Source organism: Convolutriloba macropyga, chromosome 10, assembly GCF_964194025.1.
Source record: "Convolutriloba macropyga chromosome 10, txConMacr16.3, whole genome shotgun sequence".
In the NCBI taxonomy this organism is placed as follows: domain Eukaryota; kingdom Metazoa; phylum Xenacoelomorpha; order Acoela; family Convolutidae; genus Convolutriloba; species Convolutriloba macropyga.
This window is the reverse complement of record NC_134477.1, coordinates 56060267-56132355: the sequence shown is the minus strand read 5'-3', so window position 1 is coordinate 56132355 and position 72089 is coordinate 56060267. Positions and strand designations below refer to the sequence as shown.

The following is a 72089-nucleotide window of genomic DNA, read 5'->3' as shown; positions in this document are numbered from 1 at the left end:
GAAAAACTTTTTACACAGTATCTTATAAGTCTCAAAAAATATATAAGATAATTTTCTTTTTGTTGCTCTGACACTTAAGTGTTGCAAGCTGTAGCTTCTTGGCTACTGCTTGAAAGCAACTCTGAATTGTCTTCAACATGAAGAACATGCCATAGTTAAAGGATTTTTATTTTATAAGATCTGATAAAAATCTTATCAAAAAGATGAGTCATAGTTTTCCGAATGTTTATCTTACAAGATCTTATAAGATTCTTATTAGATCTTACACGATAAACAATTTTGTCAGGCAGAATTTTTATAGTGTAATATCTTATAAGGCAGAATTTTTTTTCTTCTAAGATCTGACAAAATTGAACTTTTATCGTGCAAGATCTTATCAGACCTGATAAAAAGTTTTGAACGTGTAAGACCTGATAAATTGTCTCACAAAGTCTTAGTCAGGCGACGCATAATCTTATAAGTACTTATAACGCAATTTGTAAGAAATTTGTAAGATCTTACACGATAAAAATTCTCAAATGTCTGGGGTAGTCTTTCAAAAGCAAATGTTTGTTTCCTATGATCAGACAGAAAAACATTCTGTTAATAAGCAGATCAGCATAAGTCACAGACTGGGCGAATTGTAAAAAAAAGCGAAAAAAAGCGGTCCTGGATATATCTTTCAAAAAATTAGGAACATACACGAATCTATTCGTTTTAAGTATTATATAGCGAACCAAGACGCATCTAATGTGTGTTGCTACCAATTGAGTTTTTTGTGAGCTGAAGACGTTAAGATATTTTTATGCTTTCTGATAAGCAATTGATCGAAAATTCAAAATGAATGAATGTATGAATGAATGAGCAATAGACGCAAAATATCTTCAGATTTAAAAATATCACTTACCAATTAATACCACAGAGAAAAATGCTGTCAGAAACATTCCCACTATTTCCCATCAAGGTATGAAAATGATTGAGTCGATTTTGTGACCTTGCGCTAGCTGTTTATTTACCCGAAGGTCAAATGTGAATCATCAATTCATTAAACAACAAAAAGTAAACAAGGATTGTTTGGTTTTCAAATGCTAAGAATACTTATCTATAAAAAGTACCGCAAGCTTAAAGTCGATTTTTAAACAACGAACTACAATCAGTTGTCTCTTATTGGGCCAGGTCATTTGCCGCTAGTCGTTAAAATTTACTTGGAAACAAAAATAAACCGGTTCGAAACAAATTTAAATTTTCACAAGAGTTTCGTTGGTTTTTTTTCTTTAACTGTGCAACTGGCCTTTTTGGAAGATAGCCTAAACGCTATTTTGCAAAATAGCCTTCTGATTAACTGATTTTAACCAGAGCTCTGTTTCTACCCACAACAGGCCGTTGTCAGGTATAAATTGGCAAATTTATAGATTCCGGATTTTATGCTTGTTTATAACAAAATGTCTTATAATTAGTTTTTAACTGCTTAATCCCATATCGCGTAACTTGAATTCTCTCATGTTCTCAATTTCTTCATATGTTGATAATAGCTTAAATGCTGCAAAGAATGACCTTAAGCGAATTTTATTTTGAGACATCCTCTCCCATGTATTAAGATTTCAAAATGGATTTCGATTACTAATCGACGAAAATTGAGTCAATGTTAGTAGCCTCTGAAATATGCCAAGAACCCGACAGTGGCCTACAATGTCCATGAGATCTCACATTGTTTTAGCGAAAGAATCAGACAGTTGCGTCAGTAGTAATAGTTAAGCCAGACAGGGGGGGGGGGGGTAGAAGGAAGTACCTATGTATTAACATTAGGTATAGCCCATTTTCCCTCAAATCCCAAAGATGTACCTCACAGCTTGATACCCACGCTGTTCACACGAGGGGGATTAGCAAGTTGATCCCTTAATATTAAATTAGGCCATTTACTCATTCCCATATTGCATTTTAATAATGTACATTTCCAAAGACGTACCTCACAGCATGATACCCACGCTGTTCACACGAGGGGGATTAGCAAGTTAATCCCTTAATATTAACTTAGGCCATTTACTCATTCCCATATTGCACTTTAATAATGTAAATTTCCAAAGACGTACCTCACAGCATGATACCCAAGCTGTTCTCTCAAAGGGGAATAGTTAGGTAATGTTTTGATATTAAATTAGATAGGGTGACTAATTTACACTTACGTACGGTTTACGTGATTTTCAAAAGTGTACCTCACAGCATGATAACAAAGCTGTTCACACGAAGGGGATTAGCAAGACAGTGCCTTAACAACAAATTAGTAAGGACATTGACCCCCTACAATATTACAGTTTACTAATGTACATTTCCAAAGACGTACCTCACAGCGTGACACCCAAGCTGTTCTCTCAAAGGGGATTAGTTAGGTAATGTTTTGATATTAAATTAGATAGGGTGACTCATTTACATTTACGTACGGTTTACGTGATTTTCAAAATTGTACCCCACAGCATGATACCCAAGCTGTTCACACGAAGGGGATTAGCAAGACAGTGCCTTAACAACAAATTAGTAAGGACATTGACCCCCTACCATATTACAATTTACTAATGTAAATTTCCCAAGACGTACCTCACAGCGTGACAACCAAGCTGTTCTCTCAAAGGGGATTAGTTAGGTAATGTTTTGATATTAATTTAGATAGGGTGACTCATTTACACTTACGTACGGTTTACGTGATTTTCAAAAGTGTACTTCACAGCATGATACCCAAGCTGTTCACACGAAGGGGATTAGCAAGCCAGTGCCTTAACAACAAATTAGTAAGGACATTGACCCCCTACCATATTACAGTTTACTAATGTAAATTTCCAAAGACGTACCTCACAGCGTGACACCCAAGATGTTCACACGAAGGGGATTAGCAAGACAGTGCCTTAACAACAAATTAGTAAGACCATTGACCCCCTACCATATTGCACTTTAATAATTTAAACTTTCAAAAGTGTACCTCACAGCATGACACCCAAGCTGTTCAGACTAAAGGGATTAGCGAGACAGTGTCTTAACAACAAATCAGTAAGGTCATTGACCCCCTACCATATTGCACTTTAATAATGTAAATTTTCAAAGTGTACCTCACAGCATGACACCCAAGCTGTTCACACTAAAGGGATTAGCAAGACAGTGTCTTAACAACAAATCAGTAAGGTCATTGACCCCCTAACATTTTAGACTTTAATAAAGTAAATTTCCAAAAACGTACCTCACAGCATGATACCCACGCTGTTCACACAAAGGGGGATTAGCAAGATAATCCTTCAATAATAATTTAGGATGACTCATTCACAGTTACGTACGACTTTTCAAAAATGCACCTCACAGCATGACACCCAAGCTGTTCACACAAAGGGGGTTTAGCTAGGAAATGTTTTAATATTAAAATAGATAAGATGACTCATTTACACTTATGTACAGCTTATGTGATTTTCAAAAATGTACCTCACAGTATGATACCCAAGCTGTTCACACTAAAGGGATTAGCAAGATAGTGTCTTAACAACAAATTAATAAGGTCATTTACCCACCCATTCCCATATAAACAAAAAAAGTACAATTTTTTAACTTTCGATTTTTACAGATTTTTTTTACAATTTTTTAAATCAATTTTTTTTTTAAAATAGTGTTTTACTGTGTCGTCTTAAACTGAAGTTCCAATATTCCGATTTCAGAAAAAGTTGTATTATTGTTTTGAAAATGTCTATTTCTTATTTTTTTTAGCCAATCACATAATCTGTCAGATCTGATTTTGGAATGTTGATGCTGAAAAACATTTGCGATTCATTTTGTCTTTTGTCTTGGTTGAACATAAAAAGCCTAAAAAAATGCAAAATACTCCAGTTCTTCCTTTACTTCCTTCCACATCTTTTCTTTCTACACTTCATTCAGATTTAGATTACGCTCCTATCACGGAAGCATCAATATTTAAAACGGTAGTAACCGATAAAAATTTGGAATTATATTTTGAGGTGGATTGCACTAGAGTAACAATTAAAACTCAGACAACTAGCTTGACACTTCCGAAGCATTTGTGGAAAACTTTAGAGGCAGCTAGACATCATAACCTCCACCTATCCGAAGAAAAAGTCAACAGTTCATTGCTTTCTCTCCAAACTTATTTTCAAACTATTGAAGTAATTCGAAATGAACAAGGGTTTCACCCGTTGAAAGACAGCAAAGGTATTATGTTCCCGTACTCTCGTGACATAAATCACTACGGTGTTTGGTGGGTAGAAGACATGTTCTCCAAGCATGCTGACTCATTTTCTAAAAAACCAGAAGCCTTCAATCTGCCCGATTTCAAAGACCTCATTCTTCCTCTGATCCAGGAGACTGACAATGAAGAGAGTCAATCATCTCATCAAAATATTCCTTTCTCGAACTATAGGTGTTCTCCAGTAGAATAGTGAGATACTCGCTTTTGTTCGATGCTAAATGCACCCTCACGTGACTAAATATAGAAAACTCACCTTTGGCATCACGTGATGTTACTAAAAATAGAAGTGACATAACTATTACGTCATGATGCACGCTCTATTTTCATTGGCTACGAATTATTTTATAAGATCTCATTGGATACGAAGGTTTTTTTTCGCTACTGTTCTCATTGTTACTTAAATTTCATTGGTTCAAGATATCAAGCCCTTTCTTGAAGACAATTCATTCATTTGTTTCTTTCCACTCCCAATATTCAGTTACCCTTGTATACCCAACTTTTCTACTTTAAAAACTCATTTTACTTACTGATGGATCAAAGCTCAGTCTCACCTAACTCCAAAAAACAATTCTCCTTTCCCATCCGCAAACGAGATTACAAAGGAAGACCAGTTGTTCCCTCACCACAGTTCGAATACCACAATGAGAGCATGTTTTCTCTATTTAAAGACAACAACGATAAAAAAGACAACACCGACCCAAAACCAAATGAGGAGCACGATGGAAGAAACAACTGTTGGTCCTTTCAAGAATACGGTAACCGGAAATTTCAAATCAGCATCCCAGAGGAAACCATCAACACAAACTCTAACTGGACTCACTTGAAAGTATTTCGCAAAAATGTGGAAAGTGAATATGTTGTGCATCAATTTCTGATGCTATCGGCCAGAGAATTGAAGCTTGTTATTGAAAAGATACCTGAGATGATAAAAGAAGCACTACTGTTCGAACCTACTGTAGGTACTGCTAAGCTGGTGATTGACGAAACTGTGTTCCAACTAACTGATGTTGAGGGAAAAGCAAAATTTGATATGTTCTGGGAGGTGAGTGAGACTGCTCGACGGAAGGTGATTGTGACTAGAATATTTTTCTAAGATGATCCGAATCGATGTTATTTCACAATCAAGCTGTTCACACGAGGGACGGAAAAGGACAGTTTTAGAAGGAAATGCTTTCTTTCGGTCAGAATTGGCGAGATGGAGAAAGTACACAGACTGAGTGATGAATTTATTTCAGTGCTGAACAAAGTCAAAAACCAAAAAAGGTCGCAAAGTTCATAAAAGTAATTGAAAATTTTTTATAATGTATGTTGTGATGTTTGTCTGTAATCATTTTTTAAAATTTAATGTTCCAGTACAGTTGCTTGATATGAACATTGAGGAAATTGTAGCGTTGGAGAAAGAAATCAGTAAACTTTTTGTTGGAAATACAAAACGCAAAAAATATTTTTTGGCTGTCTGTCGAAGCTTGGACAAAAGTGTAGATCTGGATGAAATCAACAGAGAAACTCCGTTTGGGGGACTAATAGGAGTTGTGACTCAAAGTTAGAAAAACCTCTCAATTGGTCAAAAATTTTTCGATTACATGCTACATTTCATGATGCCGCAGGATACCTGAAAACAAATCTAAATATTGGCCCCGGATATTGTTACATGGTTCCATATTTTAATTCTATATTGAATTTTTGTTTCTTGGGACATATGACAGGTCTTGCATATTGTTGTTTTTTGAAAATGTCACCACGATTCCAATTAATCAAAGTGTGAATCATTATTAGCTAAAGACGAACAAAAATCAGTTGCTCTCTAATGACAGATTGTCTCAAACACGCATCTGACTTTATTTTTGATAATAACAATCAAGAAAGACCTCCTTGGAAAATCTGTGGTCGCACTTGCTCTCGAACAGCTTTTCTGTCAATATTTCAGTGCTTAGTTGAATTAGTACTGCTTCTGTTTTCAATTATTAATCCTAATTTAGCTAGAACTTGTGACAAACGAACAGTTTGGATTGCTATTCTTTCAAGTGCCGTTGGTTATATACTTCCTAATCCTAGAACATAAAATGAACAAAATCATTTCAACAAACGAACGAATTTTGATGTACCTTGCTGGTCCTTCCGGATCTGGAAAAACTGTTTTTATCAATGATATGCTACGAATGAAAACCTTTCAACCATCATTTGATCGAATTTTATACTTTTATAAGCACTTTCAGTCAATTTACGACACAATGATTCAATCAATTGCAGATATTGAATTCTTTCAGGGAGTTGACTTTGATTTAATCGATAACTTACCCGCTGACGGTACTAAATATTTACTTATATTCGATGATTCATTGGACTTTCTTTCCAAGTCGGAAAAATTTAACGGAATTGAGACAGCCGGTAGACATCGAAACCTAAATTTTGTATATATCAAGCATAATCTCTTCCACAAAAACAAAACTGGACGTGATGCCGAGCTGCAGACTACTCACATTGTTTTGTTCAAATCACCGAGAGATGTGCAGCAAATTGATATCTTGGGAAGACAGCTAGGACTCGGAAGAAAACTAAAACAGTGGTATGATGATGCAACACAAGAACCATATGGTCATCTTATGATTGATTTGAGACCATCTACACCTGATTTGTTGAGATACTGTTCAAATCTAACATCATTTCCCTCAGAATTCTTTGTACCGAACAGTCGTGCTCGTATTACTGATAGTAATGATAAACGCACAGAACTATTATACTCTGAAGCTCTTTCGGAATCTCAGCAAGAAATTTCAATCAGCTTTCCTTCTACATTGTCCTAAAGAGTTCATCAGATTTCTCTGTGAGTGTATTGTAAACTTGATTGAAGGAAACCTCACAGGAGTAAGAAAAAATCAGTTTGTTCGCTTCCAAAGACAACTTAGAAGGCTCACTTCAAAATCAGCAACCCTAAATTCCAGAAGACTTGTTTTGGGCTCGAAAGCTGGAATAACAATATTAAGTTACATATATCAACCTTGTATGAACAAATTTTCAACTTTCTTCAATGAGTGAGGTCAAAAAAGTTTATTCTTGTTCCAAAAGAACTGTGGGAGAGCAAAAAAGGGAAATTACCGGAAACCTCCTGCGAGATCTATAAAAAAAGAAACTGTTTTTCCAGTTATCAAAAAAGCGAAAGAAGAAGTTAGTTCCAAAAAAACCGATCGTCCACCTAAAGAACTTAAGACAGATCTGGAATTTCATTATAAGAACAGTCCTGAGACATTGAAAACTTTGAAAGAAATTTACGAAAACAAAAGGTTGAAAGTTTCACTTTCCAATACAATAATTGTTGACAACGTTGACACTGGAGTTGATATAAAAACATTCCTTCATTCAATCAAATTGAAAAACGCTCCAGTTGATCCAAACTATTTCCTAATTCTTAAAGTTCTAAATCTGAGACCACATCTGGTTAAAAACAACATTTTGAGGACACAGTATGGCTCAGACTGGTTCAATTACAGTTTCAGATAGAATCAAATTGCAGAAGCTGTATTAAGGGAAGGGACCAACAGCTTTCCGTTCTATCAACAACCTAACAAAATCAAGTGGAATCAGTCGCGAGAACGTTACCGAATTTTTACAATCAAAATACTCTGATACGAAGTACAAAGGAATCAGACGAAAATTTCCCCGGCTAAATGCGCATGCTCGCTATATTGATGAGATTTGGTGCTTGGATCGTGCACAAATGGATAAACTATCACAATGGAACCGAGGTATAAACTTTTTACTCGTTACTGTCGATGTTTTTTCTCAATTCTTGCGAGTGGAAGCATTGCGAAGCAAAGGAGCAGAGGGTTTGAAAGCAGCTTTTATCAAAATGTGTTCAACGAGGAACGAACTCAATTTCCCAAAAAAATTATGGCTAGATCAAGGAAAAGAGTTTTTTGGAGATATAGCCAATTTCTGCGAGGACGTGGGTGTCAAGTATTATCACAATTATAGTGAAACAAAAGTAGCTTTTGGCGAGAGAGCTATACGAACCCTGAAAAACCTAATTTACCGCTACCTGGAAGAAAACGACACATTATCTTACATCAAAGACCTGCAAATGTTCGTTGACGTCATTAACTCTAGAATCAATCGAAGTATTGTGTTGGCACCCAAAGACGTAGTAAATGCTGATTTTTTGACTGTTATGTACAAGCGGATGAAACTACGAAAGAACAGGAAGCCTAACTCTCAAGTAGGTGATAAAGATAGGTTGGCATTGGTAGAGCACAACTTTCAAAAAGGATATAAGCCTCACTATACACATGAAATTTTCCTAATTCGAAAAATAAACAATTTGGCACCCTTCCCGACTTACTTTGTTGTTGATCAGAAAGGTGAAAACATTGATGGAATCTTTTACGAGCAAGAATTTTCAAAAGTTAAATAATCATTTTTCAATTAGTCGCGCTAGAAAATGGACGGTTACAATCTGCCTTATTTTAAAGGAGTTCCTCGTTAGAGAGGACGTGGCTTTGGAGCCTTGGCTAGAACAATCGCCAGAACAACTCTTCCCATTCTCAAGAAATACGTTTTACCTGCAGCAAAAAAATTGGACGAGATGTAATCGAGTCAGCCATTCCCGAAATTGGTGAGCAGAAAAGGGAAATTACCGGAAACCTCCTGCGAGATCTATAAAAAAAGAAACTGTTTTTCCAGTTATCAAAAAAGCGAAAGAAGAAGTTAGTTCCAAAAAAACCGATCGTCCACCTAAAGAACTTAAGACAGATCTGGAATTTCATTATAAGAACAGTCCTGAGACATTGAAAACTTTGAAAGAAATTTACGAAAACAAAAGGTTGAAAGTTTCACTTTCCAATACAATAATTGTTGACAACGTTGACACTGGAGTTGATATAAAAACATTCCTTCATTCAATCAAATTGAAAAACGCTCCAGTTGATCCAAACTATTTCCTAATTCTTAAAGTTCTAAATCTGAGACCACATCTGGTTAAAAACAACATTTTGAGGACACAGTATGGCTCAGACTGGTTCAATTACAGTTTCAGATAGAATCAAATTGCAGAAGCTGTATAAAGGGAAGGGACCAACAGCTTTCCGTTCTATCAACAACCTAACAAAATCAAGTGGAATCAGTCGCGAGAACGTTACCGAATTTTTACAATCAAAAGACTCTGATACGAAGTACAAAGGAATCAGACGAAAATTTCCCCGGCTAAATGCGCATGCTCGCTATATTGATGAGATTTGGTGCTTGGATCGTGCACAAATGGATAAACTATCACAATGGAACCGAGGTATAAATTTTTTACTCGTTACTGTCGATGTTTTTTCTCAATTCTTGCGAGTGGAAGCATTGCGAAGCAAAGGAGCAGAGGGTTTGAAAGCAGCTTTTATCAAAATGTGTTCAACGAGGAACGAACTCAATTTCCCAAAAAAATTATGGCTAGATCAAGGAAAAGAGTTTTTTGGAGATATGGGCAATTTCTGCGAGGACGTGGGTGTCAAGTATTATCACAATTATAGTGAAACAAAAGTAGCTTTTGGCGAGAGAGCTATACGAACCCTGAAAAACCTAATTTACCGCTACCTGGAAGAAAACGACACATTATCTTACATCAAAGACCTGCAAATGTTCGTTGACGTCATTAACTCTAGAATCAATCGAAGTATTGTGTTGGCACCCAAAGATGTAGTAAATGCTGATTTTTTGACTGTTATGTACAAGCGGATGAAACTACGAAAGAACAGGAAGCCTAACTCTCAAGTAGGTGATAAAGATAGGTTGGCATTAGTAGAGCACAACTTTCAAAAAGGATATAAGCTTCACTATACACATGAAATTTTCCTAATTCGAAAAATAAACAATTTGGCACCCTTCCCGACTTACTTTGTTGTTGATCAGAAAGGTGAAAACATTGATGGAATCTTTTACGAGCAAGAATTTTCAAAAGTTAAATAATCATTTTTCAATTAGTCGCGCTAGAAAATGGACGGTTACAATCTGCCTTATTTTAAAGGAGTTCCTCGTTAGAGAGGACGTGGCTTTGGAGCCTTGGCTAGAACAGTCGCCAGAACAACTCTTCCCATTCTCAAGAAATACGTTTTACCTGCAGCAAAAAAAATTGGACGAGATGTAATCGAGTCAGCCATTCCCGAAATTGGTGGTGTTTTATCAGGACAGACTTCGATTAAAAAAGCAGTAAAGAAGACTGCAAAATCAACAATACAAAAACAAGTTGGTGGTGGTATGAAAAAGAGGAAAAACACAAGACAAAGTATCATTCGGCAAAAATTCGGAAAGACTTGACTAATCATTTTCCTAAACAAACGTCACAGTGTACAGTCAAACATCATGAATTCGTTTTATCTTGAATTAGTGTCCAACGTTTGCTCTCAAGTTTACCCTCAAAATACAATGGCTTCGTTCACTTATTTTCTTCCCGACAAAATTGAACTGGATGGATCTTGGGAAGTAGCTTTAGTCTTGGGAAGTAGCCGGTATATGTTATAACATTGAAGGAGGATTGATGACATTTCACTATGATGAGAAAATTAAGCAAGTCTTCGCTATTCCACCAGCAGTTTTTAACTCTATGGATGAATTGGTAAAGAGTCTTACAGATATTCCCAAAAAGGCACGACATCCCGAAAACTTAGATCCTCAATTTTCCATCAACATCGACAAAAAAAGTCGAAGACTAACTTTTTGCAATAGAGAATCTCAAAATGTATCATTCAGCAAAAGTTTGGCTGCTAACTTGGGCGTTGAAGCTAACAAACCTGTTATGCCTTATTCGAAAAGATCTTACGACACCAAGTCCTGGGCAACGGCAGATCTTCCTTTTGATATTACTGGAACACATACAGTTTTACTCTACTTGGATATAGTTGAACCCAATTCAGTCGGTTATGTGAAATGTCCACTTTTACGCTCCTTTCCATTCAAACACCGAGAGTTCCATAATGATGAGATTTTCAAGAGATCTCAGGTTCTGAGTTATCGCAGTTTCGAACAATTGAGATTCCATAAAGTAATCAAATCGAACTTCCACAGTATCCATGTAGAATTAAGAAACGCAGCTGGGCACCTTGATCCCTTCTTCCCTATTGGTCAAGTTCAGCTAACCTTACTTTTCCAGAAAAAATCTTGATCATTTCCTCAATTATCATTATAAAAAACGGTCGGCTAAAATGAATTCCTTGTCTCACTCTATGCTCGACTTTTTCGGGAAAGTTCCAATTTTAGACCCCATTCTTTGGTCCAATGAACAACAAATATTTCCAACAAATTCCTTAAACGAGTCAACAATCGAATTTCAATTAGAAACTGATCGTAATATTTTCACTGACTTGGGTTCTACTCGATTATTCATCAGAGGAAGGGTTATTAAAGGAGATCGAACACGTTTAGATAACGCCGAAGAAACATTATTGGTAAACAATGCTCTTCATTCTCTTTTCTCTAATTGTGAAGTCTATCTAAACAATGAACAAGTTCACAGTGCCAATTCTCTTTATGCTCATCAAGCTTTTGTCTCTGCTGAGTTTTCTGGGACAAAAGGAACGAAGGAAAGCTTATCTCAATGCCAAGGATATCGATACGAGATTGAGCCAAACGATTTTACAAAAAGAGCATTTACAGATACTGTTTTTAAAAAGGATCAAGATGAATTTACTTTTTACGGTCCGTTAGCAATAGGTCTATTTGCTTGTGAAACTTTACTTCTCCCAAATGTCAACCTCAGACTAAAATTGATCCAATTTTCTCCAGCGTTCTATATGATCGATACTGGTGGGCTGAACTCTGAGGCTATAATTTTGGAAGCTTGCCTTTTTGGTAGACAGGTAGCAATCTCAGATAACTAGATGAGAAGTTTCAAAAGCAGACTGCTTCGAGAACCTGCCATATTTTACTATAATGAAGAACTTCCAAAGACTTTTATTATTCCCGCAGGACAGAACCAGTTTATACAAGAAAATATATTTTCAAACAAACCAATTCGAATGATTGATATTGCTATGAATCTGAATAATGAGTTCAGTGGAACATACAACACCACTCCGTTCCATTTTCGTAAATTTGGTCTTCGATAAGTTAAAATTGTGCGTGGGAATCAAACTATAGTCAACTTGAAAACAGAAAATCATGTGAGAGCTTATGCTGAAACAATGAAAGCACTCAAGTTTGAAGATGACGGTCCTAACATTCAATACAAGGATTTTGAAAACCATTTTCAATTATTTTTCGATCTTACTTCAACACAGGAGGCCAATGTCGAAATGCATTCTCCTGATGTAGTTGAAGCAGGAATTCGTTTAGAGCTCTACTTTGCTAACAATTTGACCAATACTGTAGAATTATTTGTTAGTGGTGAACGTATAAGTTCAATTGCAATTGATGAGGAGGGATCAGTCACCAAAAATGGATAATCAACAACTCTTACATGTTGTCGACAGGTTCCCACACCTAAAGTTCAAATACCTCGGTTCCTTCCCTGCAGATCTTTGATCAAAAAATTTACCTACAAACACGTTTTGTATAATCAACATAGATCCATCTACTCAACCGGGCTCCCACTGGATTTTGCTTGCGAATAAGAATGGAAAGTTGTTCTACGGTGATTCGATGGGAGAAGTTTTGGAAAAATATGGCATCCGGACAAACGCAAACTTTGATTCATTAGTACAGGAGAAACTCCAAGATTCAGAATTGTGTGGTTTATATGCTATTTATTTTGCACATGTATTATTTTTCAAAGTCTCATCTAAATATTTAAATGATTTTCATATATTGAAGTTCTTTGCTGATGGTTTGTGAGTTTTGAAAACCAAAATCTTGAAGTGTTTAAACAGTAATCCGTGAAATGTTGCAAATGTTCTAATTCATTTATTTCAAAAAAAGGTCTTTTGTGAAAAGAGATTTTTGTAGGAAAACTGTGAATTAAAAACATAACTAAAGAAGCGATTTAAATATAAGATTAATGAAAAGGAGTTATAAATTTAAAGGAGTAGTGTGAATACCATCTTCACAGATTTTACGCTTGGGATAAAAATATGACAGTCCCACTTTCTTTAGTTCATAGGTACAAACTTTCTTGTTTTCAACAACTCTGAAGCCACGATTTGTTGAATAAACTTGCTCCTCATTGAACAGAACTTTTCTATACTTGTTTAGGGGCTCCTCAATGTTGTTCTTGTTGAGTCCTTTACTTGGTAGATTAACTGTGTCTTTTTCCTCATCGTAACAGCAGTACGTCTTTGAACAAAGAGCAATCATTTCAGAGCATCTAAATTCTTCCTTAAAAAGTCCAGGAGTTCTCTTGTCAAATGTCAAAGGCAGCATGTCTTCTGAAACACTCTCGTGGGAAGAAATTGCTGCTGGAGTTTGCAGCAAAGTTATCAGTGCAGTCGCTCTGTCTCATCCAGTACCACACTGATCGCATTTCTGGTCGAATGAGGTCGTCAATTTTTTCCTCGCTAAGGGCCATGTAGAGACTGTCGGTATCCATTTCAATGAGTTCGTACTTGTTCTTATCACAGAAAGGGGAGAAGAAGTTGTATTTAAGTGTAACATGGTGAGTTTGGCGTACTGGAGGATGAAGAAGCCTACAATGATTGGTTCTTTATGATTGATACGCGACTTGCTCATTTCTACCTCATATATCTGCTCTGGTAGCTCATTCATAGTCTTTAAAAACATATTGTTAATAAATTTGTCCACTTGTGATCCTTTCACGTACTTGGTATTCGTATGTCGACTACGGTCCATGATCTGATATCCGTGCGAACTGTTTCCTATCAGCTTCATTGTGTCCGCAACGACTGTTGACTCCTTATTCTGGTCTCCTTCGCGGCGGTCATCGACAACATTCTGAACAAATGTCTCAAAGCAGCGCCGGGGAGTGTATTGGAGAAAGCAAAAGACGTCTTTCAGGATCACACTTTTTTCTAGATAAAATAACAAAAGTGGTGTAATAACTGGTCCTCGTTCAAGCTTGAAACTGGAAATGAGCATATTTCTGGGTCTGGATAGTAATTTGTTGCGTTCTGCAAACTCTTTCATTTGGTCCCCAATATCATCTCGTCCAACTTCACAATTCTTGAAAATTGGAGGAAAGTCTTCAAAGTAAGGATACATTTCCTCTGGAACTTCAAGACTACAATCGACGACACCAAACAGTTCTCCACGTTTAATTTTCTCAATGAGTGAGTTTTTGTTCATCGATGGTTGGAAGGGATAATTGACTTGAGAAAGTCTTTAACCCCATTTGTGTTTTCGCTCCTCCACTTCTTCCATTGACACTCCCAGATCTCTTCAACATTCAACACCAATCCCTTCAGGTACTCTATTCTATCATTGTCACGTTCTCTCCGCTTCAATCCGCTTTCAATGTCCTCGAAGAGAAGCGGTTTTTACCTCTTGACAGGGACAAAAATGAAAGAAGCAACCCATCGCTTCAAAAACCGTGTTGCAATGGTTACAAAATCCATCAACTAAATAAGGACCGAGCTTCTTTTGGTTTCTTGTGTGTGAACTGGGTTTGTATTTTACAATTGGGATGAACCTGTTGGAAGTAGTCCATGACCTGCTGTTCAAAGTAGCTTCTCCAGTTCATGTTTGGATGAAATTTTTCAGTCTCTGCATTGTACTCCCACTTAGTATAGGGTCCTGTTGGCATCTCTTTTGTCATGGAAAAAGGGTACAACTGACTGGCATCTATTCCGACGATGGACTTGCAAACGTTTTCTGACTCTCGAATTTCTGTTTCACCAACTTTTGCACACCTTGTAAAAAGAATTGAGGGTCCCCCAGTCAACCATTTCCGAATGTAATCATCATAGTCTTTATCTTTCTCACAAAACAAAAAGAAAGCTGCATCTGTCGACGAATGAAGGAACCTGTTTGCCAAGTTGGGAAGAGTGTAGCCCAACTTCAACATGTCTACTTGTTTTGAGTGGTAAAAACTGATCATTTTTTTCATAGCCTCAAGTGTAGGTTCGACGTCTTTGTTATTGTACCACATGAGGAAGTCGCGAAACGTCTGCATGCCTTCTCTTTCCCATATATATTGGAGCTCCAAGTAATTTTATTCGGCATTTTGTGGAACTTTCTTGAGTCTCAACTTCTTCAAAATTTCATCCTGTTCCATTCCATCTTGAAGTGTTTAAACAGTAATCCGTGAAATGTTGCAAATGTTCTAATTCATTTATTTCAAAAAAAGGTCTTTTGTGAAAAGAGATTTTTGTAGGAAAACTGTGAATTAAAAACATAACTAAAGAAGCGATTTAAATATAAGATTAATGAAAAGGAGTTATAAATTTAAAGGAGTAGTGTGAATACCATCTTCACAGATTTTACGCTTGGGATAAAAATATGACAGTCCCACTTTCTTTAGTTCATAGGTACAAACTTTCTTGTTTTCAACAACTCTGAAGCCACGATTTGTTGAATAAACTTGCTCCTCATTGAACAGAACTTTTCTATACTTGTTTAGGGGCTCCTCAATGTTGTTCTTGTTGAGTCCTTTACTTGGTAGATTAACTGTGTCTTTTTCCTCATCGTAACAGCAGTACGTCTTTGAACAAAGAGCAATCATTTCAGAGCATCTAAATTCTTCCTTAAAAAGTCCAGGAGTTCTCTTGTCAAATGTCAAAGGCAGCATGTCTTCTGAAACACTCTCGTGGGAAGAAATTGCTGCTGGAGTTTGCAGCAAAGTTATCAGTGCAGTCGCTCTGTCTCATCCAGTACCACACTGATCGCATTTCTGGTCGAATGAGGTCGTCAATTTTTTCCTCGCTAAGGGCCATGTAGAGACTGTCGGTATCCATTTCAATGAGTTCGTACTTGTTCTTATCACAGAAAGGGGAGAAGAAGTTGTATTTAAGTTGTAACATGGTGAGTTTGGCGTACTGGAGGATGAAGAAGCCTACAATGATTGGTTCTTTATGATTGATACGCGACTTGCTCATTTCTACCTCATATATCTGCTCTGGTAGCTCATTCATAGTCTTTAAAAACATATTGTTAATAAATTTGTCCACTTGTGATCCTTTCACGTACTTGGTATTCGTATGTCGACTACGGTCCATGATCTGATATCCGTGCGAACTGTTTCCTATCAGCTTCATTGTGTCCGCAACGACTGTTGACTCCTTATTCTGGTCTCCTTCGCGGCGGTCATCGACAACATTCTGAACAAATGTCTCAAAGCAGCGCCGGGGAGTGTATTGGAGAAAGCAAAAGACGTCTTTCAGGATCACACTTTTTTCTAGATAAAATAACAAAAGTGGTGTAATAACTGGTCCTCGTTCAAGCTTGAAACTGGAAATGAGCATATTTCTGGGTCTGGATAGTAATTTGTTGCGTTCTGCAAACTCTTTCATTTGGTCCCCAATATCATCTCGTCCAACTTCACAATTCTTGAAAATTGGAGAAAAGTCTTCAAAGTAAGGATACATTTCCTCTGGAACTTCAAGACTACAATCGACGACACCAAACAGTTCTCCACGTTTAATTTTCTCAATGAGTGAGTTTTTGTTCATCGATGGTTGGAAGGGATAATTTGACTTGAGAAAGTCTTTAACCCCATTTGTGTTTTCGCTCCTCCACTTCTTCCATTGACACTCCCAGATCTCTTCAACATTCAACACCAATCCCTTCAGGTACTCTATTCTATCATTGTCACGTTCTCTCCGCTTCAATCCGCTTTCAATGTCCTCGAAGAGAAGCGGTTTTTACCTCTTGACAGGGACAAAAATGAAAGAAGCAACCCATCGCTTCAAAAACCGTGTTGCAATGGTTACAAAATCCATCAACTAAATAAGGACCGAGCTTCTTTTGGTTTCTTGTGTGTGAACTGGGTTTGTATTTTACAATTGGGGTGAACCTGTTGGAAGTAGTCCATGACCTGCTGTTCAAAGTAGTTTCTCCAGTTCATGTTTGGATGAAATTTTTCAGTCTCTGCATTGTACTCCCACTTAGTATAGGGTCCTGTTGGCATCTCTTTTGTCATGGAAAAAGGGTACAACTGACTGGCATCTATTCCGACGATGGACTTGCAAACGTTTTCTGACTCTCGAATTTCTGTTTCACCAACTTTTGCACACCTTGTAAAAAGAATTGAGGGTCCCCCAGTCAACCATTTCCGAATGTAATCATCATAGTCTTTATCTTTCTCACAAAACAAAAAGAAAGCTGCATCTGTCGACGAATGAAGGAACCTGTTTGCCAAGTTGGGAAGAGTGTAGCCCAACTTCAACATGTCTACTTGTTTTGAGTGGTAAAAACTGATCATTTTTTTCATAGCCTCAAGTGTAGGTTCGACGTCTTTGTTATTGTACCACATGAGGAAGTCGCGAAACGTCTGCATGCCTTCTCTTTCCCATATATATTGGAGCTCCAAGTAATTTTATTCGGCATTTTGTGGAACTTTCTTGAGTCTCAACTTCTTCAAAATTTCATCCTGTTCCATTCCACCGTTTTTCAATTGCACAAACTTATCGTAATCGACCGAAAGAACGTTGTGATTCTTCAAATTACTCCAAAAGCTGTCGATTGGTGCAGTTGGGACACATTCAACTTCTCAAAACTGTCGAACCATTCATAGGGGAAGAAACCTTTTTCTTCACTCGCTCCATAGGCTTTTATGAAGTTGTCGAGAGTTTTCGCTTCTCCCAGGAAGTTTAAAATGTCCAGAAACTGTAGACCAAGAAAATTCATGCCAATATATTTATTCCCCATTCGAATCACTTTAGGAATAACGTTTTTTTCTATTAAGAGGTGATGCAGAAGATACTCTTTGATTAAGTTCAAATCGTACCTCGAACTGTTGAACCCAAACACAGCAATGGTGCTGTAATAGTTCTCAAAAAATCTTGTCTCAATTTTGATAACATCTTGAGCTCACATCTCAGTCTCTGAATTTCAAGGTCTTCTTCTTCCTCGCCGTCAGGTTCCGCCTCGTTATCAATTAAGTCTTCCGCTCCGGTGGTTACCTGCTTGTATTTCACTGGAACCAATTGTCGAACAGTCCAAAGTTTTTTTTCCAATAGCAACACGAAATTATTGAGTTTTTCCTTCATTAGAAGTGAGCTTTTTTCTGCTATATTAGTCAAGCTGGATACAAAATCACGGATTAGTTCAAGCGGATCTTCGTTGCAAATAAAAATTGTCTCGGAAAGCAGATTCGAGGATATTGACACACTAATGGGAACATGTTTTCCTATCCACGAAGTCAATTCTTTGTTTCTGAGTGTATTGTCGGGGACTGTTATTGACTCGAATTCGAATACGATAAGATTACAAAACAATCTCAACTCCTGCGGAACATAAATATTTACATCTTCCAAGCGCTCGAAAATAGTTTCTGATAGCTGATAGGCACCTGAGGGATAGTAGTGTTTTGTTTTCTCTGAGCAATTCCTCATGTGGACTTCCAAATTATTTGATCTGTCGAAAAAGTGATCGCATACGTAGCACCGGAACTTTTTGAGGAATTTGTTCATGTCTGCTGTCCAACAGATATGGTTTTCATATCTCAGTAATGAAGTTGTCTTTGAACGTTTCATCGAGGAGCGACGAGTAAGTTCAGCAAACATATCCGATTGTTCGTCAAAAAATATGGAGTAAACTCGAATATTTCTGTCAACTAGAGCCTCAAGAACAGGAATATCGTCCTCATGTATTCCTGGAAAGGTTTCGCCATCTCTCCTTGTCGCTGAGAGGAATGTCTGCTTTAACTCAATTGTATTTTGCTGTAGATCATTGCTGCCATGTAATTCGTAGGCCAATGCACGGAACATACACAAAATGTCTTGGTAAGGTTAGTAATCGCAGTCAGATACAAAACATTTAACTATTGGATTCTTGACTAAGGCTGATGGAATAGGTTGTTTAATGCATCCTAGCGGAACACCACTGAGCAGAAATACGAAGAAAGTGACATTTGGAACGCAATTAAACTTCCATTTTGTGTCTGGACGTTGATTGATTAGATTTGGAAAAATTTCATCTTGTCACAGCATTGATTAGATAAAATTGAGATCTGAGTCGTCAGAGAGAACCATGGGATTTAAAAATATGGGGTTGTTATCTGCTGCGTAGTAGTAGCGAAACTCTTCAGGATTTTGCACACTCTGCAGCACGAATCCAAACGAAATATTGATTTTAGCTGAACTGGTTAACTCGTTGTAAACACAATCCAATTTTTCAATCACGGTTTCATGATTGATCTCCATTATTTTGAAGTTGTGAACTTTCTTTCTGGACAATTCAAGAACTGAGTCTCGCAGAAAGTGTTGAACCGTTTGAAGTTCACTATGAAGAGCGGGAGATTGTCCATAGATAGATAAGTCAACTTCATCGTAGGTGCTAGGAGTTGAACGCTGGTGACTGTTTCGTTTGTGATGTAGAAGTTGATAATAAGTAGAGAAGGATAAGGGACAGTTGCTACAAGAAAACTTTTTTCTTGATAATCAGAGACGGTGCTTGTACAGAAGCAATGTGTTTCTGCAATTTTGCTTCGTCCGGAAATGACTGTGAGCATTGTGAAAATCTTTTTGCGTGAAGCTTCTGATGTCCGCTCATATTGGATTTCATAATAAGCTTATTGCAGGAAGAACACTGTTCCTTTGGGTTAGAATTTCTGGGCAATTTCGCTGAAAATAAAAAATAAAATGTTAGATTGGAAGTGAGAAAGGAGGAGTAAAAACAATTGTTAAAATGAAAGTTGCGATGGAATAAAAATTTGTCAGAAGTTGGAATGATTATTGTACTCCACAGCACTCAAATCTGTAAATCAGAAAAATAAAACGGAAATGAAATGTCCTTTATCAAATATGACGTAATAATGACGACATAATGACGTAATTGCGACGACAAAATGACGTAACTATGAAGACATAATGACGAAATTGTGACGACAAAAGGACGTAATTATGGACATAAAGACGTAATTGTGACGACATTATGACGTAATTGTGACGACTTAATGACGTAATTGTGACGACAAAATGCGAAATTATGACGACAGAATTACGTAATTTTGACAACAAAATGATGTCGTTTTGACTACACTATGACGTAATTGTGACGTGCTATGATGTTATTGTGATGTTATGATTAATTTTAACTATAAAATAGTGACTAATTGTCTAATCATGTGAGAATTTTATGATTTTCAATGGTTTTTTTAATTCAATAATTGGGTAGATATTCCTTCCTCAAAAACATGTTTTAATAAAAGTAAACTTACCATTTTCTTTTTTGGACTTAAAGGTGAAGTGAAGTGTTGTATTATCTACTATAGGGCGAAGTTTTGGCTGGCTAAAATGGTTCAGTTTAAATACAGGAACAACGGAAGATTTCTACTTAAATTTATTTGCTCACCCGCTTCAACACTGCAAGTGTTCAATTTTAAACTGGCAACAAGGAGAAAGAAACAAAGACTATCTGAAAAAAAAGGTAAATTAAACTATAATTTTGATCAACTGATTTTTAGAAGTTGTTTGAAATAATGAATGGGAGTAGTGGCTTGGGAATAGGAGTAGTGGCTTAATAAAAGCAAACTTACCAGTTTTTTCTGGACTTGGAAGCGATGTGAAGTGTTGCAATATCTACTGTTTGGGGAAATTTTGGCTGGCTAAAATGGTCCAGTTTAAATACAGGAGCAAAGGAAAATTTCTATTAGTTAAATTTGTTAACTTACCTGCTTCAACAAGGCAAGTGTTCAACTTGAAACTCTTCTTGCTGCAAGGAGAAAGAAACAAAGACTATCTGAAAAAATGATAAATTAAACGAGAGTTTTGCCAACTGATTTTTAGAAGTTGATTGAAATAATGAATAGGAGTAGTGGCTAATATATGAGCAAGCCAAACTAATTTGTTATTGAGGGATCATCTTGTTAATCCCTTTCGTGTGAACAGCTTGGGTATCATGCTGTGCGGAACATTTTTGAAAATCACGTAAGCCGTACATAACTGTGAGTCCTCATATCTAATTTAATATTTAAACATTTTATAGCTAATCCCCTTCGTGTGAACAGCGTGGGTATCATGCTGTGAGGTACGTTTTTCGAAATTTACTTTATTAAAGTCTAAAATGGTAGGGGTTCAATGACCTTAACGATTTGTTGTTAAGACACTGTCTTGCTAATCCCTTTAGTGTGAACAGCTTGGGTGTCATGCTGTGAGTTACCTCTTTGGAAATTGACATTAATAAAGTGTAATATGGTTGGGGGTCAATAACCTTACTGATTTGTTGTTAAGACACTATCTTGCTAATCCTCTTTGTGTGAACAGCTTGGGTGTCACGCTGTGAGGTACGTCTTTGGAAATTTACATTAGTAGACTGTAATATGGTAGGGGGTCAATGTCCTTACTAATTTGTTGTTAAGGCACTGTCTTGCTAATCCCCTTCGTGTGAACAGCTTGGGTATCATGCTGTGATGTACACTTTTGAAAATCACGTAAATCGTACGTAAGTGTAAATGAGTCACCCTATCTAATTTAATATCAAAACATTACCTAACTAATCCCCTTTGAGAGAACAGCTTGGGTATCATGCTGTGAGGTACGTCTTTGGAAGTTTACATTATTAAAGTGCAATATGGGAATGAGTAAATGGCCTAATTTAATATTAAGGGATTAACTTGCTAATCCCCCTCGTGTGAACAGCGTGGGTATCAAGCTGTGAGGTACATCTTTGGGATTTGAGGGAAAATGGGCTATACCTAATGTTAATACATAGGTACTTCCTTTTACCCCCCCCCCCCCCCTGTCTTGCTTAACTATTACTACTTGCGTAGTTGTCGCTTTTGGATAACATACTGAACGAAAAGAGCAATTAATTTAGAAGCAGCCAGCTCTTGCTCTTGTCAAAAGTTAATAATCATTGTTGAGTTTGATAAGTTACGTATTCGAGTATTTGAGATAATAGTTACTCAGATTAATTAAAAATATATCAAGACTAATTCGAGATCAATTTCGGAGCTGAATCAGATTATTTATTGTGGAGCGGGTCCAGACGGCCAGAAAATCTGCGTTTGCAAATGAAACTGCAACGGCTGCTCACCCTGCTATATCAACAAAATCTCTTCACCGCCCAATATCTTTTAGCGTGCTTCCAAATCTGTCCAGATATTATGTTTTTGCAGTTTGCTTTTGTAACTGTATACCCCCTTAAACAAATTAAAGACAAATGCATATGTCTAAGACTTGTTTCTGCAAAAACAGTTAAACTAAAATTTAAGTTGCGTATTTCTCTATGTACTCACGAGTTGAAAACACAGACTCTGGTGTAATAATAATTGAAATGTAGTTCACGTAGTCTGTTGATGGAGGTCACAGTGACAAAAATTTTTCTGCGCAAGAACAATTTTTACTACAATACACAGTACCAAGTTACTGCTCAGAATTTTTTTAACATACAGGACACCGTTGTTTATTGCTGATGTCAGTTTGTTTTTTCAATGGTTTTGAAGATTTCTGGAAAAAATTCCGTTTCTGCTGCAGTTGTTGAATATTTTTGTGTTTGCCGTGGTAGCACAGTTTTACTTCATTTTCCTCGTGGCTTTGACTATAACTGTAGCTGGAGTTATATCTATCACTACAACAAAATTGTTGCTATGACAACAGAAAGTGGATAAAATTGAACATTGTCAATAAGAGATTTTGCTCTTGAGTTTTTTTCAACTTTTCTCATATGCTAGTTTTTCTCCAACAAAAGCCCAGTAGCCAGCAAAAAAACTAGAAGCAAATATCTCTTTTGTCAGCTGCTATATTAAGAACAAACATTGTTTTTCAAAAATCAAAAAAAATCATAGCAAAATTGATACAAAATTACACTGACACTCTGAGAGAGAGCAATATAACATTTTCAACAATGGATTTTAATAAATTTAAATTCAATAAATGAGCAACTTCGTACCCATGTTTTTGTCATTTTTCTCTTACACAAGCGCATTTCTGCACAAGCGCATGAGGCGGCTATCCAAGATATCCAGAAATTTGCAAAAAAAATGTGCTCTGATTTTTTCTGAAAATTCAGCTCAGAATTTTTACGAAATAAAGCTATGAAAAGCAGTGAATTGCACCCAAATTGAGGGCAAAATTGCCAGGGCAGAACTTTCAGAGCGTGTCTCACATAATTTCAGAGCCTTCTAACTCATTATTGGGTAAAGTCCTTAAGCTGGTTTTTCTTAAGAACTCTTAAGCGCATTTCAAAGCATTTTTTGCAAAATTTTCAGAAAATGTTTTGGCCTAGGAAATTGAGTGGCAAGTTCTTATCTACAATCTGTCACTCTAACAGAAACCCTATTTTCTTCCAGTGCTCAATATTCGAGAGAATCGCTACGTCGCAGGCAATTTGGCTGTTTGCCATTTTAATCCACCCCCGCCCCATTCAGAGCGGCCAAGAGAGAAACCCCCTCCGAGATACACAAGCAAGCACACTAATAGACACACACAGATTCTAACACAGTCTAACAGCCAGCAGCATCTAGCCATCATAGCATTACGTTTTAATCCCTGAAGCCATTTTCTAATTTTTCCACCGGTACTTGCTGCGCACAACGGGCGCATAATCTAGTTTCCAGTTTGCTACAATGCTGCTATTTTACCCTGAAATTTTACCCTCAGAGCTGGAATGAATATTATATGCATACTTACCAGATAGATACATGTAGTATTTCTGCAGACTAGCTCCATAGAAAGCTTTAATTTCTCTAAAAAATTCAGTTCTTCATTTAACTGGCAACAAAACCAGGTACGTAATTTTTCGGATCTTTTCACCCCCCCCCCCCCCGTACCTAGTTCAGATTATCCTCATTTCCAATCTGTAAATATTTTACCATAATATTACTTGGCCCACAGTTTAGATAGTACAATATCAGCCAAAATTTGATTCCATACAGCTGTTTGCAGAAATGTTCTCATTCGCTGTGGGATTCCAAGTTGAGATATCGAACATATGAAAAGCATGGGAAAATTGAGTGGGGGTAATCAATTTGTCGGGACCAGAGGTCACTTTGAACGGAAGTCTTTTCATAGCTAAGCTGATGACGGTCTTTTTATGAGGCCAGCAAGAGTCCCTTTATTGCTTTTTTTGGTTCAATTTTTTCCATTTTGCCTGTTCAATTCCACGAAACGTATATTGATACTTAAATAAAGGTTTTAGGGATACGCCAATAAATAAACGATAATGCTAATTGGTATTTCCTATTAAAATAGATCATAGTAAAATATGCTATAATAAAATATTGCAATTTTCATTCTACTTAGAGTGCGTTTTTATCCAAATTCTATTAATTAGCGCAATAATAATGAAAATAATATATTGGTAGGGGCGTTGGCTCGCTACATCTATGGGCAAAAGTTTCTTCTTTTTACCCAAAAAGGTAAATTTACCAGTCGCTGAGCTAAGCCTTGCATCATCACGAAAAACAAACAATCCATATTAACAGAGTTATTTAGGAGATTGCTAAACAATTCAGGATTTGTTATTTTGGGAGGCCATCCATGACGCCAGAAGTGCTAATCAATTGACAACAGCCAGAGAAACTTTCCGCACGTTCATCTGTTATCTTATGAAAATATTTTGAAAGTTTTTATATAAATCTTCGAGCACTGGAAAAGAGTGAAAAAATCAGAAAATAACGCAAAAAGTCAAATTATTGATAGCAGAAATCATTTTTGATGCTAATGAACAATGGTTGTTTCACAATACAATCTATCGTATTTTAACAGCTGGTTTTCTAATACAAGTTCATTGGTTTTTATTAACAAATTTTGGTACAATTTTTTAGAGTTTTGCGTGTTTTACAAGTGACTCATGAATATACTTTTTGGCTCGGGACGTAAACCAAAAATCGCGGTCCAGTTATTGCCGTGAAGCACGCACACCTAAGCATAGGTTGGATATTTCTTTGTGGTCTCATTTTTCTTCGGTTTTTCTTTTCATTAATTACCACTTTTGCTTTATTTTGTGAATGTTTACAAATTGAGAAATTTATTCAAATGACCGCCTTTTGGCAAAAAGTCCCTTTTGAACTCCCGTTGACATGTCTGTATTTCTAATTGGAAAGTTACTCAGCAAAAATTACAAATTAATTGGGTATTGAAGTCTTTGTAACATATTGCTTTAATCAAAATTAAACCACCTGGAATAGAAATCATCATATCTTCTTGGATAAATTGTCCGATATTTATTTTAGTTCTACCCGGGTCGAATGTCCTCCCTAAAATCCTTCCATTTTGATGTAAGAATGGGGGGTAATTTGTCTATGGGGGTAAATTGATGTAAGAATGTGGGGGTAATTTGTTCAGAGGGGGTAAAATGAGGTAAGAGTTGGGCTGCAATGGGAGGGCCTTTAAAGAATTACCCCCCCTGACTGAAATTGCCATGTAAGAGTGGGCTGCAATGGGCTGCAATGGGAAGACTTTTAAGGAATTACCCCCCATGACTGAAATTGCCATGTAAGAGTGGGCTGCAACGGTCTGCAACGGTAGGACTTTTCAGGAATTACCCCCCATGACTGAAATTGTCATGTAAGAGTGGGCTGCAATGGGCTGCAATGGGAGAACTTTTAAGGAATTACCCCCCTGACTGAAATTGCCATGTAATAGTGAGCTGCAATGGACTGCAATGGGAGGACTTTTAAGGAATCAACCCCCCTGACTGAAATTGCCATGTAATAGTGAGCTGCAATGGACTGCAATGGGAGGACTTTTAAGGAATCAACCCCCCTGACTGAAATTGCCATGCAAGAGTGGGCTGCAATGGGCTGCAATGGGTGGACTTTTAAAGAATTAACCCCCATGACTGAAATTGTCATGTAAGAGTGGGCTGCAATGGGCTGCAATGGGAGGACTTTTAAGGAATTACCCCCTGACTGAAATTGCCATGTAATAGTGAGCTGCAATGGGCTGTAATGGGAGGGCTTTTAAGGAATTACCCCCCTGACTGAAATTGCCATGTAAGAGGGGGCTGCAATGGGCTGCAATGGGAGGAGTTTTCAAGAATTACACCCCATGACTGAAATTGTCATGTAAGAGGGGGCTGCATTGGGCTGCAATGGGAGGACTTTTAAGTAATTACCCCCATGACTGAAATTGCCATGTAAGAGTGGGCTGCAATGGGCTGTAATGGGAGGGCTTTTAAGGAATTACCCCCCTGACTGAAATTGCCATGTAAGAGTGGGCTGCAATGGGCTGCAATGGGAGTAGTTTTCAGGAATTACCCTCCATGACTGAAATTGTCATGTAAGAGTGGGCTGCAATGGGCTGCAATGGGAGGGGGGGTGAAAATGAGGTAAGAGTTGGGCTGCCAAGGGGGGTAAAATGGTGTAAGAGTGAGGGGGTAATTTGTTCAGAGGGGGTAAAGTGATGTAAGAGTTGGGCTGCCAAGGGGGTAAAATGGTGTAACAGTGAGGGGGTAATTTGTTCAGAGGGGGTAAAATGATGTTAGAGTTCGGCTCCTAGGGGGGGGGGGGTAAAATGGTGTAAGAGTGAGGGGTAATTTGTCCAGAGGGGTTAAAATGAGGTAAGAGTTGGGCTGCCAAGGGGGGTAAAATGGTGTAAGAGTGAGGGGGTAATTTGTCCAGAGGGGTAAAATGAGGTAAGAGTTGGGCTGCCAAGGGAGATAAAATTGTGTAAGTGTGAGGGGGTAATTTGTTCAGAGGGGATAAAATGATGTAAGAATTGGGCTGCCAAGGAGGGTAAAATTGTGTAAGAGTGAGGGGGTAATTTGTCCAGAGGGGGTAAAATGAGGTAAGAGTTGGGCTGCCAAGGGGGGTAAAATGGTGTAAGAGTGAGGGGGTAATTTGTCCAGAGGGGTAAAATGAGGTAAGAGTTGGGCTGCCAAGGCGGGTAAAATGGTGTAAGAGTGAGGGGGTAATTTGTTCCGAGGGGGTAAAATGAGGTAAGAGTTGGGCTGCCAAGGGGGGTAAAATGGTGTAAGAGTGAGGGGGTAATTTGTCCAGAGGGGTAAAATGAGGTAAGAGTTGGGCTGCCAAGGCGGGTAAAATGGTGTAAGAGTGAGGGGGTAATTTGTTCCGAGGGGGTAAAATGATGTAAGAGTTGGGCTGCCGGGGGGGGGGGGGTAAAATGATGTAAGAGTTGGGCTGCCAAGGGGGTAAACTGACGTAAGAGTGGGGTTACAATGGGAGGATTTTTTAGGAAAATGCAGTTTAAAACTCTTACGTCTTTTTGGGCTGCATTGAGCTTCCAAGGGGGGTAAAATGGCGTAATAGTGAGGGGGCAAAAGACAAATTAACCCCCCACTCTTACATCTTTTTTGGTCTGCCAAGGGGGGTAAAATCGTGTAAGAGTGAGGGGGTAAAAGACAAATTACCCCCCAACTCTTACATCGTTTTACACCCCTTGGCAGACCAAAAAAGATATAAGAGTGGGGGGTTAATTTGTCTTTTACCCCCTCACTCTTACACCATTTTACCCCCATTGGAAGCCCAATGCAGCCCAAAAAGACGTAAGAGTTTTGAGCTTCATTGTCCTAAAAAATCCTCCCATTGCAGCCCCACTCTTACATCATATTGGGCGGAAAAATTCAACCCGGGTATGTAATTACTAATCGCCAAATATATGTTCAAATTTTACGAATATAAATGAATTTCTAATTGATAAATAAACTCTGTCTCCAGTGATAAAACAAGTTTTTCATAATTATCTGCCTTTTAAAATAAAGGATGTATTTGGATGCACTGTGGAGAAAAATTAACTGCAACTGTTACGTTTTAAAGTATTTTGCACCTTAGTCATGGATCTGTTTTTCCGTTCTGGAAAAATTAGGAAATTTTTGCACCCCCCCCCCCAACACACACACACACACACACACACACACACACACACACACGCACACGCACACACACACACACAAAACCCAAACACACACAGACGCACACACAAACACATACACACAAAAACACACACACAAACACAAACACACACACTCAAACACGCACACAAACACATAAATGCACCTTTATCCTTCTGCAAGTTGTAGCAATTTGTCTGTTTCAATTTTAGCAATTTTGTTTAACTTTTTTCATAAAGACAATTGCGTTTTAACTACATTTACGATAAAGACAATGCAGAACAAATACCAATATATCGCGTAAACTGTTATGATATAACGTTTTTCAAACAATTGAGTCCAATCAAATGCAGGTTCCGAGCCTGCTGTGCTTACAGCCCCCTAAACATTCAGCTAAACAGATCAGCTAATTATTTTTGTTAGAAGTTGTATTGATCAATGTTGGTTGGGCAAAAAAACTTGAGCAAAAAAGTTACTTCTTTTTTCTCAAATCGATGGTTGAAAAATTAAATTTCAGCATTTTGTTCTTATTTTATTTCACGAATTTTGTACAGAACTTTATTATTTGACTTCATTTCCTTTCCTTTTCTTCGGTTTTTTCTACGCAATCTGCCTCGTTAGTTTCTCTGTTAAGTTATAGACTAGCAATTCTTAAAGGAAAGTATCAGATGCTTTATCAGTTTTTGCTGTCACATAATCTTCCATTGTTTGTTTTGCTGATATGGTTTCAAAATGATTTTTTTATTTGTTTAGGAAGTTCAATTTCATGTAGGGTGGTCAATTTTTTACATAGAATGGGTTCTGGAATTCTTCGGGCTGTTCTTTAAAGATCTCTTCAGACATTTTCATGATATTTGGAGTCAAATTGGAGAAGTGTTTTTGGCACGCCGAAGCAGGAAGTAGAGCGAAAAAGCGGCCTGAAATTTTTTCACTCTAATTTTAAAGTTGAGTGAGAAACCGGTGCTTGTGATTTTTTTTGTTCACAAATTGAGTTTGATTGTTACTTATTTCGAATTTTATGATCGTACTTTTTTCTAAATGGTTTTCCGAATTCATTCTTAGTCTTTTCTTGGTCCAATTTCCCGTTTAGTCAATGAAAATTGTTTGAATTGTAGGTCAGGACTTGTCCTGCTATGTTTTTTTTTTGTTTTTCACACCCTTGTCACACTAATCATGCCTGAGTAGCAGTTAACTGAACAGCGCTGAAACTATTGCTACACAGTGCACACTTTAAGCATTTTGTATAAATTCAAATACTCTTTCTATAATTGTAAATTCAGTTATAGGTGTGCTGAATAAGCTGAAAACAGAAGCTGGTATTCAAGCTGGTATATTCTGTTTGCGGTGGCCGCCAAGTGAGCCAAAAATTGCAAGAACACGCGCGACAAACGTGCACATTCATAATATGCATTTAATGAAGCCAAAAAATTGCAAAAATTGAGAATTGAAGATGTTTTCGGAAATGACGCGTGGCTATGTGAACATATGTCGAAGGCTACGGCTGACGTCAGCTGGTTTTATCAACACATTTTACTAACTTAGCATCTTTTATTTTCTCTTATTTATTGAAACAACCAAAATAAAATAATGATTCTGGATACTAACTAATTTTTTCTACACAATTAATTGAATTTTTGTAAACTTTTGGCCTATTTTTCTGCCTTCAGCTTCGGTAAGCTTTCTACATTATGATTTCTACTTTGCAGAAAATTTCTACTTGATATTGGAGCAAAATTGGGAAAATAGCTCCGATTAATTGACCGCATGTTACAGTACCACAATATCAAAAATTTATGACCTACATGTAAAAATTATGTCACAATTCGTCAAAACAGACCAAAATTGTTCAAAAACAATACATATGCTCATTATAAAATACAAGGAAAATTCTGTCGTCTTCTTTTTAATGAGAACGAAAACCCCAAATCAAGATCACCTTTTTTGACCCGCAGTAATTTTAATGAGGAAGGCTTTAGGCTGTTCAATTGTTTGTTTTTGCGTGTTCAAAAGCGAATAATTCGTTCCTTTTTCTCAATTATTTCCGCCTAAGTCCGTCAAAAACAGCTTCAAATTCGTGGCTGGAATTAAGTTCACATTGCCTTTAAATTAAGGTCTGTTTTTACAATACTCAGACATTAAGGTAAGCATTTTTGTAATAACTCGTTAGTTATAAGTGCTATCAAACCGTATTTGAAAATTTTGCATTAAGTTCAGAAGTGCGCTTTATCTGAAATTGCACTCCTTAAATTTCGCCTATTTGCAGAACACATTTGGTAACATTTTCTCAAGTCGTTTTGATTGCACAGGCATTCAATTTCATCTGCACAAAATCAGACGGCTCCAAAAAAACCTGAACTTCGAAAAAGGTTTGTTTTTGTATTCATTTTTGTGTTTTTTACATTATATACAAAAATAACACATGCTATTGAATATTAGGCTTTTGAAATTCAAATTTCTCCCCCCCCCCCCATTCATACTTATATTTTAATGTGTGTATAAATTAAAGTTATACAATTTAAAAACAGCCCAACTTAACATTGCTTCGCTATCTAATCTGGAAATTAAAAATAATCCCTTTGGAACAATTTGCAAGGTTTTTATTCAAAGTCAATTGCAGATCCTAAAACTGTTCCTATAAACCCTGAGAATTTTGTTTATTTCAGTCTAGTCTTGGACTGCCAAATTTGTGGACAATGAAAGTAATTCCAAACGTTCAAAATGTGGACTTAATTGACAAAATTTTGCAAGTAAAATCCAGACGTGAATCATCCACAGTTGCAAAAATATTAATTATTGTATCGATTTCGTGTTCAATTGCGCAATTGGAAAACGAAATGAAAACGATCTTGCAAAGATTATCTAATCTCTGTTATGCTGAACTGAAAAGTCAAAGACAATTAGCTGAAGAAGAACGAGCCTTTAATTGTTTCGAAAACTTTCAGATTTCCGAGATAACAGTGAACCCGGCCTGAGCTCACATTTTTTTCCAGCCCTGAATCATACTAACATCTATTTTGTACTTTATTCTGTCAAGTATCACGATCATGTCAAAAAATACAGTTATCAGAGTTTAAAATCCAGACAATCTAGGTTCTCTGAATTTCTTATGAACCACAAGCCAAAATCATACTGTGGCATAGCTTCGTAGGAAAAATATCAGCCTGACAAAATACCAGAAAAAACTTTAGCATGTAAATACGATAAACAGTAAAAAGTTCACTTCAATTACAGTTCTCGAAAAAGCACGAAAAAGCACTCACCTCCCCCCCCCCCCCCCCCCCCCAAAAAAAAAAAAAGAAATAGGAAAAGTCGATCCTGTTGATGGCAAACCCCCTTCCCCCAAACAATTATGGGGTAGAGTGTTGGGTGTTTGTTTGTCAAAGCGTCGTTGGACATAATTCTGGTGACTTTTTTACGTCCAGGACGCTAGTTTTGATGTGATTTTGTCACGCTCGGTCTTTTTTATTATGATTGTAAACTTTGATTTTACATGAATTTTTTCTGATTGTGGCAAGCATCGAGATTTTGACCTGTCAATAAAAATATTTTGCTTATATTAATTTTTTTGAAATTGATATGCTCATAAATACGTATAAAAGGACTGCATATATATTTATTCAGAACTAAGTTTTTCCAGTCAATATGGGAATGTAATATTCAGCTCTGAGACTTTCTCCCACAATTTTCATTACCTTTTTGATTCATAGCATTGGGGACGTTTTAAGTCAGTTTTCACTTTTCCATTCTCAATTAAGTCAATTCCATTCACTGTTTTTTGAGCGTCTAGATTTCAATCACCCAAGGAGTACACATTTTCCATGATTTTCGTTAATACAATCGACAAAGAAATGTAAGTGAAGTCCAGTTTTGCTAAATTTTCACTGTTCATACAAAAATTTTCAAGTAATGTCCACAAGTCTGATATTGAGAAATAGCTCGAAATTGACCAATGTTTCTGGATTTGCTACTAACCAGTAATATACAAATAAAAAGGTTTCAGAAAACCGCATAACAACAGTTTTGAGAATTTTTTTGTTTTCTTATTGTTTTAGAACGTCTCTAAAGATTAATAAATTTTTTATTTGTTTATTCTGAGCTATGATTTAATGACTGGTTCTTGTTGCGGGTGATTTTAATGATTTGGGCTGCAAGCTTTTTTAAGCTTCAAATTCATTAAATACTTGTATTGTACAAAACGTTTTATCATTTAGTCAACTGGTTGCGGAAATTGGAGTAAGTATCTTGAAGAAGAGCGTAATTTTTATCCAAGAACAGTAATCTTATCATGCCAAGCTTATTTGACATGCGCAAAAATATGATTGTACTTTTTCTCTGATCACAAAAAATTAATGAAATTAAATTCCATTTAAATGCTTTCTAATTTTATTCATTATTTAAAAAAATAATAGTGTGTTGAAATTAGATCTCCATTTGTTGTTATTGTTTTTGTTGTTGTTTTTGTGGTAAATGGTGACATATTCACCTTTTCTTTTTAAATAAATCCACAATTGGTCCATTATTGATTTGTTCTTTCGATTTGTCCCTAATTTCCAAAATTTCTGTAATAATAGACTTTGCATTGTGTTTAGAATTGAGTTCAATTACTTCCATATAACTTGTAGGTTAGAACTGAGTCATCATAGAGTGAGCGACCGCAGTTTATTTAGAATAGACTTCGTTTTCTTGAAGTCCTACTTCTAATTTGCTTTGTCTTTTTATTGGTCTCTCAGACATCTGCTTATCAAAGTTGCACATCCTACAAAAACTTATGCTGATATTGTCAAAAAATAAGGTTAGTATTTCATTCAAATTATTTTGCAGAGCAAAAACTTTGGTGCATAAATGTTCCACTTCAAAACTGAGAGTTGCGTTCAAAATCGCCCTTTTTATAATTTAAGTTATAAATGGTAAGAGCAAAACGAGAGCCACCGAAGCAAGGTGTATGAATAGCGAATAGACCTTTTATGTTGGTTTTCTGTTTCAAGAATATTCTCGCTAGCTTGATTTTTAAGGCGCTATTTTCAATTATAAAACTGGTGCTTGCACTTTTTTTAAAAAAAACACTTTTCTTCAATCACATTAATCAAATTTCGCCCATTTTCTTGAAAAAAAGTGTCCATTATCAGTTCTTAAACATTTATTTTCTGAACCAAATTTCCCCGAACATGATTCCAAGATGACAAATAACTTTTAAAAAGAATCCGAACATAATAAATCTGAAATTGATAGAAGTAAAAAAAGGTAAAAATCTGAAAAGGATAGCAACCACACTTTAGTTATCAATCTCTTGTGATCAACACAACCTCTTCCGATTGGCAAAAATTTAAAATTGAGGGCAAGATATTTTACAAGACTTGAAACCAAAATGCGCCTTGGACCTATATAAAGCGAAACAAACACTGGATTGAAATTATTATACATGTAACTAGTCACTGAGGTTGAATTTATGCGCGGGTCGAGACAACGTTTTACAAGTTTTTTTGCCAAAAACTAACAATTTCGTACCAGCTTACTTTTCAACGTACAAGAGATTTATACGAGATTGCCACGGTACTATAAACAAAAATGAAAGGTAATATAATATGATAAAATGCAACTTGAACACTAATATTAAGAAAAATGACAACAAAATCCGCTATTTGTAGTGAAAGCCATTTGAAAAAATAGCAATAACCATTCACTAAAAAAAGGGCAACTGTTGAAAAAGTAAAATATATTTATAAAAAGAAAATTATTTTGCTTGTTTTTTTTTAAAGCTGATCTAATGCTGATAAAAAGCATTGAACACAGTTAAATTAGCTAAAGAAAATAAAAATGATACATCACAACTTCTATTTTATTGGTTTTTATTTTTTGCTTCGAACATCTAAAAGTTTTTTGTCTACATATGGTATATAAATAAGACTCAAACAAAAGTGCTAAAATATTACACGTGAATCATCCTAATTTCATGCTCTTACAATCGTACAAGCTGCACATTTAAAAAGCAAGTTAATAATCTCCAAGTTATAAATTCTTACATGTTAAATGATTATATAAGAACTTATCAGATAACAAACAACCTCAACCTAAGTTCCTTGTCTCTTGGACCTTTTTTGTTCGACCATTTTTTTGTTCAAAAAAAACGAAAAATGCCCTTTCTATTGTTTATCAGTCTTTCATAATTTGTTGCCTTGTGCAAAAATTTTTGTTAAAGAAATGCATGCTTCCCTGATCGATCTCTAATTTCTCAATTTTTGCGACTAACATTTAATATCGTGTGAGTTATTTTTTATCGCAGATATGGGCCTTTCATTAAATGAATATGAAAATTATTCTTCGAAAAAATGGATGTATTCTTTAATTTGCAGAATACCCCCGAAGTTCCCAATTAGTTGTCTTGCAGCAATCTTCGTAATTTGTACATCGCGATATGCGTAATATCAGTGGTTCAGTAATTTTTTGCAGATTTTTGCAAAACAATTTTTCCTGGTTCTATCATGAGAAGATATGTACCATGTATCAGGTCCCAGACCAAAATATGTTTTGTCGGATGGACCGTCCCAGATTGATTATGTTTATGTCAAGACTTTCCCAGTCGGATTGTACCTATGTTCAGATTTTCGTGCGGCCAAAAATATTTGTGAGTTCATCGTGCGTTCAAAACAACCTATGCCCAGATTTCTGCAAAAAAATTCAGAATTGAAATTTTTGTGCATTCCCGACGAACTTTCATCCAAAAATGTTTATGTTCAGATCTTCGTGCGTTCAAAACATAGTTTTGTGCGCTGCAGAAATGAATTTTCATTGCGTTAAAGAGGTGTTCAAATTTAACCAAACTTGGGACGGTGTAGCCACATTGTAAGTGTAGACTGATAATTAAAAAAGAATTTTTAGTTTATCTCGTCTAATAAAAAAGTTAGTTTAATCCGGAATCCTATAAATTGTTGCCTATTTTTTGTGACAATTCGTTGTGGATTTTCATCGAATCACGGAATTGTTCATATTAAGCTATAATTGGTATAGAATATTGACGGTACGCTACTATGCACGCTACTATGCAAGAAACTAGGGATCTTTTCCGTTTGTCCCCCCCCCCCAGCTTAGTGGGCGCATATTATTTGTTCCCCCACACGCACGTGCCATTGGTTGCATAAAGATTTACCAAATACTGACCCTTTCTCTGCAACTGGGGGGAGCATATCGTACTGGAAGGAGAATGGGCAGAAACGGAAAAGATCCAAAGTTCTTGTCTTTTTGGGACAATGATTTACTTTGTAATGGCACGTGCTCTGTAACGGGGGGAGCATAACGTACTGGGGGCACAAACGGAAAAGATCCTAAAATTGATCCCATTTCGTTATGGATTATCTTCAATTGAAATGACGTTTTGAGAAAAAATAAATCTTTTATTAATAAACTTCGTAAAACTGTTCAAAAAGTTAGTGTTATCAAAAATTCGTTTGAGAGATGGTAACTAAAGCTAGATGAATAATACTCGTAATTAATTACGGAGGTTGTACACTGAACATTTTCACGAGCTGATAATATATTTACACGATAACTCTTTATCGATAGTCAGCCCTGGAATGAGGGTGGTTTCATCAATTGCTACATAGAATTACCCTAGATAGATAACTTTTGTGTTCTAAATCATTTAAAGAAACGAAATGTAAAGTTGAGTATTTTTTCTGTTTCGGCTCCCCAGTGTTTTTTATGACCCCCATTACAATTTATATGTTCTTACATAGCACGCTACTATTTAAGAAAATAGTTATCTTTTTCCGTTTGTGACTCCTCCCTCCCCCCCCCCCCCCCCAGCTTAGTGGGCGCATATTATTTTCTCCCGTCAGACGCATGTGTCATACTTTTACATGATGATTTACTTTGTGCTCTGTAACGGGGGGGGGGGGGCATAACGTACTGGGGGCACAAACGGAAAAGATCCTCAAATTGATCCAATTTCGTTATGGATTATCTTCAATTTATATAAAGTTTCGAGAAAATATAAAAAAATGTTATAAATAAACCTGTAATAATAAATAGTAAAACTGTTCAAAAAGTTAGTGTCATCAAAAATTCGGGATCCTTTCCGTTTTTGCCTCCCCCCCCCCCCCCCACGCTTAGTGGGCGCATATTGCTTGCTCCCCCAAACGCACGTGCCATATTTATACATAATGATTTACTATGTATTGGCACGTGCTTTTTAACTGGGGGCGCATAACGCATTGGGGGGACACAAACGGAAATCCGAAAATAGCACGTACGCTTGGGGGTCATAAAAAATTTATGCTCACTAGGCTGGGGGGGGGGGGGCGAAGCAGAATAGATCCAAAAATAATCTTCAACCCAGTATTTTCAAATTTGGCGGAAAATTGGATACCATTTCATGTGGTCTGCGTTTGTTGTCTATTCAAACGGTTCTGCAAGCCCAGCCTGCTATATTATGTATCCCTAATCTATGCTAAACTGTCGTAGTTGATCTGAAAAAGTATCCGTTTACAAAACAATGCAGGTAAATTGAATTAAGACCGCTAAAATTGAGCCGCTCTTTTAGGGTTAAGATATTGCTCAAAAATATTTCGTTAAACTGAATTTCGGATCCTTTCTGCCCCTAATCTATGCTAAACTGTCGTATTTGATCTGCTCATATACAAAAAGTTTTGGTTTACCAAACAATGCAAGTAAATTGAATTAAGACTGCTAAAATTGAGCCACTCTCTTAGGGTCAAGATGTTGCTCAACAATATTTGGATCCCCCCCCCTCCAGCTTAGTGGTTGCATATTATTTGCACCCCCAAATTCACGTGCAATATTTTTACATAATGATTTACTATGTAATGACACGCGCTCTGTAATTGGGGTTACATAGAGTACTGGGGGGGCAGAAGTGGAAACCCTAGTCGAGAAAAAAAGTTTATCTTGTAAGATCTTAGAAGATTCTGGCAGAATCTTACAAGACGATGCATCGTCTTACAAGAATTTCTTCCAAAATCTTACAAGATCTTACAAGATAAACTTTTTTCTTACAAGAATCTTACAAGATAAACTTTTTCTTACAAGAATCTTACAAGATACACTTTTTCTTACAAGAATCTTACAAGATACACTTTTTCTTACAAGAATCTTACAAGATACACTTTTTCTTTCAAGAATCTTACAAGATACACTTTTTTACTTTCAAAATTCTTTTTCTGCCTCCAGCACCTATTCTTAAGACCTATACTCAAAGAAAAAAATCTAAAACATTGCAAGATATGAATGTACACATATTTTGGCATCGACAAAAGTAGGCAGAAAAGTAAAAACATAAGAAAAATATTAATCTAAGGCATCAGAAATGGGTCTTTCGATCTTCGTTTTTTAAAGACTTTTCCTGGTTTTTCATTTCTGTTTTCTTGGTTTTCTGTTTTCTTGGCTTTCTGTTTTCTTGGTTTTCTGTTTTCTTGGCTTTCTGTTTTCTTCATTGCTTCCTTGGTTGATTTCCGCCTTGAAGTTAATTTTTCTAAAACATATACAATATTTAAAAACCCAACACAAGAACACAGAAAAACGCAAAAAAACGGGCACGATGTGCCCAAAACAGGAACACAGAAAAACGCAAAAAAACGGGCACGATGTGCCCAAAAGAGGAACACAGAAAAACGCAAAAAAACAGGCACGATGTGCCCAAAAGAGGAACACAGAAAAACGCAAAAAAACGGGCACGATGTGCCCAAAACAGGAACACAGAAAAACGCAAAAAAACGGGCACGATGTGCCAAAATTATACACTGTGACTTATAAAAACTATCAACGTCAGATTTTTTGAAGCATGGTCAGATGATATTTGTTATCTTATACAAATTAACACAAAAGAAATAACAACTTCTACGCTTCTACGCCCATCGGGCCAGTAATAGTTTTTTTTTCTGATAATCTGCCTTCTTTGTTGTTTCGAACAGTTTTATTTTCAAGCAGAACTTTCTTTCAAACACATATTGCCCTCTATTGCATGTTCTGTTTGAATGCAACAACAACCTTGAAAAGAAAGCTGAGGAAAGACAGGATTTCTTGTCATTTTAAAAAAAGACTGAAACTTTTACTGAAACTTTTCAAAAACTATTTTTTTCTGACAAATCTCGAGTTACCACGCTAAATTATACACATCAACTAAAAAACATCACCGCCGAATTTTTTGAAGCATGGTCGGATGATATATGCTATCAAAAAATCTAACAGAAAAAAAACAAAGTCTTAACTTCTACGACTATAGTGGCCTCTAAGTATTTTTTTGATAACCTGCCTTCTTTGCTGTTTCGGACAATTTTGCTTCAAGTAAAACCTTCTTTCGCTTATATCTAGCCCTCCATTGTATCGCAAAAACGTTAAAAAGAACCAAGGAAAGCCATAATTTCCCGCAAAAAAAGTCATAAGGAAAGCCATCGTGTTGTACCTTTAAAAAAGTCATACTTTACACTTGCTTTGCAAGTCTATTCACTCAGTTTATAGCAATTGTGCTTTTGGTTGGATAGTTGTTTCATATTCCAGCTTTTTTAAACTGGTTTATGTATTTGCAAGAATCTTACAATATAAACTTTTTCTTGCAAGAATCTTACAAGATAAACTTTTTCTTGCAAGATCTTGTAAGATAAACTTTTTTTGCAAGAATCTTGTAAGATCTTACAAGATAAACTTTTGGCCTCGACTAGGGAACGATCCTGAATTTCCATCAGCTTTTAGCGCCTGAGCCTTTTTCACACCAGATTCTTTGTATACAGTCTGAGACTATATAGGTTGTATTAAAATTTTTCGGATCTATTCCGTGGGTCATAAAAAACACGGGGGGGGGGGGGGGGAACCAGAATAGATCCAAATTTTTCTTTCGCATTTCGAACCACTAAGTGTTGTATCAGAACACAACAATGGAATCTTCTCCGTTTGTGCCCCGCCCCGGTGCGTTAGCTATCCCGCTTACATTTAATACTCCGCGAATATTATGAACCCACTAAACTCGTGGGGGGCATAAACGGAAAAGATACAAAAAGTAGTTCTCAGAAGTCATTTATGTATTTCATATCAGTTTCTGTACGGCTCCCACGTGCCTTGATTGATATATTTACCAAATTCAACAGCATTCGCATCCTTAATATCACAAAGCTGAGGAGAGCTGTCAAAAGAAAGCAAGTATTCCTGTAACTTTTCCGTTTGGGTCACCCCAGCCTTCGTGGGTGCATTTTATATGCAACCCCAGACGCACGTATAATACTTTACACAATAATGTACTATGTAATGACATGTGCTCTGTAACAAGGGGGATCCCAAATATCTCTCATACAAAATGTTCTTATTTTTCGTATTTTATTTCTCCTTTATGAGACAAAAATTGGATCTATTCTGTCCCCCCCCCCCCCAACTTAGTAAGCATAAATAATTTATGACCCCCAGTCGCACATGCTATTTTCTTACATAGTAACGCGCTATATAACAACATAATCTATAACTGAGGGTCATAAAAAAGGCTTGGGGGGGGGGGCGAAACAGAAGAGATCCCAACCCAAAAAATACGAGAAGAAAAATTAGAGTAAACATCTGAAAAATTTTTGCGAAATTGTCAATATTTTCCGTGACGCTGCTTCAAATTTTCAAATTAAACTCACACTTCTCCTCAACTGTACGAATCCATGTCCCTACTTATCTCGTCTTAAAAAATTGGGTCTATCCCATTATAGCCCCCCCCACGCTTAGTGGTCAGATAACCTATAGCCCCCCCCCCCAATCATGGTACATGGTAAAAACAACCATAATGGGGGGCTATAATTTCATGAGGGGCTATAATGGGAAAGACCCAAAAAATTCCTATTATTTACTCGTTCTATCTATTCTGGGATGTATAAAATTTGTAAAATAAAGGCAATTCGCCCCAAATGTTTTTCGTAGAAATCAACTTTCGAGTTTTTTGTTGTTTCTAAAATTTTTTTCATCTTTTTCTTCATAAGCGTTCAACAAAGTTTCTTCAAGCTCCATTATTTTCAATTTCTATTCAGGTTGCAGAATTGCCTAGATTTTTATATAGTTTTATTATTTAGTTTAGATTTTCGGGTCTTTCCAATTGTAGTCCCCCATGAAATTATAGCCCCCTTATGGTATAATTACCATGTTTGGGGGGGGGGGGGGCTATAGGTTATCTGACCCCTAAACTGGAGGGCTATAATGGGAAAGACCAAGATTTTCTATTATTAGGCAGCTACTGAGTAAAAAATAGGTTAGTGGGCTATTCTTTTTTTTCGGAAGATTGAACCGTTGAACTTTTGCAGAACGCTTGTGAAAGTTGAGAAGAATGATTAAACTTTTCTTTGTCAATTTTCATTCTCACGTTGAATCAAATAAGAGAACAAACTGTGTTTTTGTCAGAAATTGCCCAGCTGATTTCAGTTATTACCAGAAATATTTTGCCAGTTAGAACCTTTTAAGTTTCTCTTTCGATTTAATACAGTGTTTGTTTGTCGGTATTTGCAATTCGGGTTTACAAAGTTGTATTTGCGGTTTTTTCCAATTATAGCCACCCAAGCTTCATGGACTTGTAACTTATAGCCCCCCCCCCACCTCCGGTACAAACTTTAATGTGATTTGTAACAATTGTTTCCGATGTCAAAAAACAATGTAGGAGAGCCCCAAAAAAATAAAGGAGCAGCAATTAGCGGAAAGTTGAATTTCGAAAGCTAGGGCTTGCCCGTCATAATTTTAGATCTTCTCCGTCTGCACCTCCCATCTCAGAGAGTGCATATTATATGCAGCACCAAAACGCACGTGCCGTATTTTTACATAGTGATTTACTATGTAGAGGCATGTTCTCTATAATTGAAAGTGCTGCTCTTTCGGCTTGTTGCGAAATGGGGCATATCAACTTGACTAGAATTGTAGAAAAACTGCAAGTAATGCATGGCCCCTGTGGTCATTAGATGTTGTGAAAACTGAGAAGAATGATGCAATTTTTTTCAGTCAATTCTCATTCTCACGTTGAATCAAATAAGAGAACAAACTATGTTTTGGTCAGAAATTGCCCGGCTGTTTTCAGTTGTTACAGAAACATTTTGCCAGTTAGAACTTTTTTAAGTTTCTCTTTTGATTTAATATTGCGTTTGTTTTTCGGGATTTGCAATTCGGGGCTACAAAGTTGTATTTGCGGTTTTTTTCAATTATAACCACCCAAACTCTATGGTTATGTAACTTATTGCCCCCCACCTCCAGTTCAAATTTCAATGTGATTTGTAACAATTGTTTCCGAAGTCAAAAAAACAATGTAGGCGAGCCCCAAAAATATAGAAGAGCGACAATTAGAGGAAAGTTGAATTTCAAAATATCACGAGGGCTTGCCCGTCATAATTTTAAATCTTTTCCGTTTGCACCACCCCATCTTAGAGAGTGCATATTATATGCAGCACCAAAACGCACGTGCCGTATTTTTACATAGTGATTTACTATGTAGTGGCATGTTCTCTCTAATTGAGAGTGCTGCTCTTACGTCGGCTTGTTGCGAAATGGGGCCTATCAACTTGATGAGAATTGTAGAAAAGCTGCAAGTGAAACTTGGCCCAGGCGGTCATTAGATGTTGATAAGCAGCCCTGACGTCCAATTAGCTCGAAGGAAAAGATGACGATGCATATAATATGTGGAGCAAACAGGAACACGGTTTGGTGCATCTCCATTGAGACTTGATAAAATACTCATGTTCGTATACACAGGGAGCAATGTTGTTCCCACTGTAAATTATTGCAAAATCCAGGAACATCACCTGGTATATCAAAAAACAGTTGTGAACTTCAAAATTGAGATCTTTCCCATTATAGCCCCCCATGAATTTATAGCCCCCCATTATGGTATAATTAGCATGATTGGGGGCTATAGGTTATGTGACCACTAAGCTGGGGGGCTATAATGGGAAAGACTCCAAAATTGAAATGATGGAGATTTGCACAGGACTCATGGGATCTTTTACGTTTGTGCCTCCACCCCAGAACGTTATGCGCCCCCGGTTACAGAGCACATGTCAATACATTGTAAACAATTATGTAAAACTTTTGCACGTGCGTCTGGAGGGTGCATATAACATGCGCCCACTACGCTGGGGACAGTCACAAAGGGAAAAAATTCTGCTCAAGATTGAAAATTTGCCAAAAATTGGTGGTAAAGACTGCATCGTAGGGATAGATGAGTACATCGCAGAGTGTTTTCTTCATAAAAAATATTTGGAGGATCAGGTTTGATTCATTTTATGAAATATTGACAACCATTGGAAAGTTCCCGCAGTTCATACTGGCACAAAGCAAAAATTGTAACCAACAACTGTGAACAAAAATATTGAATTTGAGAATTTTTTCCTTTTGTGCCCTCCCCTCCTCCCTGTACGTTATGCACCCTACAGGGCACGTGTCTTACAAAATAACTTTTTATGTAAAAATATAGCACGTGCGTCTGGGGGTAGCAAATATATGTTTTATGATCCCCAGGCGCACGTGCATTTTTTAACATAGCAACATGGTATGTAACAATACCTAATCGGTTACTGGTGGTGAGAAAAAAACTCTGGAAAGCGAAACAGAATAGATCCACTGAACGTTGCACTCTAATGGCTGGCATTTCCCGGAGACTTTTTTTGTGTTCTTATTTAGGATCTTTTCCTTTTGTGCCCCCCAGTACGTTATGCTTCCCCCAGTTATAGAGCACGTGCCATTACATAGTAAATCATTTTATAAAAATATGGCATGTGCGTCTGGGGAGCGCAAACAATTTGCACCCACTAAGCTGGGGGCGGGCAAGAACGGAAAAGATCCCATATTTAAATCGTTAGAGTACATTTTTTGAGTTTGTTCTTTACGATCAGATTTTTTTGAAAACTTTGGCAGTTTCTCCGTTTTTTTGACGAATAATAAGCTTCAACGCTTTTGTTAAGTTCAAAAGTGGTTTTTACGGAACCCGGGGATTATACATTATATTGCTGCTAAGCTTGGAGTCTATAAGGCGAAAACTTATTGTTTCCTCCCAACACAGAATTTAACTTCTTCGGCAACCTAAAAACAACAGGTTTTAATTTTAGAAGTGAGGGAAAAAGATCTGGTGTTAAATTGATCCGCTTTTCGAAATAAAAGAGCAAAGTTAAGCGGTTACAACTTACATTTGAAACTCTTTCGTTTGTGCACCCCAGCTTAAGGAGTTAATATTATTTGGCCATCGACGCTCGTGTAGTTTTTTTCATAATTAATTACTGTGTAATGACACGTCCTCTGCAACTGAGGGTTGCATCACGTATTGGGGCAAGAAGCGGAAACGATTCTACAATTTTAACTGGTGTTTACAAATTTGAACCTTCTTTTGTTCCGCCCATTACGTTATGCACCCTCAGTTACAGAGGACGTGCCAGTAAAACGTGATCCATTTTTTTGTAAATACGGCGGTTGATTTTTGGAGTGCACATAATATGCACTCAAAAAGGTGGAGGAACTTAACCGTTATGAGTTAGAGGACTTTTACGTCTTTGACTTTTATCGCATTGCGTGATCTAATTTCCTCTCTCATATCAATTTAAGCAGCCCAAACTCACGCAAATCAGCTGTAAATGGTTTAATTTTTGGTTCCTACCATGTTTACTAAATGTTTATAGAACACTTCTATTTTCGGATATTTTCCGTTTGTACGCCCGTCACGTTATGTACTCCCAGTTACAGATCACGTGCCATAAAATAGTATATCATTGTTAAAATTGGCACACGCGTCTGAGGGTTGCAAATAAAATGCATCCGAAGCTGGCGAGCACAAATGGAAAAGACTCTTTTTTTTCTATCAAAAAGAAGGATCGTTTCCGTTTTCGACCCCAAGCTTAGTGGGTGCATTTTATTTGTACCCCAGATGCACGTGCCATATTTTTTCACAGTGATTCACTATGTAAGTACACGTGCTTTGTAACCGGGGGCACAAACGGCAAAGATCCCAAAGACCGTTGTCAGGTCACGTTGTCCCGTAATAAATCAAACAAGAAGCTAAGTAAAGAGCTAGAAAGAAGGGAAAACGTAGCGTGGTAATTATTAGAGGTGCAATTACAAGTACTATTAAACTAAAAGGATAGAGATTTGCTGAAAGTGAAAAGAGATGAATTATAAATTTTTTTATTTCGATTATTTGGTCCAATACTTCTGGAACTGGCGCAGGGAACCTAAAGCTGGTTAGTTGGTTCGTCTGTTGTTTTGAACTTATATTTTAGTATTCAGTTATATTGCTAAAAGTGTGAATACCGTACGGAATTTTATGTTCAAATGCAAATTTCATGACAGCGAATGATTTGGAGGTGTCTTTAACTAGAAATGTTTCTGTTGTTAGGTCAGCAAAAAGAAAAGTAGCGTGAATCGTGCTCAGATCGTTAGGGGAAAAGTGGATCTTAGTTTGGCTAACTTGCATTTTATTCTGATAAGCATTTAGTCGATGAAAAAGTAAGATTGATTTTGTTCCGTTTGCTTTCCTATTTACAATGTAGAAAATGGGTTTTTTGTCTCACTTTAGAAATATGTCTCCAATACATCCAATTTCAGTGCTGGTTTCTTCCTTTTTTTGTTGGGAAGATATAACCGTTTTTAAAATCGTTTTCTATGTTTTTATTGGCTAGGACTGGTGTTCATTTCCTGAACCAGTTTGTGCAACTTCATTGGTTTTTTGATTATTTGGGAACGCTTTTTCCCAAATAATCCCAAAAGAGATCCTATTTTTCTTTTTTTTAAGTTTCATTTTTTATTGGTTTTTAGAAGTTGAGATTTATATTTCTATTTTCTTTATAAATGATAGAATTTGATTGGATAATAATTAAAATCATTTTGTTCTGACTAAAATGTTTGTTTTCTTTTTATCTTTTAAAGCGTCCCATGGAATAGGGTCATTAAATATTTTTGTAGCAATTGTTTGTCTACTTGACTTTCTAGTTTCAGTAGGATATAATTTTTTTACCGATTTTTTAGCTAGTGGGGTTGTAGGTTGTGTAATAACTACTTGTGAACTACTTTGAAAACTAAAAGGACTTTAAAGCATGTGCTGATGTTTGGGGGTAATGAGGTGTTTGTGGATAACTTAGAGGTCCTCCCGGATATGAGGTGGATATATGCTGGGGCCAAAATGATTTACTGGGCGAGGTAACTTGTTGTGGTGTAGTAAATATTGCTCGGAGGCCTCATATTTCCATGCTGGAATCAACCGGAGGTTTATTGTTACTGCATCAAGTAGTAGTTTTAGTAGAAGCGGTAGTAGTGGGTTTAGTATATGGGAGTTGCGGCGGCGTTTCAACATTGATAATACTGGCCAAGGCATATAGTGCATATTATTATTAGGTTGAGCAGTGTTAAATTTGTCTATGTAGTGCCTATTATAGTTATTATAAAATTGTCAGGGTTCATCATATACAGTAGTATAATTGGCAATTAAGGGTTGTATTTCCTTTTCCTTTGGAAAATATTCTACTATATTGTTTCTATGCACTACTCTCTTTTGTTGAGTTTCGTCTCTTTGTATTTCATGTGTTGTATTAGTTATATGTTTTGTAACAGTGTAGTGACCGTGCCGAAGTGATTGTAGCCTCTTAGATATAAGTAAGTTTCTGGAATGATTTTTCAGTAGAATTTTCGTTCCAATGCTGATTGCTCGCCCGAGCTTACAGCTATTTTTATATTCATGGGTTAAATGGACGACACCGAGAATAAGTGTTGAAATACATATTTTAAAATCTGTCTCACGTTGTAGTACAATATTCGACAATATATTTTGCAGTAAAATATCTAATTTTTGTTTCTACACAAACTTTTACAATGTGTATGTGACGGCAAATCCTAACAATTGTGAGATATACAATTCTTCCTATTTTCTCGCAATAACTCCAGTCAAAATGAAATTGGTATTTGTGGCTTTATTCCAAATATAATCTCGTACGGTGTATGACCAGTACTATAATTCACTGCTGTTTTATGCGCAAATGCAAATTTGTCAAAAGATTTTGTCCAATTATTTCCAGTATTATTTAGAAAGTGGCAAAGGCTGTAAGGTGCTTGTTTTTGGATTTCTACTTTCCCAATAGTCCAAGGGAAATCTGCTGTTCGTGGCGTCAGTGTAGTTCCAAGCCCGGAAGTCCAGTTTGCAGAAATACTACTTAAAAAATCAGTACCGTTATCATGTACTACGTGTTGAGGTATTCCAAAGCTAGTTATGATTTTTTCCGTTTGTGTTATAGTCTTGTCAGAATTGGTGGATCAAACAGTATATACTTATACATATCTAGAAAATCGATCTACTACTACAAGGTCGTGGTGCTTGCCGTTACTACAAGGCTGGAAGGATCTTTTACGGTCATAATGTAGAGTGTGGAAGGGAGTTGTCTCCATTTCGCCCCATTGCTGTAATGATGCTTCGTTTAAATCGTGTCTTTTACTTTTATTTGTTTGACAATCTAAGCAATCGTGGATTAACATAGTAACCCATTTATACATTCTAAGCCAATCAAAGAATCTGGATGCATTATTTAGGGTACTGGTATCGCCACGGTAGCCACTCATGGGAATATTATGTGCTAGCTCAAAACACTTAAGAAATAGATAGATAGGAAGGTGTATCATTAGTTCGAACGAACCGTTCTCATTAGGTTTATTGTAACATAGTAGTTTATATATCTCATCTAGCAGCAGCAACTTATATATATTCTTGTACGTTTCCAAATCTAAACATTGTCGAGTCATATAGTACTGTTCAGGTTCGTTGCCTGATTCTATCCATTCGCGTACTATATGCAGTACAGGGTCTTTATTCTGTTCTGGTAGAATAGTGTCAATATCTATTTCCCCGTTTTTAGCGAGATCAGTTAACTTCGTTAAAAAATCAGAGCAATCTGATTCGACGTGCTCACTATGCAGTGCTATCAACTCTATGCTCGAACAGTTCTTTGTGCAATTATTGTAGATCTCTTTTGCTTTTTCTAATTAATGTAATAACGACAAATCGATTAAGTGATCTTTGAGGTCACTAAATTCGTCGTCATTGTATTTTGAGTCGTCCCACACTAAATAATTTACTTCTTGTTTCTCGCTACATATATTATCTGGTTGTCTATTATCTGTAAGTTTAACCAATTGATTTATATTTTTGCCAAATTTAAAACACTCGGCTATTTTGTGTATAGCGTTACAAGCGTCTGTAAATCCTTCGGGTGCGTCAGATATAGTAAAACAATTATCCGACATTTTCATTACTTTTCTTGTCCCACCTTGTACCTGTGCCAGTGTAGGATAAGAATTGTTAGACGAGTTTGTTTTATTCTCTTTATGCAACACCGAATAGGAGACTGGTTTTAAACCCGAAGAGTAGAAATTTATATCTTTGGGTCTTCTTTCTTGTTCAATCTGAAATTTGTTTGCCCCCTCTATTGGGACTTGTCTACTCAGTAAATCAAGAAACGCTAAGTTTTTCCCTTCGATGTATAAAATTTTTAATTTTCAAGTTCTGAAATTTAGTTAGAACGGCTTGATAATTGAAAAATCTGTGCGAAAATTGTCCACGCCTGGACCTTAGAAAAAGTAATGGTCTATGATAGTAAAAGAGATATACAGAAAATGAAGAGCCTGTTAGATAGAATTTGTATGTTTGTGTTCCGCATAATTTTCTATGCTGTGGGGACATTTTCTGTTCAGCGTTGTCAAATACTCTTGATTTTGCTGATACAATTCTCTTTCTATCAATGTATGGTTGTTCAAGTATACAACCAGTGCCTTGGTTAGACCAGTCAGCGTGTATATGAAAGGGATAATTTATATTTGGAATTGCTAAAGATATATCTTGTGCGAATTTTTCTTTTAGTATATCAAATACTTTCTCGTGCTTTTCGTCTCTTTTGAAATTTACATCGCCTCTTGTTAAATCATACAAGTGTAATGCAAATGCATCCACATGAAAATTTCTAACCTAATTTGAGTGGAACCCCATTGCACCAAAAAATGCTAAAAACGTCAGTCTTTGATTCTGGTGTTTTCAAATTTTATTATATCGTCAATACGCGGTATAAGTGGGGTATTCTCCGATATAAAGTGTCCGAGAACGCGTGATAATCTTTTATTGTATTGAACATTTCTTCGTTAGTATGGGATTATAGTAGTGTGTCGTTGATATATGTGATAGTCTTTTCTTCTTTAATAGGAGGTCCGAATGCATAACGCATTATTTATCTAAAGAGGTTGGGTAATGGATTTAATCCGTAGAAACCGGTTTTATAAGTACACTGCGTTCCTACTATTATGATACCTGTTAATATTTTGTATTTTGGGAGTTAGTGGCACTTGATGATATGCACACGAAAGATCACTACTTGTAAAATATGATTAATTTACTTGGGTTATTTTAACTTGTAATGGTTCTAACGGCCAATTTGAATTACAGGTGTCAGTAAAAGAATTCAGATAGTGATCATCTATTACTAGTTTGACGTAATCCTTACTTGGAAGAATTATGATTGGTTTAACAAACCAGCTATTCATATCGTTATGTTCATATAAATCTTTTATAACCCCTGCTTGTTGTTTGAATTCGGCATTACTTTTAAGAGGTATTTTCCAAGGGAAATCTGCTGTTCGTGGCGTCAGTGTAATTCCAAGCCCGGAAGTCCAGTTTGCAGAAATACTACTTATAAAATCAGTACCGTTATCATGTACTACGTGTTGAGGTATTCCAAATCTAGTTATGAATTTTTCCGTTTGTGTTAGTCTTGTCAGAATTGGTGGATCAAACAGTATATACTTATACATATCTAGAAAATCGATCTACTACTACAAGGTCGTGGTGCTTGCCGTTACTACAAGGCTGGAAGGATCTTTTACGGTCATAATGTAGAGTGTGGAAGGGAGTTGTCTCCATTTCGCCCCATTGCTGTAATGATGCTTCGTTTAAATCGTGTCTTTTACTTTTATTTGTTTGACAATCTAAGCAATCGTGGATTAACATTGTAACCCATTTATACATTCTAAGCCAATCAAAGAATCTGGATGCATTATTTAGGGTACTGGTATCGCCACGGTAGCCACTCATGGGAATATTATGTGCTAGCTCAAAACACTTAAGAAAGAGATAGATAGGAATGTGTATCATTAGTTCGAACGAACCGTTCTCATTAGGTTTATTGTAACATAGTAGTTTATATATCTCATCTAGCAGCAGCAACTTATATATATTCTTGTACGTTTCCAAATCTAAACAATGTCGAGTCATATAGTACTGTTCAGGTTCGTTGCCTGATTCTATCCATTTACGTACTATATGCAGTACAGGGTCTTTATTCTGTTCTGGTAGAATAGTGTCAATATCTATTTCCCCGTTTTTAGCGAGATCAGTTAACTTCGTTAAAAAATCAGAGCAATCTGATTCGACGTGCTCACTATGCAGTGCTATCAACTCTATGCTCGAACAGTTCTTTGTGCGATTATTGTAGATCTCTTTTGCTTTTTCTAATGGATGTAATAACGACGAATCGATTAAATGATCTATGAGGTCACTAAATTCGTCGTCATTGTATTTTGAGTCGTCCCACACTAAATAATTTACTTCTTGTTTCTCGCTACATATATTATCTGGTTGTCTATTATCTGTAAGTTTAACCAATTGATTTATATTTTTGCCAAATTTAAAACACTCGGCTATATTGTGTATAGCGTTACAAGCGTCTGTAAATCTTTCGGGTGCGTCAGATATATCAAAACAATTATCCGACATATTCATTACTTTTCTTGTCCCACCTTGTACCTGTGCCAGTATAGGATAAGAATTGTTAGACGAGTTTGTTTTATTCTCTTTATGCAACACCGAATAAGAGACTGGTTTTAAACCCGAAGAGTAGAAATTTATATCTTTGGGTCTTCTTTCTTGTTCAATCTGAAATTTGTTTGCCCCCTCTATTGGGACTTGTTTTCTCAGTAAATCAAGAAACGCTAAGTTTTTCCCTTCGATGTATAAAATTTTTAATTTTCAAGTTCTGAAATTTAGTTAGAACGGCTTGATAATTGAAAAATCTGTGCGAAAATTGCCCACGCCTGGACCTTAGAAAAAGTATTGGTCTATGATAGTAAAAGAGATATACAGAAAATGAAGAGCCTGTTAGATAGAATTTGAATGTTTTTGTCCCGCATAATTTTCTATGCTGTGGGGACATTTTCTGTTCAGCGTTGTCAAATACTCTTGATTTTGCTGATACAATTCTCTTTCTATCAATGTATGGTTGTTCAAATATACAACCAGTGCCTTGGTTAGACCAGTCAGCGTGTATATGAAAGGGATAATTTATATTTGGAATTGCTAAAGATATATCTTGTGCGAATTTTTCTTTTAGTATATCAAATACTTTCTCGTGCTTTTCGTCTCATTTGAAATTTACATCGCCTCTTGTTAAATCATACAAGTGTAATGCAAATGCATCCACATGAAAATTTCTAACCTAATTTGAGTAGAACCCCATTGCACCAAAAAATGCTAAAAACGTCAGTCTTTGATTCTGGTGTTTTCAAATTTTATTATATCGTCAATACGCGATATAAGTGGGGTATTCTCCGATATAAAGTGTCCGAGAACGCGTGATAATCTTTTATTGTATTGAACATTTCTTCGTTAGGATGGGATTATAGTAGTGTGTCGTTGATATATGTGATAGCCTTTTCTTCTTTTATAGGAGGTCCGAATGCATAACGCATTATTTATCTAAAGAGGTTGGGTAATGGATTTAATCCGTAGAAACCGGTTTTATAAGTACACTGCCTTCCTACTATTATGATACCTGTTAATATTTTGTATTTTGGGAGTTAGTGGCACTTGATGATATGCACACGAAAGATCACTACTTGTAAAATATGATTCATTTACTTGGGTTATTTTAACTTGTAATGGTTCTAACGGCCAGTTTGAATTACAAGTGTCAGTAAAAGAATTCAGATAGTGATCATCTATTACTAGTTTGACGTAATCCTTACTTGGAAGAATTATGATTGGTTTGACAAACCAGCTATTCATATCGTTATGTTCATATAAATATTTTATAACCCCTGCTTGTTTTTTGAATTCGGCATTACTTTTAAGAGGTATATCAAATGGTTGTTTAGTACGACCAATGTCGTATTTATGATGTGAATTTTCATCGTCGTCTGTGAGTAGTGTATCTGCAAGTCGGAAGAATTCGTTCTGGGTTAAATCTGTAGTGTAAAATCAAATTTTTGTAGAAAGTCTGTCTTATTGAAATGAGTTTTTGGTTCAATATGTAAACTTGTAGTAATATTGTCTAGTATTCTTTCATTTGATAAGCTGAGCAAAATATGGGGAGATGTTCTTTTGATTTAGATTGACATATCTTTTTAGTCTCTTTAAAAAAGTCAGTTGCAATTTCGTTCTCGGTTTTACCATTCTCTACTAGTTCACCTGCAGATAGCTCCAGTAATTAGGCAATATACCCGTCAGTTAGAGGAGGGTTTTCTATAATATTTAGTTCCTTGCCACTAACATATATATAATATGTTATTCCTGTGTGTTTGAAATGCTTTTCTAACTCTTGGGCTATTCTCATCCAAAACCTGGGGTCGCCGCCACATGTTATCTTAGGCTTAGCAACACATCTTATACCGTCGAGCATAAGAGTTTTTTGTAGTTCGAAAAATACCGAACAACTTTTGCTTGTTTCGTATGGAGGAGAGTTATAATATTCCTTCATTATAAGACTGAATATGATTTTTTGACTAAACTCGTCCTAAAAATGTATTAGCTCGTAGTTAGCTAGGTTCTCCGATCCAACAGTTTTAAAGTATTGTACAATTTTTTTCTTTAAATTGGGCTATCTTTCAATGAGAAAGGCTAAAACCCTGGTTCCAACAAAAGGTCTCTAGAGATAGTAAGAATGATGGGCATATTAGCGTCGAATGCTGAATGCTGGTCAAAATTTTTATACCTAGTGCACTCATAGCTTAGGTCGGTAGATTCTGATATTTCAATTGTAGTTGTTTTTAGCATGAAACAGCTATCAAGCTCTTCGTATCTATTAATGACTGAAAAAGTAAATTCATTACAGTCGCGAATACTATCTTTTTGTTGTTTTAATTAACACATATAGTAAAACCAATTATCCGTTTATTTAGTGTAACCTTATGATTTTTGTGGTTTTCAATAAGCAAGGAATTTGTTTTTTTCTCAGTACAAATATCATTTGAAAAGCACAAGTCGATTTTTACTGCAGTTCTATTAGGTACCAAAAGAATTGCCTTTACGAAAGATGGCTTGCTCAATACACATGATTGTAGAGAAATGTAGACTTATTTTGAATGCACAAGTGTTGATGAATTATAACTGCATTTATTTTAGAGACTTGGGGATTTTACTTTTATTTTTTTAATGAGCCATAACTAAGATTTCCTTTATCGCTCGCTTTCAATCCTACTGCTGGAATATCAAAGTGTAGTGCTCTAAGAAAAGTTTTTGAAAAATCTACTCCTAATAAATTTGAAGTTTTCTCCTAAGTAACCCATATTCCATGATTTGCTTTATATTTCCCATCAGTGTCAAAGTAGGAGATTAGTATAGTGTAATCTATCATGCGTATTTTGGAGCCGTTATAAGTTCTTGTTTTCTTGCCTGAAGTTTGAATGCATATTTGTCGTCCCAATTTGTTAAGTTCAATAAAGGTTTGATAATTTATTATAGTACACGTTGATCCTGGGTCTATCATGAACTCTATTTCTAAGCCACTAAGTTTTTATTGTCTCCGGTAGCAAAGTGATGTAGATTCAAGAAAATTTGAGCTTTCGGATTTGATGTGCCATTTTTATGTTTAGGAGACCTTATTAGTTTAAAGGAAACAGATCTGAGATAGCTCCACATTAGTCAGCATTGTTTTCTTCTTGTTGAATCCAACGAGCATTGTTTTCATTTTGTGTATTGTAGGCTTCATGTCTTGTTGTAGAGTAGTCCTTATATTATTATGTGCTTGGTTTCTATTGAATTGAACATTATCACGTTCATAGAATTGTTTAGCAGCATTCTCGTTTTGCCGAAATAAGTTTTCTGGGTGAAATCTTTGGTCATATTGCTTATTTTGATTAAATCTGTTTCCGTCCTTTTAACTGTTCTGGTTAAAATAGAAGAAATTTGGGTTTTGAATTCTGTTGTTATAGCTACTATTACTACTAGCGTATTGTGTGTTATTCCAAGTGTCTCGTGTGTGGTTATTACTAATTGCAGGCTTGCTCTCTTTTTGCTCTAATAATTCCTTTCTATTTTTTCGCACCTTGTCATCTAACTTTTTTTTGTTAGATTGAGTGTCCGTGATTTCTAAAATACTCACAAAATCTAGTCTTAATTGCTCATCCTTTTGTATTCGGATCTCTATTGAAGTTTTGTGCGCCCTGTATAGCAGTAACTTCGTTACCTTTTATTTAGCTTGTAAGTTCTTTTTTTTGAGTTTTCAATGAGTGTTGTTCAATTGAGTTGTTCAATGTTTGTTTAGCCAAAATTTCGTTAATAATTATGCAAGTTAAGTTTTGTGTTATTAAATGTTCATTTAAATCATCCCAATTTTCGTTAGGCTTCTAAATACGAGGTTTATGAGCCTTCCGCTTTATTGAATGAGGTTGTAATCCCTTTATAGCAAAATCAATAAATATTTGTTCTATTTGTCTAGATTGGATTACTGATTCTTGCGCTCGAATAGCATTGGCAAACAATTATTAAATCTTCTGGCCAACCCTTATCAACTGCGTGCCTGAAAATATATTTTTGATTAAGTCAATTTCTTGTCCAGAAGCATTTTCTACTTCTAAATTATGCTTTAACTTATAACGACCGTCATTAAACCGATCAAGGAAGTCTGCTCTAAAACCATTTAGGACTTTAGCCTCATCAGCAGTGTTGAAAAATTCTAAAGCAGTGTCAGTTAAAACGTACCCAAGTAGTGATCTCTGTCTATTTTGATAACTCTTTTTCTTATTAGTGTCTGTAGGAACAACTCCTAACAAAAATTTTACTTTTTGGTTACCAGAATCTCAAAAGCCAAGAGCACTCCTACTTGGATCGTTTCCTGAAAATCTTGTTAAATATACATTACACATAGAAATATGAGTATCAGCCAAAATTATTTAATCTGCTTGGACGTTGCCAAGTTTTTTATTTTATCTCACATAAGTTAAATATTTTTCTAAGAACCAGAGACGACTTTAGATAGTCTAAGAATTACGTCCTCCGGGTGCAGTTTGTTTTTATTTGAGAAAACTTAGAAATATTTCTAAGTCTTTTGCTAAAGTCAGATAACTGACGCAAGATTGAAATTTTTAGAAATAGCTGATACAAATTTAACATAGAATTTAAAATAATTGTTAAGATTGACTTATCTAAGTCAGAACATAGAAATGAGACAACTTGGAAAAATTTCCTAATTGTTTGCCTCGCGACCAATTTTCTATTAAGTAAAAGTATTAAAGTTAAAGTCTTCAGAAGATGGAATTTACTAGCCTTGAGTGAGCCTCACTGGTCCCAACAATTTATAATCAACTTTCAGTTGGGAGTATACGAAGAGAATTTAGCTTTAATGTTCTAAAGATAAAAGAAGTGGTGAACGTTAAAACTTTATTATTAAAAGAAGAGGAAGAGTAAAGTACAATAAAAGATCTCAAATTAAAGGATATCATGAATGGTGGCAACTGAAAGAGAATTATGGGAGTATAATTTTTACTGTGATATTTTGGAAAACTGTCTGAACACTGAACTGACAAAATAAACGTCTTCTATTTATAGGCGACAAAGTGAAATATTATTTCCCATTTTTTAAAAAGGGATAAAAAACCCATTGTGGGATAAAAACTCCCGTTTTTTCTTATGGGATAAAACTTCCAATTTTTATTTTTCTTTTTAGTACATTAGCACAGTGGTGGTGAGGGGGTAAGCTTCAGAGGTAAATACCCTTAAATACCATAAAAAATATATTTTTTCAATATCTGCTTCCCCTTTGGTAACTTGTACTGAAATCCCCCTACTAAACTATACTGATATATTACGCAATACTTGTTGCCGTAAACAACCTTTTGATATTCTTGATCCGAGAGCTTAAAAACTTCAATTCTAGATGACTTCTTCACCAAATGCAACAAAAAAATTACCACGTGATTTGAACGAAGAAATCATAATTTCATCTGATTTTATCACAAAACAATTGTTTCCTTTTGAGCTTGAGTTCTTGTTAAGCATAAAGCATTTAAATCCTTAATGCGTCTGAAGCAAGTAAGTCAAGAAATAAACAAAAATAGGTGTTGAGACGCAATATTTAATGGTCCGCCAAAAAAAGACAAAAGATTAAATTTTCATAGCATTAAGCACCCAAAGCATTCACTCTCAAATATTTGTTGATAACCTAAAAAGGGGACACTTAAAGGAAATTGAAATACGGAGCCCCCACTAGATACCATCATTCCCCCACATATTATTCAAATTGATTAGCTTGCATAACTAGGTTGATTAACCTAACCAAGGGACCCGGTAGAGGATATCTAGTGTGGTAAATGTATATTCAGGATTCTGCATATTTTTTGAAAAACTTCAAGGGAAGCAATTTCTCTCTGATATCATCAAGAACTCGGTTTTTTTTAGCTTTTTTTGCCCCCTGAAGTACTAAGACTAAATTAAAATTGGCCGCACTTTTGCTAGGGAGATAGATACAAGCCAATATTTACAGCTTTCACGCTGTTTTAACTTGTTTTCTGAGCTTGTAGCCACAAAAGATTTTCAGCTACAGAAAGAAGACAAAGAATACAGCCAAAGAAAACAACTAAAGAACAGCATCAAGTTCAAAGCAGAGAACAGTGAGACAACAGAATATCAAAACCATGCCAGAAAACCTCGAACTTCTTCGAAAGTCGCGTGCGCTCACAGAGGAGTTGCAACAAAACTCTACAATAAAGCAGACGGCATAATGAACAAACCGTTTACACTTCACATTGAGGACAACCTTCTCTGACTGCAGCAGATTGAACTATTGAAGAAGAAGCCAGCTTTCCTATCTGAGCAGAACCAAATGATTCAGTATCTTTTTGATGATGCCGGCAACTTGGACAATGAAATTGTTGAGACAGAGGTGAATGATGACAAAATATGCTAAAACACCGACTATGTTCATCGGTTTGTTCAGTGAAAGACAGGACACTAGTCACAAGAGAGCTCATTTGCAGCCGGATGCACAATGATTTCGAGAAATTTGCAGAACATCGAAGCTCGACTTGCAAAGTTTTTCCAGAAAACCACTTGTACTGGATCGCGTTTTTCGATCGCTTTAAGAGAGCAGTAATAGATAACGATCAGTTGACAAACAGTTTTAGATTACAGTACCTGAAGACAACAGTGAAAGGAGAAGCTTCGAAGATGTTAACTTCGATCACAGTCACCGACGACTTTTTCAATGTTGCAATTGAAATTTTGCAGAACCGATACAACAACAAAAGATTGATACTGCGAGCACACATCCATGGAGTTGTCTCTTACCGAGCAGTTTCAAATGAAAACACACGGGAATTACGAAAACTTGTCGACACATTGGAGGAGCACATACTTTCTCCTCGGAACTTGGGGCAACCAGTCGAGCATCAGGACCCCTTCTTTGTCTACCTGATTGCAGAAAAAATGACCAACGAATCACAAAAAATCTGGGAGCTTTCTTTAAAGAGGAAAGAACTACAGACCCATCAGAACTAAATACTTTCCTGGAGGAACATGTTCAAGCCTTGGAGTCAGCAGCACCAAGCAACAGTTCATCAAACACCGAAAAAGGATAGCATATGCAACAAAATCAAACACAGAGACAGCCTCACACTCATGTCACGAGAACGAATCAGCAATGCTAATGTTATGATGAGGAACACCTAATTTTCAAATGTGGGAAGTTCAAAGGTTTAGTTGTCAAGGAGCCAGCCCAGCTGATCAAATTCGAAGGACTTTGTTTCAATTGTCTACTACAAGGACAACGAGCAGAGAACTGCGAAGGTTCCTCATGCCGCCAATCTGGAGGAAAGCGTCACACGTTGTCGCAATGAGACGATGCGCATCAAGTCAACAATGAAGTGAACAATCGTTTGGAAACAGCCGCAAAACCAACGCAGGGGAACAGGAAAAGGTTACATCTGGAGCTTCCAGCAGTAATGCAGAACAAATAACTGTCGATCAAAAGATAACAACAGCCCCCACCCATGAAGACAAGACACAGTAAATTTTTCTCTCGACAGCAATTGTTCTTGTTGATTTCCAAGGAGAAATCGTATATCTCCGAGCAATTCTGGACTCTGCATCTCAGAATAATCTTGTAACTGAAGCAGCAGTACAAAGACTTCAGCTAAAGAGAAAGAGGAAAAGTACTCGTGTTTTTCAACTCGGAGGAAAGGAAGTCTCAGCTAATCACGCATTTGTTGACCTTTGCCTTCAACCAAAAAACAAATCACCAATTATCATTGACGCGTCAGTTTTGACAAAAATAACAAACGATTTGCCTTCTTGGTACATCAACACAGACAACTGGAAGACAGTAAAGGAACAACAGTTGGCTGATCCGGACTTTAACAAACCCGCCCAAGTTGATATCATCATTGGAGCTGGACACTACGATGACCTGATGGTTGGGAACAACCGATTGAGAGAACCGAACTTCTCAGTTACATACACTCTCAGTATTCGGTTGGAACTGGGGAATTCACAGCAGCAAAGACTTAGACGACGAAGACTAAGAAATGTCCTTCATAGACTTCAAAAACAAACTGATCTGTACAGACGATATAACGAGTTCATCCAAGAAATTATTAACCAAGGACACATGGAAGAAGTACCCGCAAAAAAGATGCTACTGCCAATAGAGAAAAACTATTATCCCAGCCATCACTGTGTGTTCAAAGACTCAAGTACAACTACAAAGCTGCGTTTAGTCTTTGATGGTTCAGCGACGACTACCAGTAAAATTTCTTTGAACGATGGACTGATGGTGGGAACCAAGATCCAGAAAGGTCTTTTCAGCATCCTGATCCTTTTCCGTATTTATCCTGTAGCCTGTTCAGCAGACATTGCCAAAAGTACAGATAAGTGCAACTGGACGCCGAAGATAAAGACTGTCATCAACTACTTCGCAAGGAACCGAACTCAGCAGATATAAAGACATTTAGGATGACACGTGCCACGTACGGAATAGCATCATCAGCGTTCCAATCTATTCGTCCATTACAGTCTTTAGCGAAAGATGTTTCGGACAAAAATGTACAACTAGGAATCATGAAAGGCATGTACGTCGACGACTCGTTGACAGGAGCACCCGATCTAGAAAATGCAATGAATCTGCAGGACTCGATAAGAGCAGTTTTTTCAGAGGCAGGGTTGGAGATTCGCAAATGGACTTCAAATAACCCAAAACTTGTTGAAAGATTACCTGCAAACTTTCAAAAAACTACCGACAGGATGACAGCTGAAAATGACCACTACCGTATAAAAACTTTAGACGTCAAGTGGAACCCAAATCCAGACCCTTTCAGTTTCATAGCAAAACTGGACAAAAAGCCACTATCTACAAAACGCGAAATACTGTCGGAAGTCAACCGGCTCTTTGATTTTTTGGGATGGCTTTCACCTACAACAATACAGTTCAAGTTTTTTGTGCAGCTGCTTTAGATGGACCGACTTGGATGGGACGAAGCTTTGTCAAAAGGCCTTCAGCAATAGTGCAGCCGACTCAAAGTTCAACAGAGGGAATTTGAAAACATTACACTGCCCAGAAAGGTTGTCTCAATCTCAACAGCATCATCGGATATTGAACTTCACGTCCTCTGTCATGCATCAACTACTGCCTGCGCCGCAGTTGTTCATATACGACAACCTTTCGACGGACCGGTTAACCCAAGAATTTTGACAGCAAAGACCAGAATTGCACCAATATGGAGCCTGTGCGTTCCCCGGTTGGAACTTTGTGCAGCACTTCTTGGAGCAAGTTTGGTGGAAGCGGTTTCTTCATCAAACGACCATGGTCGTTGCTCAGGAGAACAACTCAATAGTTCAGCTTATACATCGAAAATCCTCGTTTGGAAAACTGTTTTGATTTTTTTGTTATGTCAAGAAATTCATGCATAAGAAGGCTAAGCAACAAAGCCAAAAGACCTTTGCCAGCAGAACAGATCTTACACGATCAGATACCAAATGCTACTCACAGAAGAGGAACCTATCACCAAAACGATGTCGATAGAAGCTGCAGCAGCAACTGAATTTCAATCATTTTATCAGCTCAGCTCTTCAGATCTTTATCATGGACGGATTGCCAAATACAGTCTGATTCAAAAACTTTACTCGGAAGAGTTTGATGCCACTGTTAGTCAATTATCGTCATCAATGACAGGGGGGAAAAGTAACAACAATTCCGGCAATGCGTATTGTCATAAACCCCTTGGTAATATTGGTGAGGTTGAGGTAGGTAAGGTTGAGGTTGGTAAGGTTACGGTAGGTAAGGTTGGTCAAAGTGAGGTAAGTATGGTTGGTAAGGTTGAGGTAGGTGTGGCTGGTAAGGTTGAGGTAGGCAAGATTGGTATAGCTTAATTAAGTAATTTAGATAAACCAACAAGTTTCAACGAATTGGAGCAACATGTAGGTACAGGTGAAGAAGAATTGATCAAAAGTACCACAAAACGGATCATAAAGCTCTTGTCAAAAAGAAGATGACTTGTCACACTTTCTCCATTCTACGACCCAGACAATAAAGTTGTTGGCGTGGGCGGACGACTAGCAAATTTGCCAAAGAACATTGTCAAAAAGCTTCTTGTCCTGGTTCCCAGCGATTTGCCAATCACAGTGCATCTGATTCGGGAAGCTCATGCAATGAACTTACATGGAGGCCCACAGTTAACAATGTTTTATTTTCGACAAACAATTTGGATACCCGGAGGACTATCAGTTGTCAAAAAAATTATTTACAACTGCAAGCCCTGCATTTGACACGACGCCATGATTCTTCAGCCGCAAATGGGAGATCTGCCAACAGAACGTTTTGTTTTTGTTTCATCATTTGCTTTCACCCAAACTGGTTTGGACTGCTGTGGACATTTCAGCACAAAAGACAGCTGCAGAAAATTGCAGAAGACGTATTTTGCCCCTTTTGTATGTTTCAACACAAAGGCCGTTTATATAGAAACAGTGACAACGTTGACTAAAGTGGACTGTCTGACCGCCATAGAACGCTTTTCAGCACAACGTGGACTTCCCGTTTATATTTATAGTGACAATTTAGGGACTTTCATTGGAACTCGGGGAGAAATTGAGTTTCGGAAGTTGTTAGTGGACAGAAAATTCAAGGAACTGGTACATGCTTTCACTACAGGACAGTAGATAAACTGGTTGACAATTCCTACAATGACTCCTCACTTCGGAGGTCTCTGGGAAACCGCAATAAAATCCGTGAAAAGAAATTTTTCTAGGACTGAGGGGACAACGAAGATTTTTTTTGAGAATTGCACAACCTTGATTACTCAAATAAAGGCCATCTTCAATTCTCGCCCGCTGACAGCCTCCTCTAGCGATGCCAATTACCCCTCAACACTAACACCCGCTCATTTTCTTATTGGACGCCCACTAACAGCTTGGCCGGAGCCATCTCAAGAAGACATCTGGACACTAAACAGAAGGCTCAAGAGCATCAACAATATTGTTAGACAGATTGTCGAACAAAAAGTGGTCCGTGGACTACTCGACAACACTTCAACATCAACCAAAATAGCACAAAAAAAAACAAGCAACAGTACGCCATCAATGACATTGCTATCATCAAGGAAGACAACACGCCTCCAATGCTATGGCCACTGGCAAGGGTTACAAAAATTTTTGACGGAAATTACAAGACAGTACGAGTTGTCCAAGTTGGAACTCAAACGGGACTCTACATACGACCAGAAAGCCGACTTGTTCCATTGAAGAAGGAAAAACCAGAATCTCAACCAGCAGCACAACCCATTGCAATACAACAAGACCGGATGGTATGCAATCCCTAGACAATGAGCAATCAATATTCAAGTCAAAAACATCAGCAATCAATAATTTGAAGTCTGTCACACTAATTGTTAATCATTCACCTTCAAGAAAGCAAAGACAATGATGACCGTAATGATGATGATGATCATAATGACCATGAGGATGATGAGGACGACAACGACAAAGACGACGATGACGTCTACGCCGACGAACATGACAACAAGGCAAACAATAATCAATTTCAGAAAACATTTTCCTCGTCAAAAATTTTCTGTGATGTGTCTTGTCTCAAATGGTCTCAAGTGACTTCAATATTACTTTTCATTTGAACTCGTTCAAGGAGGTCGGAGGTCGGGTTATGTTGCGGTAAACGACCTTTGGACATTCATATTTCAAGAGCTTCAAAACTTCAATTCTAAATGACTTCTTCAACAAATGCAACACTAAATTACCACGTGATTTGAACTAAGAAATCATAATTTCATCTGATTTTATCGCAAAACACTTGTTTCCCTTTGAGCTTGAGTTCTTCTTAAGCATAAAGCATTCAAGTCTTTAAAGCGTCTAAAGCCAGTATAATTAACAAAAATAAGTGTTGGGACGCACCAATACTTATGACTCGTATATAAACCTACAGTTCAAATACGCTCTTTTTGTTCTATAAATTCTATTCAAAAACTCCCTTCATATAGATAAAAATGTGTGAAACATACATAAGGATTTTGAGCCGAGTTTGTCAAAAATTAAGCGCAGTTCTTAGACAATACTATCCAAAAAAAGGATCTTTTCCACAATTGCCCCCCACCCTTTGGTACCTAGTAGAGAACCGCCACCCCTTCTGTGCTATACTTTACCACAATATTACTTGGCTACAGTTAAGATAGCCGAATAATAAATTAAGTGCAATTGCGGATCGCTGTTCATGGCCATGCCTCTCATGCGCTGTGGGATGTAATCCGGAAATTGCGGGTCGGTTATTCTTTTCGCTTTGAATTCTGGTTCGGCTAGTTACCATACCACGGTGTATTTTATTCTATTCAATTTAACATAGTATGTGCATGAGTGGAAAGTCAATAGTTGTCTCTGTTCGGTTAATAAATAGCTCGCTTAAATTCTTTTCGAGAATAGCCCCCCCCCCCCGCCTACCTTTTGCATAAGGGGGGGAATTGTTGAAAAGATCCAAAAAAAGTGACGCAATCGAATATTTGAAAAACTCAATCACTGCTGTTTCAGGCAAAAAATTAACCCTCACTGTGCAATTTAACATGCCAAACGGAATTCTGAGTCGCGGAAACCGGAAGTGGATTTTCAACCCCAAGATTCTTTTCGGCCACTTGAGAAAAGACCCTTCTCTCGTCTTATTGAGCACCATTGTAGGAAGTGCGTGTACACTGGCTGTTGTTTGCTGCATCCGGCATTCGCTTTACAATCCAGATGTGCACTATGTTAAGAAAACCGAACGGAGCACCAACCGGTTTGATTTCAACACCCGATTCAAGTTCCTCAATCCAGCCCAGCGCGACTTCACAAAATACGTAAATTACGAGCCAAAGTTGGACTAAACGCCAGAATAGAATTGTCAAATATGGAACAAACGCAATATATTAACCGATCAGATTAGATGTAGCAAAAACTCAAAACTTTAAACTAATTTGGGGCTCTTTATAGTCGAAGCCCCCCCCCCCCCCTCCACCCTGCCCCCACTCCCACCCCCACCTCTCTCCCCCACTAATAGAGAAAAATTATTGAATTGCCAATAGCCCCATCTGAGAGAGTGGGTGTGACTCCAGACCCTCTAAACTCATCGACACATAACCCTGCTCCATAATTAGCTGGAGAATATGACTTATCGAGTTTCTTAATCAAGTTTAGGCTGAATTTGAAGCATGTTATAATCTTCCTAAATCAATTGTAGTAATGTCAAAAAATTGTTTTTGTAAATCAAAATTTTGGAGTAAAAATTTAAAAATTTCATTTAGCTAAGTCAGTCTAGTTTTACATTGAAAGTCAGCTGCGCAATTTTTGGTTTAATTGATTCAGTTCATTTTCTTAACTTTGGGCCAAAATAAACGAATAAATAAACGATAAATAGTTTATAGAAATTACTTTTTAGGCTTTCCTGTTTTTAGAATTAGACTTCACTTATCTATATCACTGATTAAGAATGTTTAGCCTTGCTTAATGATTAGCCTTGCTTTTTATAATGCAAAACAATACCAATACAAACATATACATATCTGGATGATGAGGAAAAAAAACTTTCCAAATATGCACAACAACCATTTTCTAAAATGATTGCTAAAGAGTCGCAACCAAACGGTATAGCAATCGAAAGCAGAAACAAAATGACTAGCTGTTTCTATAAAACGTAGGTTTTAGGCGCCATTTATATCAAGGAAGCATCGATGTTGATAACATTCGCAAGGCCTGCGTACCTTAAGGCGTGACTTTGGAGAAAACATGCTCTATTTTTAGAGTTGGAAGAGTTAAGATCTGCAGCGTTTTTTGCATCACAAGAAATGGCAATTTGGGTGGGATCAGTCAACATCCTTGTGACGCGTCTCAACGAACAAATTTCTCTCGGAGACGCTTTCAAGTACCATACAAAATCATCCATTTCTAAATTTGATTGCAATTTGCTCCATTTCTTCTTGGTATTCAATTTCCAAACTTCTTTCATATTGCTTCCAGTTGCTATCGCACTTAGACTTCAAAGTAAGATTCTCGTTTTAAAAACCCAAAAGTCGGAACAAATTCTTGACCAAAATCACTTCCAAAAAGACTGCTGCCTGTGGCTTGATTCACCAAATGCCCATTTTTAACCCACTAAATTTATTTGTGGATTCGCAGAGCTTATAAAAAAACCCGTTCAGCAAAAAAAAACGGAGCTAAAATTGACCACCAAACGCTCTTCACCTTTTGAAAATAATTTCAGTAGAACACTGATTTTAATTAATGATTTTTTCTGACACGTTTCATTCATTTATCAAACTGATATGCTGATGAGGAATATGTTGCAATGTGTCTTTCTTGTTTTTAAAGAGATTTCCCAGAAAAGAGTTTACCAAGTTGTGGAGTTGATAATTGTCAAGAGAATCGTTCTTAAAGAAATATGGACACAAACACGGACGTGCAGTTTTGAAGAAGACAGTATGTGCCAAATTATCCTATACACAGTTCCCAAATTTTTTGATTTCTGGTTACAAGCAAGGTTACCTGACTCTAATAAAATCACTTTAAAATTCTTGCCTGCATCTCGAACTTCTATTAATGCAGGCCTCGGTTAAAGCCATATTTTTTAGCGACTTCGAAAAAAACCTATTCCTATAGTATTAGCCATTTATAATTACGTCGACAATCAAATTGAACGACTGGACTTTACGACAACTTTCCAGTAAAACTGTCTAATATGTAAACTGTCCAACACTAGCTGGCTTTGTAGGACAGTTTGCGTTATCAAGTTTGTTACTCAAGTTTTGGTTGAATAGAATTTTTTTCGAGTTTCGATCGAGTTTCATGTGGTGTACCTCAAAGGTCTATTCTAGGTCCTCTTTTAGTTCTCATCTATACTAACGATTTCCCTAGCTGTTGTGGTGTCAGTGAAGTGTTTCTTTTTGTTGATGATACAAATATAAGTGGCATGGCCTGTGACTTGCCTTCTCTTGAGAAAGATTTAAGCTGCGTCAGTCAATGGCTGGTAAATAATAAACTATCTCTCAATGACAAGAAAACAGTGTTTGCCAACTTTTGTCGTACGCAAATGAGATTGCGTACTTAATCTTGAGTCGCGAGTGACGATTATGTTTTATATCCTAACTTGCGCGACGAGTGCGCTTTACACAATTTCTAAACGAATCCGCTTAGCGAATCGCTTGGTAATTACTTGTCTACTTTACTTGATTAGTAAGACGGTTAATGAAGAATAAGTTAACAAATTCTTGACCAAAATCACTTCCAAAAAGACTGCTGCCTGTGGCTTGATTCACCAAATGCCCATTTTTAACCCACTAAATTTATTTGTGGATTCGCAGAGCTTATAAAAAAACCCGTTCAGCAAAAAAAAACGGAGCTAAAATTGACCACCAAACGCTCTTCACCTTTTGAAAATAATTTCAGTAGAACACTGATTTTAATTAATGATTTTTTCTGACACGTTTCATTCATTTATCAAACTGATATGCTGATGAGGAATATGTTGCAATGTGTCTTTCTTGTTTTTAAAGAGATTTCCCAGAAAAGAGTTTACCAAGTTGTGGAGTTGATAATTGTCAAGAGAATCGTTCTTAAAGAAATATGGACACAAACACGGACGTGCAGTTTTGAAGAAGACAGTATGTGCCAAATTATCCTATACACAGTTCCCAAATTTTTTGATTTCTGGTTACAAGCAAGGTTACCTGACTCTAATAAAATCACTTTAAAATTCTTGCCTGCATCTCGAACTTCTATTAATGCAGGCCTCGGTTAAAGCCATATTTTTTAGCGACTTCGAAAAAAACCTATTCCTATAGTATTAGCCATTTATAATTACGTCGACAATCAAATTGAACGACTGGACTTTACGACAACTTTCCAGTAAAACTGTCTAATATGTAAACTGTCCAACACTAGCTGGCTTTGTAGGACAGTTTGCGTTATCAAGTTTGTTACTCAAGTTTTGGTTGAATAGAATTTTTTTCGAGTTTCGATCGAGTTTCATGTGGTGTACCTCAAAGGTCTATTCTAGGTCCTCTTTTAGTTCTCATCTATACTAACGATTTCCCTAGCTGTTGTGGTGTCAGTGAAGTGTTTCTTTTTGTTGATGATACAAATATAAGTGGCATGGCCTGTGACTTGCCTTCTCTTGAGAAAGATTTAAGCTGCGTCAGTCAATGGCTGGTAAATAATAAACTATCTCTCAATGACAAGAAAACAGTGTTTGCCAACTTTTGTCGTACGCAAATGAGATTGCGTACTTAATCTTGAGTCGCGAGTGACGATTATGTTTTATATCCTAACTTGCGCGACGAGTGCGCTTTACACAATTTCTAAACGAATCCGCTTAGCGAATCGCTTGGTAATTACTTGTCTACTTTACTTGATTAGTAAGACGGTTAATGAAGAATAAGTTAACTTAGGCAACTGTTCGCAAAGTGCAAAACTAAAAGAGTGAGTATAAAGGCAACTGGTATTACAGAAGTCACAACAAATATGAACAATACTTTCCCGCTACGTGAGATGGGAATAACAGACTAGCATGTGAAATAACATTGACTCATACACATGCCCTTCAGGAATAAGTACACTAAATTAAATTAAGTACATTCTATAATAAATTTACTGCACTAAATTAATTTATGATGTATGACATTTCTCCCGCTTCAATGAAAATTAAAATTGCGCAAAATAAAATTTTGATAACAATATAAATAATATTAATACTTATTCACCGGTTAAATAGTATCAACAATATATGTACTGGTTATCATAGCTAGTCATAAATAATAATGTATCAAGTTTTAATTATTCTAAGTTTTCACAAGTCTTCTTCATCAATTATGAGCTCATTTGATGTACTGTGATCCGCTGGTCGTATACGAGGATCTCTTGGTGATACCTGTCCTATGATAGGCAATGGAAAGTCATTTTCTATGGGTTCAACCCGCGATGCTGTGTCTGCAATTGTTTGTACAACTAAAGGTTGTATCGATTCAATATCTCCTACGCGTCGTTTCCTGCGGGGTGGAACAAAGTTCGGGGGCACGGATTAGTAGATTCACCAGACGAGTCTTCTTCATCGTATTCATAGTATTTAGGACTTTTTCTAGTCCGTTTTGTTGCTCTTATCGGTATTTGTTGTAATGCTATTGCTGGAGCCGATGTAGATGGCAAGATTAATTCTGGTTGGTTATTTGTAGGAGGGGGTGCGATCAATACTTCTCCAGTTATGATTTGCTGTTCGGGAGCAGCCTCGGGAATTTTGGGTAATACTTGGGAGCGAAATTTTCCGGAACTTTGGGCATACGTACCCGCATTGCACGAGCAATGTTTGATTTATTTGATGAGACACCGCTTCCATTTTCTCGCTTGCGATGCTTCATCTTCCGATCTCCCTTTTGTATGCGTGGAATCTTTTATGTGGCTAAGTATCTTGGGCTCAGTTGTCTTCTCATGCGTGCGGGGTCCTCGACGGTTAATATATTCTGTTAATTTCGTTTTCCGTTCTTCCCGAGTACCAAATTTGGCAATGTCACTATTGCGCACTGTTAATTCCACTTTCACCAGTTCGCGAATGACAGAAGTATATTGATCGGTCTTTTGTACCACAGGAGCCAACACCTCATACAGTCCATCAAGATTTTTCTTGGATCTTTTATGGAGATGTTTCTTCCGAGCAATGTTCAACTGTACGGCGTGTTCTTTTAGAGGTAGTGGACGGTGCGCTTTTGTGGTGCGAAGGAAACGAAATTCGTTGTTTGTTGCTAGACGTTCACATGTGGTAGCGTCCTTTGTTGCCTTGCACATGTTGCGCTCGATTTCATCGTCGCTACGGCTGATACCCCAGTGGTCCTCCGGCAACATTTCATTAGGAGTTACTGTTTCTTCATCTAAATAATGATTCAAAAATTTTTCATAACTTAGATCAGATGACTTTGGTTGAGTACTTATGTTACTATGCTGTGTATTGGCTTTGCGCCCAAAGTGAGATTCGAATGGCGAAAGCTTAGTTGTTTTATGTTTACATATGCGAAGCTGGTATATAATTCATTTTAATGCTGCTTTAATGGTGAACGAATTTAATTCTTTATTTGCTTCTTTTATAAATGCTAAGCGTTGTTTAATAGTACCAATAAGTCTTTCAACTAGTCCTATTGCACGATGGTCATTCGCCGGAGCTGGTATTAATGTGATATTATTTTTCATACAAAAATTTTTTACTTGGTTACCTATAAGACAACGAGCTTGGTCTATTCTTAAGGAACGAGGAACTCCATGAATTTGTATATAATTATCTAAAAATTTTATTACATTCGATGCTTTTGCATTATCAACTATTTCTGCAGAAGGCTATTTTGAAAAACTATCAATACATGTTAAAATGTATATTTCATGTTCTTTTTCGTTAGTAATAGGTCCTGCAAAATCTATTTGTATTTCTTGGTTCGGAACTATACATGGTGTATGTGCTTTAAATTGTTTTGCGGGAATAACAGATTTTAAATGTTTACCGATAGTAGTGCAAGATTTGCACTCTATTGCTTTGACGAGCAAATCACGATTCATGTATGGCCACCAGCAGTGCTGAGCCATACATACCATCCCCCAGCTGCCTGGGCGACTCGCATGCAAATCTTCAATGAGTGCATCTTTGAGCGCGTTCGGTATGGCTACGCGTTTCTCGACCATACAAACACATCCGCTATTCACATGAAGTTCCCGCCAATAGCTATGGAGATACGGGTTGAGGGCCTTTAATCGTTCTTCATCTCCCCTGATTATGCAATCCCGAACCTCCTTCAGAACTGCATCCTTGCTTGTTAGGGATGCCATTAGCCCTTTGTTGAACACCTTGCCCATCACTTTCCCAAAGGACACCACTTGAGGGCTATCCGTGAGTGGGGTGCTTAGATTAGAGTGAGATGATGATCTGCGTGGCGTGCTTGTTGTTGCATTATCCGTAAATGATACGCGGGGCGAAGCTCTTGTTGTTCGGGATGAGATGGATTTTCCCTTTAGAGATGAAGCTTGTAGACTCATTGTTGATGAGAGTTGAGTTTTTTCAATTAAATTGATTGACAAAGAGGAAGACAACTGAATTTCAGGTTGAGTTTGGGCAAAAAGCACTTGTTTGTTGTTTGTTAATTGAGTGCGTGAATTATTTAAAGTATTTGAGTTTGGATTACTAAATAAGGTAGGAATTTGAGACTGATTTTTGATTGACAAGTGAGAATGACTTATTGAAGCAAATTTAGGAGTATTTTGGTAAGCGAGTGACGCTTTTCCTGTTTCTACAAGCATTTGAGACTCAATTTTTAGAGGTTTAATTGTAATTGGTAGACTATGTGACGCAAATTTAGAATGAATTTGGTATTTAGTAACTTGCTTTGCAAAAGAGGCATCTGAAGAATACAATCTAATCTTTTGAGTATTTAATAAAGTATTATGCCTTGCGAGTGTTAATTTGTTAAATGAAAAGCGTACTCGCGATGCGAGATCAGAATTGGTAATAATTAATTTGTAAGTGTTTACTTTTGAAGTAGGATATGTATGTGCGAATACTGATTCATTTTGAGTTGAATATACTCGCTGATCATGTGCACTAGTACAATTAATACTATTAGTGGGATTAAAAATCAGGTTATACTTTTGATCCGCGAGTGATTGAATATTTTGAGTTAAGTGTACGCGCGAGGCGTGTTTACTATACTGATTATTTAAGGGAGGTTACGTTAGAGTTGTATTTTCGCGCCTCGAGATTTGAACTAACATTTGTTATGCGTACACGCTGAGAGGACTTTATGTCAAAATTAGAATTCTGTTTTGAGAATAATTTTAAACTATTGTTTCGCGGAGCGAATAATTCGTTAACTTTTGTTTGAGGATTTGATTTGACATAATCTATATTTAAAACTTGTTCAGTATTAGTGGTGGAATTTTTATTTTCACCATCGATATCAATATATAATTTATTAAGTGAATGTGCCAAAATGTTGTGTTTTTGTTGAAGTTATTGAGCATCAGAGTGTATGCTTGATAATGTTGCGACAAAAAAATCCTCATCATATTTTGAAACACTTTTTGCTGGTTGATATGGATTTCGAGAGATGTAATCAACTAGTCCCATTTTCGCTCCGGGCAGATGCTCTAATGAGAATTGATAAGGCAAAAGACGATCAACCCATCGTGATAACCTACTATTGTAACTTTTATGTCATCGATGTTCTTTTAAAATAGAAAGAAATGCGCGATGATCAGTGATAATAGTAAACTCTTTACCATACAAATAATTTTTAAAATATTCTATGGACCATACCACCTCAAGAAGTTCAAAATCTTTAATACTATAACGTTCTTCACTACTATTTAAAAATCTTGATGCAAAAGAGATCGGCTTCCAACCATCAACTGTTAGTTGTTCTAGTGCTGCTCCCAATCCGGAGCGAGAAGCATCACATTTGGTTCGTGTTTCGAGTTGGGGGTTATAGTGAACGTTTTCTGTATGATTTGCTATGCGAGTTTTTATGGCATTAAAATGTGGAGTATGAGCGTCAATCCAAAAGTATTTAGTTGACTTACGAAGAAGAGGTCTTAAAGGATGGCAGAGTTGAGCTAAATTGGGAATAAATTTATTAAAATAGTGGACTGAACCGAGAAATGAACGTAATTTTTTAAGTGTTTTAGGTGGTTGTAATGACATAATAGAGGATGTTTTAGATTCGAGTGGTGATATCCCAGATTGAGTTATATTATATTCTAATCAGGAAATTTTTGCTTCGCAAAATGGCATTTAGGAAGGTTAATTCGGAGATTATCCGCGTCCAGTTTCTTAAGGCAATCTAATACAAGTTGTAGGTGATCATCTTCAGAACCTTTACTTACAATTAAGATGTCGTCTAGAAAACAAAATGTTTTTTGAGGCCAATCAAAGTGGAATCCATTGCCTTCTGAAACTCTGCAGGCATGTCAGTAAGACCATAAAATCCCGTTTTGAAACGACATGTGCCTGTCATGTCACAACTTTCAATATTGAAGTTGAAGTGTTTAGCAGTTTCAGGGTGAAGATTTAGTTGGCTGTATGCATATTTAAGATCTATAGTAGAGAAGTATATTTTATCCGCTGGTTCTATTTTGTAGTTGGTTATTATTTGTGATATGGAATCCATAAGTGTTTCAATATTTGTCATCTGATATTTATTCTTGTGTATTGATTTATTAAGAGTTTTGGAATCCAATGCTAACTTTATTGTTTGATCTCGTTTAACTGTGATTACAATAGGTGAAATAAAATATTGATCAGAACAGTTATTCAATTTTTCTATATGGCCTTCTTCAAGAAGTTTTTTAATTTCATTATTTACTCGATCTTGTAATTTGATGGGTACTCTTCTGCCCTTTTGATGTTTTGGTTGAAAATTTCTATGGAATTTAGATTTAACAATGTGTATTTTTGAGCGACCAATACGTGTAATAAGTTTAGGAAATTGTTTTGCAATACGTGTTTTAGATGGACATTGGGATGTGATAGTGTTGACCATACTACCTTCATATTTTGGGGTTTGAGTTACTGAGATTCCGAGAGCGTCAAAGAAGTCTCTACCAACTAGTGGTTTTAGCTCGTCACGGACCACCACAAATTCAGCTTCTTCAAGTCGCCATCCATTGCTCGCAATTGGTGCCTGTATCATACCCGTCACGTTAATGGGTTCGTTCGAAAATGTTTTGAGTTCCTGGGGAGGCGCTATCATCAACCATCGAGCAGGGGGGGGATTTTCCACTATTTCCGAAGCAAGAGACTCGTGTAAAATACTGCATACACTGCCTGAATCAATGAAAAGTCCTACTTGGTTATTACCAATTTGCAAGATGGTGTTCTCTGGTTCAATCTGTATTACGTTACTTGCGATGCTGGCGACCATATTATCATCTGAGCTATCGTAATCTGATTCGCATTGTGGGTTATAATTCATATTTTGTATGGCATTTACCGTCTGATCAGTTGAAGTTTCTTCAACAGAGTTAACATTAGATCGGATAGGTTTATTTGATGATGACTTCGGTTTCCTGCACTTTCGCGAAAAACGATTTTGTAAACCACAGTTATTGCAAGTCTTGCCTCTCGCAATACACTTGACTTTATGATTTGCTGACCAAGTTAAACGACAGTTTCTGCAGAGTTGATTTCGTGGTCGAGTAAAACTAGATGTAGTCGGCGGTTGACTCGGTGGTCGAGAAGGTCGTTGAGAAATTACTGCGTTAACCTGTGGAGCAGGTTGCGAGTTTGTAATTTGTAGTTGATTTCTTTGACCTATTCCATATTTATGGTCAAACGTAATGCTTGAG

The 72089-nt window shown here is 36.7% G+C and overlaps 1 protein-coding gene and 2 long non-coding RNA genes across 3 annotated transcripts in view; 1 reads left to right on the top strand and 2 right to left on the bottom strand.

The window, feature by feature from the left end:
• Positions 1-1013, bottom strand: part of LOC142348081 (uncharacterized) — a 20410-nt gene extending 19397 nt beyond the window's left edge. The window contains exon 1 of the mRNA XM_075399246.1: positions 887-1013. Within this exon, the coding sequence (XP_075255361.1) occupies positions 887-923 (37 nt within the window). The 5' untranslated portion in view covers positions 924-1013. The remainder of the gene's footprint in view (positions 1-886) is intronic.
• A 36238-nt stretch (positions 1014-37251) lies between these two features.
• Positions 37252-43277, bottom strand: LOC142348730 (uncharacterized). The gene is made up of 2 exons (XR_012760773.1): positions 43162-43277; positions 37252-37511 (listed from the first exon to the last, which is right to left on the bottom strand). It is a non-coding gene; the product is annotated as an uncharacterized LOC142348730 (long non-coding RNA).
• On the top strand, positions 39055-63027 carry LOC142348729 (uncharacterized). The gene is made up of 2 exons (XR_012760772.1): positions 39055-39168; positions 62283-63027. It is a non-coding gene; the product is annotated as an uncharacterized LOC142348729 (long non-coding RNA).
• The last annotated feature ends 9062 nt before the right edge of the window (positions 63028-72089 follow it).